General features: G+C 47.2%; 1 pseudogene; it reads left to right on the forward strand.

The window, feature by feature from the left end:
* Positions 1 to 31,543: 31,543 nt before the first annotated feature.
* LOC103638718 (transcription factor ILR3-like) lies at positions 31,544 to 38,319 on the forward strand (annotated as a pseudogene).
* The last annotated feature ends 33,770 nt before the right edge of the window (positions 38,320 to 72,089 follow it).

The following is a 72,089-nucleotide window of genomic DNA, read 5'->3' on the forward strand; positions in this document are numbered from 1 at the left end:
ATCTTCCAATCAAGCATCTCCACCAACTCAAGATGAGGATCAGGCTTAAGATGATGAAAATGAAGATCAAGAGGATGAGCCACCTCAAGAGGAGGACAATGATCAAGGGGGAGATGAAGTTGATCAAGACAAGGAAGATGATCAAGAGATACAGGGTCATAGACCACCACACCCAAGAGTCCACCAAGCAATTCAAAGAGATCACCTCGTGAACTCCATCCTCGGTGACATTCATAAGGGTGTAACAACTCGATCTCGAGTCGCACATTTTTGTGAACATTACTCTTTGGTGTCTTCTATTGAGCCATACAGGGTGGAAGATGCATTAAGAGATTCGGATTGGGTGTTGGCAATGCAAGAGGAGCTCAACAACTTCATGAGGAATGAGGTATGGTATTTAGTTCCACGTACTAACCAAAATGTTGTAGGAACCAAGTGGGTATTCTGCAACAAGCAAGATGAGCATGGTATGGTGACAAGGAACAAAGCCCGACTTGTGGCTAAAGGATATTCACAAGTCGAAGGTTTGGATTTTGGTGAAACTTATGCACCCGTAGCTAGGCTTGAGTCAATTCGCATATTACTTGCCTATGCTACTTACCATGGCTTTAAGCTCTATCAAATGGACGTGAAAAGTGCCTTCCTCAATGGACCAATCAAAGAAGAGATCTATGTTGAGCAACCTCTCGGCTTTGAAGATAGTGAGTACCCTAACCATGTCTATAAACTCTCAAAGGCGCTTTACGGGCTCAAGCAAGCCCCAAGAGCATGGTATGAATGCCTAAGAGATTTCCTTATCACTAATGGCTTCAAAGTCGGTAAAGCCGATCCTACACTCTTTACTAAAACTATTGCAAAATATTTATTTGTATGCCAAATTTATGTTGATGATATCATATTTGGGTCTACTAACAAATCTACTTGTGAATAGTTTAGTAGGATCATGATTCAAAAATTCGAGATGTCTATGATGGGGGAGTTGAAGTATTTCCTAGGATTTCAAGTCAAGCAACTCCAAGAGGGCACCTTCATCAGCCAAACCAAGTATATTCAAGACATACTCAACAAGTTTGGAATGAAGGATGCCAAGCCCATCAAGACACCCATGGGAACTAATGGGCATCTCGACCTCGACACCGGAGGTAAATCCGTAGATCAAAAGGTATACCGGTCGATGATAGGATCTTTACTCTATTTATGTGCATCTCGACCGGATATTATGCTTTTCGTATGCATGTGTGCAAGGTTCCAAGCCGATCCTAAGGAAGTTCACCTTAGGGCCATGAAAAGAATCATGAGATATTTAGTTTATACACCTAAGTTTGGTCTTTGATACCCCAATGGATCCACTTTTGATTTAATAGGATATTCCGATGCCGATTGGGCAGGGTGTAAAATTGATAGGAAGAGCACATTAGGGACTTGTCAGTTTCTGGGGAGATCCCTGGTGTCTTGGGCTTCAAAGAAACAAAACTCAGTAGCTCTTTCCACTGTCAAAGCCGAGTACATTGCTGCAGGCCATTGTTGTGCGCAATTACTTTGGATGAGGCAAACCCTCAGGGACTATGGCTACAAATGGAGCAAAGTCCCTCTCCTATGTGACAATGAGAGTGCAATCCGCATGGCGGATAATCCTGTTGAACACAGCCGCACTAAGCACATAGACATTCGGTATCACTTTTTGAGGGATCACCAACAAAGGGGGGATATCGAGATTGCTTATGTTAGCACCAAAGAACAATTAACATATATCTTTACCAAACCATTAGATGAGAAGACCTTTACCAAACTTAGGAATGAGCTAAACATTCTTGATTCTCGGAATTTTGATTGAAACTTTGCACACATAGCTCATTAATATACCTTTGATCACATCTCTTTCATGACTACGACTAATGTGTTTTCAAGTGCATTTCTATGCTAAGTCGTAGATTGAAAGTGAAATGGAGTCTTCGGCAAAGACAAGGCTTCCACTCCACTCTATCGGTATTATTACCCTTCGCCGTCACTCCACATCGCTCCAAATTGGTATAATCCTTCACTCTTATTTTGTACCAATGGGGAGAAAGTAAAAAGGGCTCTCCAAGCCTCCGTTTTTGGCGATTAATGCCAAAGGGGGAGAAAGTTTTAAGCCCAAAGCAAAAGGACCGCACCACCACATAATTTTTAAATTGTGTTTCAAAAATTTTTATTGGTATATTTCAAATTAGTATTTTCAATTGCTATCTATCAAAACCCTCTTGAAAACTAAGAGGAGAAATTCAATTCAGGGGGAGTTTTGTTTAAAGTCAAAGGAAAAGCATTTGAAACAGGGGGAGAAATTTCAAATCTTAAAAATGTTTCTTGCAATCTTATTCATATACCTTTGACTATTTGCAAAAAAAAACTTTGAAAAGATTTTTCTAAAAGAATTTGCAAAAACAAAACAAGTGGTGCAAATGTTGTCCAAAATGTTAAATATCAAATCAAACTTATATACTTAGAAATACTTTCATTTCAAAATAACTTATGCACATCTGTCAAAATGCAAGCTAGTTACATTTCTACACTTTATATTTGCTTTGGTTTGTGTTGGCATCAATCACCAAAAATGGGGAGAATGGAAGAGAAATAGTCTCAATATTTCCTATAATCGATTTTGGTGTTTGACGACCATGACAAACCTTGTGGACTAACCAATTTGCCTAGTTGATCATTTCACAGGTGCATAAGTTCTTCTACAACCATTCTAAGTCGACTGTCCGGAATACCGTAGGTGAAGCTTTTTGGAAAAACACCTATGCGCGGACCGTCCGGGCCCTTGCGGCGGATCGTCCGCGGCACCAAGGTGACCCTCGGATAGGAACACTGCAAAAACACAAGTCTACACTATGGACCGTCCGACGGAGAAGCGAGCACCATGCGAGACCAATGTGGACCGTCCGGTCGGTGAAAACCAGAAAAACCCGAAGGTGACGGGCTCGGTAAAATGTAATTTTAGCGTCCTCGCGGACCATCCGGGGTGCACGACCGGACCGTCCGCGACTGCTTTATCTGACATCTAACGACGCATTTAATGCATAGTAGCCGTTGATATAGCCGTTACTGCTGACCGTTGTGATTTTAGTCGTTGATGTGTAGGGGCGGACCGTCCGGACCAGGGGCGCGGACCGTCTGCGGTTAGCCGAAAGGGGGCAACGGCTAGGAAGTGGTTGGGGGCTATAAATACAACCCCAACCACCTCCATTCACTTCACCCAAGCACTCCAATCTCTCACATTCAATATAGAGCTAGCAATCCATTCCAAGACACAATCAAAGCTTCCAATCTCTCCAAGTTCCATAATTGAGACAAGTGATCATTAGTGATTAGTGACTTGAGAGAGAGAGAGTGATATGTGTGTTATTTGTCGCTCTTGTCGCTTGGCTTTTGCAATCGTGCTTTCTTCTTTTCCCATTCTTATTCTCTAGTGACTTGTAATCAAAGCAAGAGACACCAAGTGTGTGGTGGTCCTTGCGGGGTCTAAGTGACCCGTTTGATTAAGGAGAAAGCTCACTCGGTCTAAGTGACCGTTTGCGAGAGGGAAAGGGTTGAAAGAGACACGGTCTTTGTGACCACCTCAACGGGGACTAGGTTCTTTGGAACCAAACCTCGGTAAAAACAAATCACCGTGTTCATCCACTTTATTTCTTGGTTGATTTTTTCCCTCTCTTTCGGACTCGGATTTAATTCTAATGCTAACCCCGGCTTGTAGTGTGTGCTTAAGTTTGTAAATTTCAGATTCCGCCTATCCACCCCCTCAAGGCGACTTTCACTTAGTCTAGTCAGTCTTAGTTAGAGTTAGGTTGCTTATCTTATGTTGGATGCTTGTTATGATGGACACGTACTGAAGTTGGATCTTTGTAATGATTGTCACGAAGGTGTGGGTATCCCCTGCAACTTGGTATAGTTATTAATAAAGTCAGTTATTTAGTTGGGTAAACCATTTATTCCCACTTTTCTCTTTATCTGAGAAGCTGTCAGTGAAGATGGTCATTTGTTCAGTGCTATGAGGATTTTCTATACACCTTTTCTTATGCTAAAAGACTACAGAGTCATATTTGATATATGTGTGTGATTTATACAGATGTTTGAGAACAGGCACAGAGGTGCGAGGCGTGCTCAGCCAGAACAGCAGGCACCCCAAGAGGAGGCAGCCCTGCAGAAGCATTTGCCACCGCCACCCCCGATGACCATTGAGCAAATGTTCTTGATGCAGGCTCAAGCAGTCCAAGCAATTGGACAGACCCTAGCAGCTATGCAGCAGGTGCAGCAACAACCACCACCGCCTCAGCCTCCAGTGCAAGTTCAGATGCCACAAGTGCCCAGAGACAAGCGAGCAGAATTCATGAGGGGCCATCCCCCAGTCTTTGCCCACTCTGCTGATCCCATGGATGCCAAAGATTGGCTACGTATCGTGGAGCATGAGTTGCACACTGCCCAGTGCAACGATCATGAGAAGGTGTTGTATGGTCCCCGACAGCTGAGGGGAGCAGCCCAGTCCTGGTGGGAGTCTTACCTTGCCACCCATGCTAACCCTGAAGCCATCACTTGGGAAGAATTCAGGGACAATTTCCGTCGCTACCATGTGCCCGAGGGACTAATGATAATGAGGAAGGAGGAGTTTCTCGCCCTGAAGCAAGGTCTCCTGTCCGTCAGCGAGTACAGGGACAAGTTTCTGCAGTTGTCGCGTTATGCCCCAGAAGATGTCAACACGGATGCCAAGAGGCAATACCGCTTCCTTAGAGGATTGGTTGATCCCCTCCATTATCAGCTGATGAACCACACCTTCCCTACCTTCCAGCATCTGGTCGACAGGGTTATTATGACTGAAAGGAAGCGTCGGGAGATGGAGGACAGGAAACACAAGATTGGTGGATCTCAGGCTGGGAGTAGCAGCCGTCCTCGCTACTCAGGCAACCCACCTCAGCCATTCAAGCATGGTCACCAGCATCAGCGTCAGAACCAGCAACAGCAGTATCAGAGGCAGTTTCCTCAACAACAGCAGTACCGTCAGAATAACCAGCAGTGAGAAAATCAATACCAACATTAGAGCAACCAAGCAGCCTGTCTTCCTGCCCCAGCAACCAATCAGAACAACCAAGCAGCGCCAGCGCAAGGAGGAAGTCGTGCATGTTTCCACTATGGGGAACAAGGCCATTGGGCGAATCATTGCCCAAAGAAAGTAGCTCAGCAGCAACCGGCTCCCAATGCCCCAGTCAGACAAAATGCAATGCAGCAAGGAGGCAACAATCGTGGGTAGCCTCGTGCCCAGTATGGAAAGGTGAACTACTTGGAGGTCGACACAGTCCAGGAGACTCCAAGAGTGGCACTAGGTACGTTTTCAGTTGAGTACCATTCTGCAAATGTCTTATTTGATACTAGAGCAACGCATTCTTTTGTGACTGCATCATGGGTAGAAACACATAATATACCAGTAGCACCCATGTATCCACCTATGAGGGTTAGTTCAGTTGGTTGAAGAACCCAAACAGATTGATTTTGCCCTGGTGCAAGAGTTCAAATAAGGGGGATAGCGTTCCCCACTGATTTAATAGTTATGGGTAACCAGGATACAACTATAGATGTCATCCTAGGGATGAATTGGCTAACCAAGTATCAAGCCAGTTTTAGTTGTGACAAGAGAACAGTGAAGTTAGTGTCCCTATCAGGAGAAGAAGTGTTAGTGGAGTTGGTCTTGTCTGGATCAAGAAAAGGAAGTTGTCATCAAGTCACCGCCCATATTAAGGAGATTAAACCATCAGAGGCTATCAATGTAGTATCAGAATTCCCAGATGTGTTTCTCGAGCAGTTACCGGGTATGCCACCTGAAAGGAAGGTTGAATTTGCCATAGAGCTTATACCAGGCACCGCCCCTATTTCCAAGAGAGCCTATCGAGTGTCCGGACCAGAGTTGGTGGAACTCAAGAAGCAGATCAATGAGTTGTTAGAGAAAGGCTACATCAGACCGAGTACCTCGTCTTGGGCAGCCCCAGTGCTGTTTGAGAAGAAGGATGGCACGAAGAGGATGTGCATCGATTACCGAGCCTTGAATGAGGTTACTATCAAGAACATGTACCCCCTGCCTAGAATTGAAGATTTATTCGATCAGTTGAGAGGAGCCAGTGTGTTCTCAAAGATAGATCTGAGGTCAGGTTACCATCAGCTCAGAATCCGACCTTCGGATATACCGAAGACAACATTCATCACCAAGTATGGACTATGAGTTCACAGTTATGTCATTCGATTTGACGAATGCGCTAGCCTACTTCATGTACTTGATGAACAGTGTGTTCATGGACTATCTCGACAAATTCATGGTGGTGTTTATTAATGATATTCTTATATATTCCCAGAATGAGCAAGAGCATGAGGAGCATTTGAGAAAAGTACTCCAGAGGCTACAGGATTGTTAGCTGTATGCCAAGCTTAGCAAGTGCGAGTTCTAGATTAGTGAAGTCCTGTTCTTGGGTCACATTATAAACCGAGAGGGATTTGGCTGTAGATCCAAAGAAGGTAACAACTATCTTGGACTGGAAAGCACCAAAAGATGTCCGAGGAATCAAGAGTTTCATCAGAATGGTCGGTTATTATCGGCGTTTCATTGAAGGTTTCTCCAAGATTGCCAGACCAAAGACAACCTTGTTGGCGAAGAAGGTTGAGTTCAAGTGGACCCCGGCATGCTAGAAGTCCTTTGAGACATTGAAGGAGAAGTTGACAACGGCATCAGTATTGATTCTGCCCGATGTTCACAAGCCATTCTCAGTATATTGTGATGCCTCGTACACCGGACTGGGATGTGTGTTGATGCAGAAAGGGAGAGTAGTGGCATACTCGTCCCGCCAGCTGAAGATTCATGAGAAGAATTATCCTACTCATGATTTGGAATTAGCAGCCGTGGTTCATGCATTGAAGACCTGGAGGCATTATCTTTATGGGCAGAAGTGTGATATCTACACGGACCACAAGAGCCTCAAGTACATATTCACTCAGTCAGAGTTAAACATGAGGCAGCGAAGATGGTTAGGATTGATCAAAGATTATGAGCTGGAGACTCATTATCACCCAGGCAAAGCAAATGTGGTTGCATATGCTCTTAGTAGGAAGGGTCAAGTCAATATGTTGCCCGCTTACCCGATGACGTATGAGCTAGCAAAGGAGTTCGATAGATTGAGTCTCGGATTTCTGAACAACACCCAAGGAGTGATAATTGAGTTGGAACCCACCCTAGAGCAAGACATCAGGAAAGGTCAGAAGGATGATGAGAAGATCAACGAGATCCGGTAGCTGATCATAGATGGGAAAGGCAAGGATTTCCGTGAAGATGCAGAAGGAGTGGTATGGTTTAAGGATAGACTATGTGTTCCTGACATCAAATCGATCCGGGAACTAATTCTCAAGGAAGCTCATGAGACAACATACTATATACACCCTGGTAGTGAGAAGATGTACCAAGACCTAAAGAAAAGATTCTGGTAATACGGTATGAAAAGGTAGATAGCAGAGTATGTGGCTGTTTGTGACAGTTGTCAGAGGATTAAAGCAGAACATCAGAGACCTGCAGGTTTGTTGCAACCGTTGCAGATTCCTCAGTGGAAGTGGGATGAGATTGGAATGGATTTCATAGCCGGTCTGCCTCGCACTCGTACTGGTTATGACTCTATCTGGGTAGTAGTGGACCGTTTGACAAAGGCGACCCATTTCATACTAGTTAAGACCACCTACAATTGTGCAGTGTTGGCCGGACTATACATGTCTCGGATTGTGTGCTTGCATGGCGTTCCGAAGAAGATAGTATCAAATAGAGGCACTCAGTTCACCTCTCATTTTTTGCAGCAGTTACATGAAGCTTTGGGTACACACTTGAAGTTCAGCTCAGCTTATCACCCGCAAACAAATGGTCAAACAGAAAGAACCAATCAGACTCTGGAGGATATGTTGAGGGCTTGTGCTTTGCAAGATAAGATAAGTTGGGACAAGAGATTACCATATGCAGAATTCTCTTACAACAATAGCTATCAGGCCAGTCTGAAGATGTCACCATTCGAAGCGCTCTATGGGAGGAATTGCAGAACTCTATTGCATTGGGACCAACATGGTGAAAGACAGGTGTTCGGACCAGATATTTTGCTTGAAGCCGAAGAGAACATCAGAATGGTCCGAGAGAATTTGAAGGCAGCGCAGTCCCGACAGTTAAGCTATGCTGACACCAGAAGAAGGGAAATCAGTTCTGAAGTGGGAGATTACGTCTATTTGAAGGTGTCACCCATCAGAGTAACCAAAAGGTTTGAAGTCAAAGGCAAGCTAGCACCCCCGATATATTGGGCCATATCAGATTCAAGCAAGACGTGGAGAAGAGGCTTATCAACTCAGCTTACCAGAGAATCTGTCAGCTGTGCACGATGTGTTCCATGTATCTCAGTTGAAGAAATGCTTGAGAGTGCCAGAAGAGCAGTTGCCAGCAGAGGATCTTGAAGTTCAAGAAGATCTGACTTATATTGAGAAGCCAACTCGGATTCTGGAGACAGCAGATCAGGTCACCGGAGAAGTACCATCAAGATGTGCAAAGTCAAATGGGGTCACCACTCAAAAGAAGAAGCAACCTAGGAAAGAGAAGATGATTTGAAAGCCAAGTACCCTGAGCTCTTTTCTAGCCAGCCCTGAATCTCGAGGGCGAGATTCTTTTAAGGGGATAGGTCTGTAACACCCTAAATTTGGGGGTATAAAATTTCTTTCTAATGATCACCCAAATTCATGTGTTACTCTTCTCTCTCTCTCACCCTAGGTTCTATCTCTCTCTAGATTTCTCTCCCTTCTACCCTTTTTAAGTAGAATTAGCTTAAGTTAGTTGAGGTTAATTATTTTTTTGCCAAAACATTATGAGTCATGACATGTTGCATCATGTTGAGCTTATTTATTCTTTGAAGTGTTGCACATGTTTGAATTTATTTGAATTTGAAACCTAATTTGAATTTGGAATTGGAAACCCTAGAGAAAAGAAATAGAAAAAGAATTAGAAAATCTAGAGAAAAAGAAAAAGGAAATGCAGCCTAGCTCGGCCCAACAAGGCCGCGCGCCCACGCCGCCTGACAGGTGGGATCCACTGTTAGCGACAGCTTTCTCTCCCGCACGCTCTCTCTCTCTCTCTCTATCGCTCTCTGCCCGCTGGGGCCGACCTGTCGGCGCCAGTTGTTTTCCCCTCCGCGCCCCTCTTCCCTCTCTACCTCGCGGGCCCGCGCTGCCAGGCGCTGAGCCGTTGCACCCATGCGCCCCTTTTCTCTCTCTCTATCTACGTCGTGGACCCTCCCTGCTAGTTCCGCCCTCCCCGCACCCACCATGGACCGGCGCATGCGCACTCGCGCACGTCGCAGGAATTCTCGGCCACGACGCCCACCCACGTGCCCCAGCTCCCTCTTAGAGCCCCGCCGCGCCCGCCCTCACTTCCCCGCCTCATTTCGCACAACTTCGCCCTCTCTCTCTCTCTCTGCACATGCCGCCAGACGCCGCCGGAGACCCGCACCCGCTTCCCTGGCCATCTAGCTCGCTGGAGACCGCGCCAAGCCACCCCGAGCTCCACCCCGAGGTGAGACACCTTTGCCCGTGCTTAATTTCCCCAATTTCGCTCTATGCTCGGCCAATTTTGGCATCGTCGGTGCTCGGCCGTGGCAGTCCGCCGCGCTCGCGCGGTGGCCGGTCAGTTTAGCCCAGTCCAGTGCCCCGGTGTAGGTCCCTGTGTCACCTCTGCCTCTACTTAAGCCTTCCCAGGCCTTAGCACGCCTCAAGTCCCCTCCCCATGGCTAGAATCCCTCACCGGAGTTCCTCCGGTCCGCCCGAGGCCTTCTCCCCGCTGTTGTCCCCTCTCTGTCCTCGGATTTGTGGCCTTTTCCCCGCCACTGAGTTCGTCGTAGCATCTTCTCCCTCTCTGCCCAATCTCGGTGACTGTGGGGGATAGATATCCCCTGGGTCCACTAAAGAAGTAATAGGCCTCACGAAAGGCCCGAGGGCCCAACAATTCGTAAGGTCATTCTTTCGTGGGCCTAGGGAAAGACCACCAACAAAGAAGAGAAGACGTGAGACCCGGACGGCCCACAACGTCGAACGAATGAATCACAACAAAGACCCGACTTTCCCGCGCTGAAGCCCCATGCAGCGCAGCCATGCGAGGATAAGTCGGCAAGGGTTACGTAGGGATAAACTCAAAGAGGTTCACTACTGAAAGGGAAATGTGCCTTTGGGCCATTTCTAAGTATTTTGGTGATTGAGTGCAAACACAAGTGCTTAAATGTGAAAATATGCCCAAGGATGAACAAAGTGCAAATCACAAGTTAAGGTATGTTTCTAAGCCTTAGTACATTGGTTTTGTGTACTAATATATTTGTCTAAGTGTTAGAAACAGATAGAAGAAGAGAAGAGAAGACTTGGCTGTGTACAGCCAAGGGGCTGCTTCGGTCTGGGGCACCGGACTGTCCGGTGGTGCACCGGACAGTGTCCGGTGCGCCAGGCTGCCTCGGCCGAAGAGGCCGCTCTCGGGTTTTTCTCCGGCGACTTCGGCTAAAATTCACCGGACTGTCCGGTGTGCACCGGACTGTCCGGTGAGCCAACGGTCGGCCGGGCCAACGGTCGGCCGCGCGATCGGCGCGCGACACGTGGCCGAGCCAACAGTCGGAAGGAAGCACCGGACTGTCCGGTGTGCACCGGACTGTCCGGTGCGCCAGATCTGCAACGGTCGGCAACGGTCGGCTTCGCTTTTTATGGAAACAAATCGGGCACCGGACAGTGTCCGGTGTGCACCGGACTGTCCGGTGCGCCACGAGACAGAAGGCAAAGATGGCCTTCCAGATTTGTTCCCAACGGCTCCTAGCTGCCTTGGGGCTATAAAAGGGACCCCTTGGCGCATGGAGGAGTACACCAAGCATTCCTACAACTCTTCTAAGCACCAAGACATCAATCTCACGCATTCGTTTCATTGTGATAGCATATAGAGCTCTTGTGGAGTTGTGAACTCTTTGTGTTGCGTTGCGAGCTCTTGTTGTGACTTGTGTGCGTGTTGTTGCTCTGATTTTCGAGTCTTGTGTGCGTTGCTCATTCCCACCTTACTCCGTATTCTTTGTGAACTCAATTGTAAGGGCGAGAGACTCCAAGTTGTGGAGATTCCTCGCAAACGGGAAAAGATCAAAGGAAAGAAAAACACCGTGGTATTCAAGTTGATCATTGGATCACTTGAGAGGAGTTGAGTGCAACTCTCGTCCGTTGGGACGCCACAACGTGGAGTAGGCAAGTTTTGTACTTGGCCGAACCACGGGATAACCACCGTGTCAACTCTGTGATTGCTCTCTTGTGGTTATCGTGTTTTGAGTTCTCTCTAGCCACTTGGCCATACTTGTGCTAACCCTTAACAAGTTTTTGTGGCTTAAGTTTTGAACTTTTACAGGATCACCTATTCACCCCCCCCCCTCTAGGTGCTCTCAATTGGTATCAGAGCCATTCTCTTCAAGAAAGGGACTAACCGCCCGAAGAGATGGATCCTAAGGGGAAGGGAATTGTGATCAACGACAAGGAGAAGGAGTCCTTCGTCAACGAGCCAAGGGATGACAAGTCCAATGACTCGGGCTCGGGCCACAAGCGAAGAGATGGGAAGAAGAAGAAGACAAGACGCATCAAGGAGATCGTCTACTACGACAGCGATGAGTCCTCTTCTTCCCAAAAGGACGACGACTACGACAAACAAAGGAAACCGGTTAATTCTAACTTTTCTTTTGACTACTCTCGTATTCCGCATAGTTCAAATTCACATTTGCTTTCCATTCCACTCGGCAAGCCCCCACACTTTGATGGGGAGGACTACGGATTTTGGAGCCACAAAATGCGTAGTCACCTATTCTCTCTCCATCCTAGCATATGGGAGATTGTAGATAGTGGAATGCACTTTAATAGTTCGGATAGTCCTATATTCATTAATGAGCAAATCCATAAGAATGCACAAGCTACTACTGTTCTTCTAGCCTCATTGTGCAGGGATGAATATAATAAAGTGAGTGGCTTGGATAACGCCAAGCAAATCTGGGATACCCTCAAGATCTCTCATGAGGGAAATGACGCTACCTTGCTCACCAAAATGGAGTTGGTGGAGGGCGAGCTTGGACGGTTCGCGATGATAAGGGGCGAGGAGCCAACTCAAACATACAACCGGCTCAAGACCCTTGTCAACAAAATAAGGAGCTACGGAAGCACGCGATGGACGGACCACGACGTCGTCCGACTAATGCTCAGGTCCTTTACCGTTCTTGATCCTCATTTGGTGAATAATATTCGTGAGAATCCCAGGTACACCAAAATGTCGCCCGAAGAAGTACTAGGAAAATTCGTCAGCGGGCGAATGATGATCAAGGAGGCAAGGTATGTGGACGACGCCTTGAATGGACCGATCAACGAGCCGCAACCTTTTGCTCTCAAAGCCACAGGGAACAAGGAGGCGCTACCCAGCAAGGTGGCGCAAATTGAGGCGGTCGGTCTTAATGAAGAAGAAATGGCCCTCATTATCAAGAGATTCAAGACGGTGCTAAAGGGTCGCAATGGACAGCCGAGCAAGACTAAGACCAAGGGGAAGCGATCATGCTTCAAATGCGGTAAGCTTGGTCATTTTATTGCTAACTGTCCTGATAATGATAGTGACCAGGAAAAGGGGAACAAGAGGGAAAAGAAGAAGCATTACAAGAAGGCAAAGGGCGAGGCGCATCTAGGCAAGGAGTGGGACTCGGATTGCTCCTCGTCCGACTCCGACAATGAAGGACTCGCCGCCACCGCCTTCAACAAATCAACCCTCTTCCCCAACGAGCGTCACACATGCCTTATGGCAAGAGAGAAGAAGGTATGTACTCGCAACTCTACCTATGCTTCTTCAAGTGAGGACGAATCTAGTGATGAGGATGAAGTAGATTATTCATGTTTGTTCAAGGGCTTAGATAGATCTAAGATAGACAAAATTAATGAATTAATTGATGCCTTGAATGAAAAGAATATACTTTTAGAAAAGCAAGAGGATTTGTTGTATGAAGAGCATGATAAATTCGTTGAGGCACAAAAATCCTATGCTTTAGAAGTTAAGAGAAATGAAATGCTTTCTTTTGAACTATCTACTTGTCATGAAACCATTTCTACTTTGAAAGGTGTCAACAATGATTTAAATGCTAAATTAGAAGTAGCAAACAAATCCAATTCTTGTGTAGAACATGTTGAAATTTGTACTAGGTGTAAAGACTTTGACATTAATGCTTGTAGTGAACACCTAGTTTCAATTTCCAAGCTTAATGATGAACTGGCTAGTCTTAATGCTCAACTTAAGACTAGCAAGAATGATTTCGATAAGCTAAAATTTGCAAGGGATGCCTACACAATTGGTAGACACCCCTCAATTAAGGATGGACTTGGCTTCAAGAGAGAAGCTAAGAACTTAACAAGCCATAAGGCTCCCATTCCCGCCAAGGAGAAAGGGAAGGCCCCTATGGCTACTAGTGCTAAAAGGAACCATGCATTTTTGTATCATGATAGAAGACAAACTAGAAATGTAAGTCATGATGCTTATGATTCATATGTTTATGATTCTCATGCCATGTTTGCTCCTAGTTCCTCTTATGTGTATGATAGAAATGTTACTAGGAGAAATGTTGTTCCTAAAAGAGATGCTATTCATCATGTGCCTAGAAGGAATGTTATTCATGCTCCTAGGAAAATAGCAAATGAACCTTCTACAATTTATTGTGCTTTGAATGCTTCATTTGCAATTTGTAGAAAGGATAGAAAAGTAATTGCTAGGAAGTTAGGGGCAAAATGCAAAGGTGATAAAACTTGCATTTGGGTCCCTAAGGAAATTGTGACTAACCTTGTAGGACCCAACAAGAGTTGGGTACCTAAGTCCCAAGCCTAAATTTGCCTTGCAGGTTTATGCATCCGGGGGTTCAAGCTGGATTATTGATAGCGGATGCACAAACCATATGACGGGGGAGAAGAAGATGTTCACCTCCTACGTCAAGAATAAGGATTCCCAAGATTCAATCATATTCGGTGATGGGAATCAAGGCAAGGTAAAAGGGTTAGGTAAAATTGCAATTTCTAATGAGCACTCTATCTCTAATGTGTTTTTAGTAGAGTCACTAGGATATAATTTACTATCTGTTAGTCAATTGTGCAATATGGGATATAACTGTCTGTTCACAAATATAGATGTGTCTGTCTTTAGAAGAAGTGATGGTTCACTAGCTTTTAAGGGTGTATTAGACGGCAAACTTTATTTAGTTGATTTTGCAAAAGAAGAGGCCGGTCTAGATGCATGCTTAATGGCTAAGACTTGCATGGGCTGGCTGTGGCATCGCCGCTTAGCACATGTGGGGATGAAGAACCTTCACAAGCTTCTAAAGGGAGAACACGTGATAGGTTTGACTAACGTTCAATTCGAAAAAGATAGACCTTGTGCAGCTTGTCAAGCAGGGAAACAGGTGGGAGGCTCTCAACACACCAAAAATGTGATGACGACATCAAGACCCTTGGAGATGCTGCATATGGACCTTTTTGGACCCGTCGCCTATCTGAGCATAGGAGGAAGTAAGTATGGTTTAGTTATTGTTGATGACTTTTCCCGCTTCACTTGGGTGTTCTTTTTGCAGGATAAGTCTGAAACCCAAGGGACCCTCAAGCGCTTCCTCAGGAGGGCTCAAAATGAGTTTGAGCTCAAAGTGAAAAAGATAAGGAGCGACAACGGGTCCGAGTTCAAGAACCTTCAAGTGGAGGAGTTCCTTGAAGAGGAAGGGATCAAGCACGAGTTCTCCGCTCCCTACACACCACAGCAAAATGGTGTGGTAGAGAGGAAGAACAGGACGCTCATCGACATGGCGAGGACGATGCTAGGAGAGTTCAAGACTCCCGAGTGCTTTTGGACGGAAGCCGTGAACACGGCTTGCCACGCCATCAACAGGGTCTACCTTCATCGCCTCCTCAAGAAGACGTCGTATGAGCTACTAACCGGTAACAAACCCAATGTATCGTACTTTCGTGTATTTGGGAGTAAATGCTACATTCTAGTGAAGAAGGGTAGAAATTCTAAGTTTGCTCCCAAAGCTGTAGAAGGGTTTTTGTTAGGTTATGACTCAAATACAAAGGCGTATAGAGTCTTCAACAAATCATCGGGTTTGGTTGAAGTCTCTAGCGACGTTGTATTTGATGAGACTAATGGCTCTTCAAGAGAGCAAGTTGTTGATTGTGATGATGTAGATGAAGAAGATGTTCCGACAGCCGCTATACGAACCATGGCGATTGGAGAAGTGCGGCCACAGGAACAAGATGAGCAAGATCAACCCTCTTCCTCAATTATGGTGCATCCCCCGACTCAAGACGATGAACAGGTTCATCATAAGGAGGCGTGTGATCAAGGGGGAGCACAAGATGATAACGTAATGGAGGAAGAAGCGCAACCGGCACCTCCAACCCAAGTTCGAGCGATGATTCAAAGGGATCATCCCGTCGACCAAATTCTGGGTGACATTAGCAAGGGAGTAACTACTCGATCTCGATTAGTTAATTTTTGTGAGCATTACTCCTTTGTCTCTTCTATTGAGCCTTTCAGGGTAGAAGAGGCCTTGCTAGATCCAGACTGGGTGTTGGCCATGCAAGAGGAGTTAAACAACTTCAAGCGCAATGAAGTTTGGACACTGGTGCCTCGTCCGAAGCAAAATGTTGTGGGAACCAAGTGGGTGTTCCGCAACAAACAGGACGAGCACGGGGTGGTGACGAGGAACAAGGCTCGACTTGTGGCAAAAGGTTATGCCCAAGTCGCAGGTTTGGATTTTGAGGAGACCTTTGCTCCTGTGGCTAGGCTAGAGTCAATTCGAATCTTGCTAGCATATGCCGCTCACCATTCTTTCAGGTTGTTTCAAATGGATGTGAAGAGCGCTTTCCTCAACGGGCCAATCAAGGAGGAGGTGTACGTGGAGCAACCCCCTGGCTTCGAGGATGAACGGTACCCCGACCATGTGTGTAAGCTCTCTAAGGCGCTCTATGGACTTAAGCAAGCCCCAAGAGCATGGTATGAATGCCTTAGAGACTTTTTAATTGCTAATGCTTTCAAGGTTGGGAAAGCCGATCCAACTCTTTTTACAAAGACATGTGATGGTGATTTGTTTGTGTGCCAAATTTATGTCGATGACATAATATTTGGTTCTACTAACCAAAAGTCTTGTGAAGAGTTTAGCAGGGTGATGACGCAGAAATTCGAGATGTCGATGATGGGCGAGTTGAACTACTTCCTTGGGTTCCAAGTGAAGCAACTCAAGGACGGCACCTTCATCTCCCAAACGAAGTACACGCAAGATCTGCTAAAGCGGTTTGGGATGAAGGACGCCAAGCCCGCAAAGACTCCGATGGGGACCGACGGACACACCGACCTCAACAAAGGAGGTAAGTCCGTTGATCAAAAAGCATACCGGTCAATGATAGGTTCTTTGCTTTACTTATGTGCTAGTAGACCGGATATTATGCTTAGCGTATGCATGTGTGCTAGATTTCAATCCGATCCTAAGGAATGTCACTTAGTGGCGGTGAAGCGAATTCTTAGATATTTAGTTGCTACGCCTTGCTTCGGACTCTGGTATCCAAAGGGGTCTACCTTTGACTTAGTTGGATACTCAGACTCCGACTATGCTGGATGTAAGGTCGATAGGAAGAGTACATCGGGGACGTGCCAATTCTTAGGAAGGTCCCTGGTGTCATGGAACTCTAAGAAACAAACCTCCGTTGCCCTATCCACCGCTGAGGCCGAGTATGTTGCCGCAGGACAGTGTTGCGCGCAACTACTTTGGATGAGGCAAACCCTCAGGGACTTTGGCTACAATCTGAGCAAAGTCCCACTCCTATGTGACAATGAGAGTGCTATCCGCATGGCGGAGAATCCTGTTGAGCACAGCCGCACAAAGCACATAGACATCCGGCATCACTTTTTGAGAGACCACCAGCAAAAGGGAGATATCGAAGTGTTTCATGTTAGCACCGAGAACCAGCTAGCCGATATCTTTACCAAGCCTCTAGATGAGAAGACCTTTTGCAGGCTGCGTAGTGAGCTAAATGTCTTAGATTCGCGGAACTTGGATTGAATTGTAGCATACATGTGTTTATGCCTCTGATCATGTTCATTCTGCATTTTGCTGTTTATTGTGGTGCTCAAGTTGTACAAACACTCCCTGGACCTCACAAGTCCGTTGCAAAGTGATGCACAGTTGTAGGGGGAGATGTGTTACAACTTGACCTTTTGAGACTAACCATATGCTTGAGTTTGTTTGACTTAGTCTCGAAGGAGAATTGAAAGGGAAAAGGTGGACTTGGACCATGAAAGACTTCCACTGCACTCCGATGAGAGGGTAACTAATTCCAAGTTCATCTCATGAACTCTTATTGCCATTTGATCTTAATTGAAGATTTTTGTGAGGCAATGGGGTTAAAAGGCCAAGATTGATCCCGTTTTGGTGCTTGATGCCAAAGGGGGAGAAAATAAAGGCCAAAGCGATAAATGGATCAGCTACCACTTGAGAGATTTTGAAAATAGTAGGATAGAGTTTTTGTTTTGTCAAAAGCTTTTATTGTCTCTTATTGTCTCTATTGTCAAAAGTTGGCTTCTTGTGGGGAGAAGTATTGAGTATGGGAAATAGGGGGAGTTTTTGAAATCTTTGATCAATCTCTTTTGGAATGACTCTCTTTATACTTCAACATATGTGTTTGACTTAGAGATAGAGATTTGAGTTTGATTTGCAAAAACAAACCAAGTGGTGGCAAAGGATGATCCATATATGTCAAAATTGAATAAAACCAATTTGAGTTTTTATTTGAAGTGATTTTGCACTTGTGCTATCTACTTTATGTTGTGTTGGCATAAATCACCAAAAAGGGGGAGATTGAAAGGGAAATGTGCCTTTGGGCCATTTCTAAGTATTTTGGTGATTGAGTGCAAACACAAGTGCTTAAATGTGAAAATATGCCCAAGGATGAACAAAGTGCAAATCACAAGTTAAGGTATGTTTCTAAGCCTTAGTACATTGGTTTTGTATACTAATATATTTGTCTAAGTGTTAGAAACAGATAGAAGAAGAGAAGAGAAGACTTGGCTGTGTACAGCCAAGGGGCTGCTTCGGTCTGGGGCACCGGACTGTCCGGTGGTGCACCGGACAGTGTCCGGTGGTGCACCGGACAGTGTCCGGTGGTGCACCGGACAGTGTCCGGTGCGCCAGGCTGCCTCGGCCGAAGAGGCCGCTCTCGGGTTTTTCTCCGGCGACTTCGGCTAAAATTCACCGGACTGTCCGGTGTGCACCGGACTGTCCGGTGAGCCAACGGTCGGCCGCGCGATCGGCGCGCGACACGTGGCCGAGCCAACGGTCGGAAGGAAGCACCGGACTGTCCGGTGTGCACCGGACTGTCCGGTGCGCCAGATCTGCAACGGTCGGCAACGGTCGGCTTCGCTTTTTATGGAAACAAATCGGGCACCGGACAGTGTCCGGTGTGCACCGGACTGTCCGGTGCGCCACGAGACAGAAGGCAAAGATGGCCTTCCAGATTTGTTCCCAACGGCTCCTAGCTGCCTTGGGGCTATAAAAGGGACCCCTTGGCGCATGGAGGAGTACACCAAGCATTCCTACAACTCTTCTAAGCACCAAGACATCAATCTCACGCATTCGTTTCATTGTGATAGCATATAGAGCTCTTGTGGAGTTGTGAACTCTTTGTGTTGCGTTGCGAGCTCTTGTTGCGACTTGTGTGCGTGTTGTTGCTCTGATTTTCGAGTCTTGTGTGCGTTGCTCATTCCCACCTTACTCCGTATTCTTTGTGAACTCAATTGTAAGGGCGAGAGACTCCAAGTTGTGGAGATTCCTCGCAAACGGGAAAAGATCAAAGGAAAGAAAAACACCGTGGTATTCAAGTTGATCATTGGATCACTTGAGAGGAGTTGAGTGCAACTCTCGTCCGTTGGGACGCCACAACGTGGAGTAGGCAAGTTTTGTACTTGGCCGAACCACGGGATAACCACCGTGTCAACTCTGTGATTGCTCTCTTATGGTTATCGTGTTTTGAGTTCTCTCTAGCCACTTGGCCATACTTGTGCTAACCCTTAACAAGTTTTTGTGGCTTAAGTTTTGAACTTTTACAGGATCACCTATTCACCCCCCCCCCCCCTCTAGGTGCTCTCAACTACCTTTTAGCTACTTGTTGTTATCATATCACATGTACTGCTCCACGGTCGAATATATAAGGCCTAGGGGGCACCCCTTCAGCACGATCGACTCTGTTCTACTTAGCCACCCACAAAAACTCTCTGCGCCCTCTACCCAGAGAATCCTCTTGTAATCACACTCATATACTCACCAGGACGTAGGGTATTACGCACTTCTAAGCGGCCTGAACCTGTAAATCTTGTCCATTGTCCTTCGTGCGATCGGCACGAACCATTTTGCTACAGTTGTCGACACCGTCCTACTCCTAAAAACACCTTGAGGGGCAACCCCGGGTGTGCGGTCGGACCCAAAACACCGACAGCTGGCGCGCCAGGTAGGGGGTGTGTCGACGATCCAAGCTAGCTCAATGGCCGTCACCTTCCACAGCAAGATCACCATGCGTCCCGGATCCATATTCTGCTTCGGGACAATCTCATCCGTGGCGGACGAAGAAGGAATCCTACACCGCCTCGCGGATCTGCCGGAACAGAGGTCTCCTCCAACAAACTCCGAAAATGTTGGAAAGACGCTACCTCCGGCTCTTTGGAACAAGATCGTCTCCGGGGAGGCTGGAGCTAGAAGCTCGCTGACCCGGAAGACTCCGCTGTCTACTTCCCCGACGAAAGAATGGACACAGATCATGAGAAGGAAGGAGATCAGGGAGAGGCCGGTCGTTCTTCCCGTTCCTCCGACCTCAAAGGAGAACGGAAAGAAAGTCACCGCGGTAGCAATACCGTTCTACCCCGACGTCCTCTTCATCGGGAGGGCAGAGTCGCCCGCCGTCTCCGATGATGAACCGACCGCGCCCGGAGAAGAACCGCCTCAGCGAGAATCCCGCCGACGAAGGAACCGACGCAGAAACGTTCGACGACATCACGCAGCTGGAGAACGGGATCCGGAGCAGCCTGTCTCGCGAGACGAGGTCTCAGAGATAGGAGAAACTCCGGAAGAACGCGTCTTCAGGGAACGAAGGAACTCCCGACGACGTGATCGCCGTCGGACTCAGGAGCAAGCCGAACAAGATGCAAGGCAACGACGCGAGAATCCGCTCTTCGGGCGTAACTTGAACCCTGACTTCGCCCGAGCTATGAACACGCCGAGCGAGGTCGGAGGCGTTCTAGCCCGGATAGCTGACGGACTTCCTCGGACCCCCGACGCCGAGGGATACCGACGCCTGTTCACTCAGGCAGCCAACCATCTTCTACCGCTCGCTCACCCGCCGAACGATCTGCGACACGCCATCAACAGTCGCCGAGGCGCGCGGAGCTCTATCAATGCTTCGCGCGAACGGCGGCACGAGAACGAAATTCGCCGTCGGGAGGAGTATGACCGAGATCATGGCTTCCCGACTCAAAGCCAGGCTACCCGAACTGAGTCGGCAACAGCTTCAACTGGTGGAACCACCCGGGGATGGTCGAGGAACCACCACCGCCACTCCCCTCCCCGGGACAGACGACATCCTCGACGACAGGAGGACACGTGCGGAGTATCTGCCCTTACTCCGCGCCTTAGGGCCATCCAATGGCCTCCCAACTTCAAGGTATCCAATGTCGACAAATATGAACCTAAGCAGGATCCAGGGGGCTGGTTGGCCGTCTACACCACCGCTGCTCGGGCTGCCGGGGCATCCGAGGACGTCATGACTGCGTATTTGCCCATCGTCCTCGGGCAAGACGCGCTACAGTGGCTACGACATCTACCCCGACACTGCATCGACGACTGGGGAGACTTCAGTCGACGTTTCACCGCCAACTTCCAGTCTCTCTCCGACAAGCCAGCGCAACCATGGGACCTCAAATCCATCAAGCGCCGGGGGGATGAGACTCTCCGGTCATACCTTAAAAGGTTCCAGACCATGAGAAACCGCATCCCCGAGGTCACGGAGGCGGCCGTGATCGAGGACTTCTACAGAGGATCTAACGACTCGGCTTTCGTCCGAGCCATACTGCAAAAGGCGCCGACTACCTCCGAGGAGCTGTTCCGGGAAGCCGACCTCTACATCACCGCTGACGAGCGGGCCCAGGACCTCATCGGAGGAGCAAAGCCCGCACCGGCGGCGCCACGACGCGACGCGAACCAGCCGCCCGACAAGCGCTGGGAGAAGAGGCCTCGCGAAGAAGTACACGCTGCCGGACCACCCGCCTCTCGCGCCCGAGGAGGACCTCGTGGAGGCGAACGCACGCTGGACGACATCCTCGACGCCCAGTGCCCGTACCACAAGGATATGCGCCACACTCTCCGCAACTGCCGGGATTTCAAGCACTCCGTCGGGCATGGCCGACCTTTCCAACCTCTACCACCTCCTCCGCCGAGGGGAGGACCAGATGAACCACGACAGCCCCATCAGCCGGAGGAGGGGGGAGGAGGAGCATTCCCGCGCGTTGACAGGGAGGTCAACGTCATCTTCGGTGGACATGGGTCGCAGGAGAACAAGAGACAACAAAAGCTCAACGATTGCCAGATACTGGTGGCGACCACCGGCCCTCCCGCTCCGTACCGGTGGTCGGAGCACCCAATCACGTTCACTCGGGAGGATCAATGGCTCAACTTCGACCACCCGGGCAAATATCCGCTCCTCGTCGATCCGGTGATCCGAGAGAGCCGGGTGAAGAAGGTGCTAGTGGACGGGGGAGCAGCATCAACGTCACCTTCCCCCGTACGCTCCAAGGCTTGGGAGTTCACCTCAAAGAGCTCCACGAGTCAGACACTCCTTTCTTCGGCATCGTGCCGACGGAAGGGGAGTACCCGCTGGGCCACATCTACATGCCGGTCACCTTCGGGACTCCGGATAACTACAGAACCGAGTTCCTGAGGTTCGAGGTGGCGAACTTCGACTGCGGGTACAACGCCATCATCGGGAGGCCGGGGCTGGCCAAATTCATGGCCATCCCACACTATACGTACATGATACTGAAGATGCCAGGACCACAAGGAATCATAACTGTGCGCGCCGACTTCCAAGGCGCCGCAGAATGTTTCCGAGTGGCCATCCAAGCAGCCCTCACCACCAAGCCGTCAACGGTTCCTTCTACACCGGCGAACTCTAAGCCTGAAGAATACCTCGCCGTGCCGGCAAACGAAGCTCAAGCCGCGACCTCTATGCGGCCGACTGAGGACACCAAGCGGATCAACCTGGGGTTCGCTGATGAGCGCAAGACGGCCATCATCAGCTCCAGTTTGAGTGACAAATAGGAAAGCGCGCTCGTCCAGTTCCTACAAGATAACCGAGACGTATTCGCATGGCAACCTGCGGATATGTCGGGAGTCCCGAGGGAACTGGCCGAGCACAAATTGAAAGTCTATCCTCAGGCGAGGCCGATCCGGCAAAAGCTGCGTCGTTTCACGCCCGACAAGAGAGAGGCCATTCGTGCCGAGTTAGCTCGCTTGGTCACGGCCGGATTTATTAGAGAAGTATTACACCCCGAGTGGTTAGCCAACCCTGTTCTTGTACTCAAAAAGAATAAAGTGGATTGGCGCATGTGCGTCGACTATACTGATCTCAACAAACACTGTCCGAAGGATCCCTTCGGGCTCCCAAGGATAGATCAGGTGGTGGATTCCACCGCTGGATGTTCGATGCTGTCTTTCTTAGATTGCTATTCCGGGTATCATCAGATTAGTTTGGCAAAAGAAGACGAGGAAAAAACGGCGTTCATCACCCCGTTTGGTGCTTTCTGTTATACCTCCATGTCGTTCGGCCTCAAAAACGCTGGAGCGACTTATCAGAGAGCTATTCAAACATGCTTAGCCGATCACTGGGGCAAGCGTGTGGAGGCTTACGTAGACGACGTGGTGATTAAGACAGAGAATCTGGAAAACTTCATCGAAGACTTACAGCTGGTTTTCAACAGCCTGAGAAGATATAGATGGAAGCTCAATCCTGAGAAATGCGTCTTCGGGGTGACCACTATGCCCTACAAACGGAGCAATCGACTTAAGTCGGCAACGACTTAAGGCGGTGCAACATGCTCACGCTTACTTAACTCGGGGTGACCACTATGCCCTACAAACGGAGCAATCGACTTAAGTCGGCAACGACTTAAGGCGGTGCAACATGCTCACGCTTACTTAACTCGGGGTGACCACTATGCCCTACAAACGGAGCAATCGACTTAAGTCGGCAACGACTTAAGGCGGTGCAACATGCTCACGCTTACTTAACTCGGGGTGACCACTATGCCCTACAAACGGAGCAATCGACTTAAGTCGGCAACGACTTAAGGCGGTGCAACATGCTCACGCTTACTTAACTCGGGGTGACCACTATGCCCTACAAACGGAGCAATCGACTTAAGTCGGCAACGACTTAAGGCGGTGCAACATGCTTACGCTTACTTTACCTAGGGTGACCACTAAACCCTACTAACGGAAGTTACCGGCTACAAGTCATTGACAGCTTAAACCAGTATAGCATACTCGCGCTTATACAGTTCAAGGGATGATCTCCATATCCCACAAGCAAACTTCATAATCATCATGCAGCGTTACCACAAACTTGCAAACTAATAAATTCTGATACAATAAGGGAGTAATCACGTCATTCGAATGATAAGCCGATAAACCTCTAAACGAATACTTGATCATGCTAACTGCGCGCTCAGAGCACGCGAACTGTTTCTTTATTTTCTAATGTCTTTCTCAGGAACGACTGACGAAGAAGGGCGATTCGAGGAATCAGGGGCAGCATTCACGTCGGCTCTTATATCTTCAGGGACAGCCACTCCGGGTCTTCTCATCAAGATTCGCCCCGCTCGAATAGCCTTGTCCATGGCTTTATCGCGCTGGGCTTTGAAAGTAGCAGCAGTCTCTTCAGCGGTTTTAGCGGCCAGCTGAGCAGTTTCTAATTCCCGAGCAGTGGTTTTCTTGGAAGCTCGGAGTTCCTTGACGGTGGCATCCTTTGCTGATAGCAACTGTGTAAGGCGGGCCATTTCGTCCGAAGATTCTTGCAGTTGACGGCGCTGATTGTCAAGCTCCTCCATCGTAAAACGGTGGCTCCTCTCCAAAATGGTCAGCGAGTTACTGGAATCTCGGTACAATCTGTCCAAGTTGTCGCGAGAAGCAGCAAGGATACGTTTTTCTTCCTACAAGCAAAAATCAAACTCATTCAGAATCCAAGAGCATGATAAGGCGAAGCACAGGTACATAAGCTACCTTCTCAGAGTCAAGCTGAGCATGAAGAGAAGAACTCAGAGCGTTGGCATCATCCAAAGCCGCAGAGACCTGACTCAACTCGATCTGACTTTGAGAATACTTCTCCTCGAAGTCAGCACATCGTCGAGCCATTTCAGCTTGAGCTTGAGAGTGTTTTTCTTCAAGAACTGTGATCTGCCGAGTCATCCCTATCAAGAGGTATTCAAACAAAATGAGGTCAGAAGGTAAAACAACCTACGGGCAAGAACAAAGAAGAAGAAGAAAGAACAATGACCAGCATTGGTGGCCTCCAACTCAGATACACGACGATGAAGCAACACTGGATTCCAACGCTCGAGAGATGACGCCACTTCTGGGGTAGAAGCACCCTGTGATTTCAGTTGACTGGCCAATCCATTCACCAAAGCCTGACGAGAAGAACAGATGAGCATAATGACAGCAGTTCATGCAACATAAAAGATCAAACTAAAGCACAGCACCTGGAGGTTGGAAAAGAATGAAGGGATCCCCAAGTCAGGAGAAATCAGCTGATAATCAGGTGTCAGACCACCACCCGAAGCAGTTTGCAGTAGACCAGCAGGAACGAGCTCAGTACATTCAGCAGAGCTTAACGCCAGACCAGTGGGGATGCTGCCCTCCAAAGCGACCCCCTGGTCCGGAGTTTGAGCCACCATCATGCCGCCAGAGTGTGGAGGTGAACCCACATGAACATCCATGGAAGTGCAGGAGGGAGACCTCGCTCGGACACCCTCGGGGGCTGGGTCAAGGTTGGCACTGCCCACTTGAGCCGGGTTACCCCCAGCAACACCCTCGGGGGCTGGGTAGTGGCCTACGCTCCTCACCTGAGCTGAGTCCTCCCCGGCGACACCCTCGGGGGCTGGGCAAATGTTAGCACTATTCAAAGGATCCAAGCTCTCTGCCGTGACCACCTCTAAGGTCGACGGGCCTTCAGCTACCTCCGCAGGATCAGGACAATCCAAGTCATCATCCCGGCCCTCGAGATCGTGCTCCAAGGTCGACGAGGCACGGGACGACCTCAACCCAGCATCTGGCACGGCCGCACAAGTTTCTGTTGCATCAACGTCTGCAGGTTCCAACAACAAGTTCTCAGGGACCATATCCTCTAGAGCTTGATCAAAATTGGCCATGGACAGTTCTTGCAGACCAATAAGAGCAGACAAGGCAGGAGAAGGAACCCCACTACTACCGCCGCTAGCGACGAATTGCCGACTGTTTTTCCGAGTCAATGGAGTTTCATTCTCTTCCTCCTCATCTTCCACGGCAACAGCACAAACAGCACCCTCATTGGGGTCAGCAGCAGGCGGAGCACACCCATTGGGATCAATGTCAGCTAGGCCAGTTGCAGTCATTTCTTCGATAGCAGGAGCTAAGGTGCTGGTATCCTCGTCAAAGCTGGACACTCGCCGGAGGCGTCTCCTTTTCTTCTTCTGCTCATCAGCAGAAGGCTCGGGCTGACTGGTTCGGCTAGGGCGCCTCGGGCGAGTACTGACAGATTTCGAGACGTCCAAGGTCGCATCAACCTCTGGAAGAGGCACCACTGCCAATGTACCATCAGGACCAGTATCAGATGAATCCTCAGCTAGCAGATCGAGCATATCATTTATGTCTGCATCACTAGGGTTCAGGGGCACTTCAAAATAAATCTGCCGTTCATCATCAGGTATCTCCCCGAGCGAAGCAACTAAGGAACGGACCTCTTCAGCAGAAGGTCGCACTCTAGGACCCAAATTGCTATCTGTCACGGGTGGATTGGACACAAAAAGAGTGAAGGCTTGGGAAGAAGGTAGGTTCCAAGCCGAGTATGCCACTGGAGCTCCAACGTTTGAAACTTTACCCCTGAGGATCATTTCGAGTCGGCTCACCAAATCAACAGAAGGAATTCTCCTATTAGTAACTCGGGTCGAGTCGGCCAGCCCTCGGTAAATATACGCCGGATAGGCCCTGTCTTTCAACGGCTGAATGTTTTTGAAAACAAAATCTGTGACCACAGCTTCGGCAGTCAGACCTCTTTCCTTCAGTAGGCCAACTTCAGTAAGCAACACGCCCGCCTCGGCTACTTCTTGGTCCGTGGGAGATTCAGTCCAACTCGGAGTACGAACGTCTGCCTGTCTCCCTGAGCGGGAAGGGAGAGAATTTCCATAATTATCCATTATAAACCACTCCAGACGCCAACCTTTAATGCTGTCTTTGAGGGGTATCTCGAGATACTCGGTCTTCCGCCCCCGGCGCATCTCTAAACTGGCACCTCCGACCAATTGATGTTGCCCCCCGGCCATCCCAGGACGGCAGTGATACAGATACTTCCACAAGCCAAAATGCGGCAGCACGCCAAGATAAGCTTCGCAAAGGTGAACGAAAATAGAGATTTGGAGAATGGAGTTAGGGTTCAAGTGAGTCAGGTTGATGTGATAAAAATCAAGGATACCACGGAAAAAAGGAGATATGGGAAGGCCGAGGCCGCGAAGAAGGAAAGGAGTGTAAACCACTGACTCGTGGGTATCTTCAGTTGGGACAGTGGTCCCGTGGCAAGAACGCCAAGAACAGAGTTCCCGTGGAGGGAGAACCCCGATGGAAACAAGGCGGAGAAGCTCAGCTTCAGAAATCACAGACATATGGTTACCTGCGAAAGGTAACTGACTGTTGGGGTCGATGGCGGGGATCACTGCAGCAGACGAGTTCGCGGTTTTCCTCTTGGGCGCCATCTTGTTTCTCGCTGGCGAAACAAAGCAGGAGGCGAGTGGCGGAGGAGACTCAGATGCGGAAATGCAAGAACTAGGGCACGGAAAGCAAAGGCGGCTAAAAAGCGCGACTCTTAAGGGATATTCTTGAGCCAGATACCTTTTCAAAAGTGCCCAGTCATCACCCAGCGGTCATCTCCGAAATCCCGGCATGCCACGTGGATATCTAACAGTTATTTCCAAGAAAGCTGATATGCCACCTCATCACTCGGCCATTTTCCTCAAAGTAACTTGAGAAGCTGGCTATCACTCGGCGCTGCCTCTAAAACGCCGACCACGTGTTCGATCGCTCGACATTACTTCTAAAATGCCGACGCCGACCTTCAATCACTCGGCGTTGCCTCTAAAACGCCGACCACGTGTTCGATCGCTCGGCATTACTTCTAAAATGCCGACGCCGACCTTCAATCACTCGGCGTTGCCTCTAAAACGCCGACCACGTGTTCGATCGCTCGGCATTACTTCTAAAATGCCGACGCCGACCTTCAATCACTCGGCGTTGCTTCTAAAACGCCGACCACGTGTTCAATAGCTCGGCATTACTTCTAAAATGCCGACGCCGACCTTCAATCACTCGGCGCTGCATCTAAAACGCCGACCACGTGTTCAATCGCTCGGCATTACTTCTAAAATGCCGACGCCGACCTTCAATCACTCGGTGTTGCCTCTAAAACGCCGACCACGTGTCCAAACACTCAGCATTACTTCTAAAATGCTGATGCCGACATTTAATCACTCGGCGTTATTTCTAAAATATCAGCCCCGTATTTTGTCGCTTGGCATTACTTCTAAAATGCCGATGCCGACCTTCTACCATTCGACATTGCCTCTAAAACGCTGGTCTTGTGTTCGATTGCTCAGTGTTACTTCTAAAAAACGCTGATGTCAATCTTCGCATCGCTCGGCGCTGTTTTTTGCTATATCAAAAGAATCGGTTCAACATTCAGCAAAAGCAGTGGCAAGTCATCAAAAAGAGGGGATAAGCGACAATCTTCATTAAAAGGAAGTTGACGAGTTGGTACTTCCCTAATTCTACACTACATCACTACTACTACTAAACTACAATATACTACTCTACATTACTACTACTACTAAATTACACTAATTACTACTACATTATTCTAGCTATACTAAACTATACTAATATCTAAGAAGACCAGTGGCGTCTAGCCACTGGCCCTGCCCCTGCTCCTGCCGCCGCCGCCGCCCTTGGTGCTGCCCCTGCTGCTGCCCTTGGTGCTGTCCCCGCTGCCGCCGCCGCCGCCCTTGGTGCTGCCCCTGCTGCTGCCCTTGGTGCTGTCCCTGCTGCCGTCGCCGCCGCCCCTGCCACTGCCGTCGCCGTCGTCGTCGTCGTCGTCGTCGTCGTCGTCGTCGTCATCTTCACCCTCGTCGCCGCCGTCCGAGTCCTCCTCATCCGAGGAGTACTCCGACTCGTCCGAGCCTTCGAGCCCGGCGCGCTCGACGGCCCGGATATATGTCCAGACCTCCGCGGCTATCCCCTGGGAGTCGTCCGAGTCATCGGACGACGCCGGGGGAGAGACGGGAGCCGGAGACCCCTCGGGCTCGGAGGAGAACTCCTCCTCCGAGTATTCTGAGTCACCAAACTCCTCCGATGGAGGAGTCGGCTCACGCTTGCGTTTGTTGTTCTTGCCCATGGTTAAAAGTTTTGGGAGAGAAGAAAGGGAAGAGGCAGTAAGGAGCAGCGAAGAGATGTGAAGAAACCAGAGAAGCAAAGGGGTTATTTATAGAAGGGAAAGGCAACCACTCACTTCTAACCGCGGTCACTGAACAGTCGCAAGGCATTCAATAAGCACTTCCACCCACCCGAAGACACGTCAGACGGCGGACGCCGTTTCATGCAACTCTACACCCATTGGGACTCCAGTCAACAGCGCAAAGGATATGATTACACTAGCCGTCCCATCGCATTACTACTCAGAGGCAACTGGCTAAAACACTCAGCGTACCAAGTCGTCCCTTGCCCACACCCATTGGGGGGGGACGCCCAGGAATTATCAGTATATTTTTCAAACGGTCACATCCGTGCAGGGCATGCAGTGAATACCTCAAGACAAAAATGAGATATCAGTAAGGATCAGAGGAAAGCCAAATATAACCAACAAAGTACAAGATATGGCCGACAGAAGCGACTTGAAGACTAGACAGAGAACGTCCATCAAATGTCCAATCAGTCACAGAGCAAATAAATTACACTACCTAGCGAGATATGGATGGATTGCGAACTCGGCTGCAAAAGACAAAATACATGCTGACCTCTGAAGCATAATATTGATGACATAGCGCGGATGACATCATGCCAATTTTTTACAAGCAGAAAGGATAATTTTCAGCAAAAGGACACAGAAGGAAGACCTTCAAGTGGATTATCCTCAAAAATCCACTTGAAGGTCGGGGGCTACACCCATTGGGTGCACCTTCGGTGCACCCCATGGATTATCATTCTAAATCAATATAGTGCCGACCTCTAAGGCGTGGAGCAAGATTGGAAAGATCAATCCTCAACTGAGATGCAGGAGCGCGAATGGAGATAATCTTTGGAGAAGACCTTTGAGTAGATTATCTTCTAAAATCTACTCAAAGGTCGGGGGCTACACCCATTGGGTGCACCTCCGGTGCACCCAATAAAATCCAGGGTCTTACAATCTAAAAATGCCGACCTCTAAGGCACAAGCACAAAACCAAACTTTGGTCGGACGAACGATCAGAGTCAAAAAAAAAACAGCAGGAAGTCATTTTTTGGACCTTGGATCTTTGGGTCGATTACCTCTAAATCAACCCAAAGATCGGGGGCTTGTGGGGGATAGATATCCCCTGGGTCCACTAAAGAAGTAATAGGCCTCACGAAAGGCCCGAGGGCCCAACAATTCGTAAGGTCATTCTTTCGTGGGCCTAGGGAAAGACCACCAACAAAGAAGAGAAGACGTGAGACCCGGACGGCCCACAACGTCGAACGAATGAATCACAACAAAGACCCGACTTTCCCGCGCTGAAGCCCCATGCAGCGCAGCCATGCGAGGATAAGTCGGCAAGGGTTACGTAGGGATAAACTCAAAGAGGTTCACTACCTTTTAGTTACTTGTTGTTATCATATCACATGTACTGCTCCACGGTCGAATATATAAGGCCTAGGGGGCACCCCTTCAGCACGATCGACTCTGTTCTACTTAGCCACCCACAAAAACTCTCTGCACCCTCTACCCAGAGAATCCTCTTGTAATCACACTCATATACTCACCAGGACGTAGGGTATTACGCACTTCTAAGCGGCCCGAACCTGTAAATCTTGTCCATTGTCCTTCGTGCGATCGGCACGAACCATTTTGCTACAGTTGTCGACACCGTCCTACTCCTAAAAACACCTTGAGGGGCAACCCCGGGTGTGCGGTCGGACCCAAAACACCGACAGTGACCCTGGAGCCACCCTAGCACGCGCCTGCCTCAACTCTGGTGACCTCATCGCCGCAGAGAGGAGCAGCGCCGCCCGCAGCCGTTCATCCCTCCCTAATCTGATCTCCCTCGTCCGATCTTGATCGCACGGCCCAGATCGCGGATACCGCTTCGCGCACGCGCGCCCGACGCCCCCTGGCCCGCCTGTCAGCGCTCGCCAGCCCGCGCGCATGCGCCCTCGGCCGTAGATCTAATCTCGGTCGTCGGTTCCTGATCTAACGGTTGGAATCACCTGATACCCCTTCGCGCGGTAGTTTTATTAAAGAGACCCTCGGTTTGTTTATAATCAACCCGCCATCCCTAGTTTTCATGCGCAGGCCCCTGTATTCTTGCAGATTGAACCCTGGACTTTTAAATATTCATATAATTAGACCTAATTTCATATTTTGAATTCTCAAACTTGTTTATTTCATATCTTTTGCATATGAACTCCAAATTTAGTGATTCAAATTGCAAAATGTTCATAGTATTATTCTCTGTTCAAATAAATTAGTTCCATTTACACCCTGTGCTTTCTATATTTATGGATAACTATTAACTAGTATATGTATAGATTTTGTGTATTTAATAAAATAAAAAAGGGAAAACCCTAGAGATTAAAACATGTTTAATCTTGTGAGATTAATAATGTGTATTACATAAATTCATCTCTGTTTTAATTTTTAGGTCACCATAAAATAAATTTAACTAGGTTATGTAACTATGGGCAATACTTAAAGGAATAATAATCTATTTCTAAATGAAGTTAGTTTGTGTTATAGTTTATGTTATACTTTGATCTCATTATCCTTTATGTAGTATTGTGTCTTTTAAGATGTATTCCTATGTTTGTACATGTTTGGTGTGCTGTTCATTTATACTTTCCAAATGTATTGAATGCATGCTCGCTTTATTTAGACAACAAGCAGTCCGAGGTTCTTGAGTGTGTTGTTGGAGACCTTCCTAAGCAACAACTTGGTGAAGGCAAGTGTCCTCTGACCTGTTATGTCCTACATTCTTTATGATTCACTGTCCCGCATTACTTTATGAAACCTAAGGATTGACTAGTCTGTATGTACCTTATCCTTGTTTACCTTTTGGGTTATCATGGTTAGCATTTTGCTATTGCCTTAACTTAATCAATGAACATGATGTGATTATTTATGATACGATGATGTTATTCCAATGATGATATTTTGATATTCTAGGGGGCTCAGGCCTTTTCCTGAGTACCTCTCCGTAAGGACCTGTTCGTGGAGTGACCACCCGGGATAACAGTGCAGCCATGAGGGTGGAATGGGATGCCCTTAGCTGATTAATTAGATGAACCCAGAGGTGTAGTTGGCTTTGCCGGAGGGCCGTCATTGGGGGCTGGGGTGTAGTGCTCGCTCTACCAAGTGGGGTGCAGAGGTTCATTCGATTTGGTTTTGTTAGTCACCCACTTTGGGGAGGTGTACTGTGTTTGTACGACTAGCGAAACCTAACGAGCAGCTATGCACCAGGGGAGTCTTTGTAAAGGCTACGTAGTGTATCCCTGGCCATTCGCCTTGGTAGTGAAGATCGGGTCTGTACAACCTAGACTGGAAAGGGATCACGACTCGTGGGTAAAATGTGCAACCTCTGCAGAGTGTTAGAAACTGGTATATCAGCCAAGCTCATGGTTAAGAGCAGCCTTGGGATCCTATTTGATTAGAAGAACTTTGGATACTTTTATGATGATGGTTAACAATGATGATATAAATCTGATCTCTGATATTTCCACTTTTGAGGAAGTACTTTTGGGTAATAACTGGGTTTATTACTAAAACTTGGCTCTATTCTCTACTACACCTTAAGGCTGGAGCGAGGGCGTCCACCAACGTCACCGTGCCCCCGCTCCAGCCCCCGCCCGCGCTGTCTTCCTTCCTGCAATCCCGCCCTCGCTCGCGCCGTTTTCCTTCCCTGCAATCCCGCCCCCGCCCGCGCCGTCTTCCCTGCATCCCGCCCTCAACCGCGCCGACTTCCTTCACTGCATCCCGCGCCGACCCCGCGCTCCCATCCCATCCCCACGCCCCCATCCGCTACTCGCGCTCATCCATCTCGCCGTCGACCTCGCCCACACCCATCCATCTTCACCCTCTTCGGCGCGCTACTCGCGCTCATCGACCTCTCCACCTCCTCCCACCTCTAGGCCCACACCCATGTCGATGGCGACGACAGCACGACGGCCGTGCGACTCAAGATGGGGTCCCCGCAGGCCATAGCGTCGTTGGCATTTTCCTCCCAGTTGTGCTCAGGCGGGTCCTCCGACGTGCACACCGCCCTCACCGACTACGTCGTCGCCTCAGGTAGGGCCTTGAAGGATTTCCCCTTTGTGAACCTCTTCACCAATTCGCTCTCATCGGCGCGGTACTCGCGCTCTTCATCGACCTCGACGGTAGATGGCGGGATCTGCGAACACGCCCCCACCAACCCCGCCAACAAGCTCGCCGCAGAATCCCCTGTCCGCTCGCCCGCGCGGAATTGGAGCCGTGACCACCGCCTTTGCTCCCTCCACCCCCTCCCTCGCACACCCGCTACGACCTCTACCTCCCCGTCCCCCATCCATCCCCAACCCTGCTCCGCACACGATGGGATCTGGGAGCATCAAGGCCACCACTGCAGACGACCTCGACCACCCACGCGTTCTTCTCCGAGCCGACCTCGAAGTCGAAGGGGGGCAGGGTCACAGTCTTGGCGGCACCGAGTACGGGGACGGGGTCCTTGCCCGCTCCTGCCCTTCGTCGATGAATCCATCTTCGAATGCCCCCCACCCCCATGCCCTGAGCCCTAAGCTTCAAGCCCCCGGAGACATCATCGTCTACCTCTCGCCCGCCTACCTCCTATCCTCGCGTCTAGACATCCAAGCGCCATCGCCAAGGACACCGAGCTGCGCACACTCCATGGCTCGCTCCTCCAGAGCGGCAGTGCCACCGCATACAATGTTGGGGCCTACGCCAGCGCTAGCCGGAGCCCCCGTCGTCATCTGCCTACCGTCGACCGTGTTGTCGACGTCAGCGCTCGCCAGGCCGGGCCTCCTGGCCACGACGACCAAGGAGTACCCCGTGTTTGCCCCCGGTAAGCGGACTGACGAGCCTCTAAAATTTCTTGCATCCACGTTTGTTTCTCTATATGTTTTTTTTCTCGATACTAGGATCAAGTGTTTGTATCATTGAATGTCACAAAACCCAAAAGGTGCATCCTTTGTTGCTGGATCCGCATGCCCTACGTTGCCGTGCCGGTGTTTTTGCAGAATTTGTCACCAGTAGCCTCATGGTGCCTTCACCTAAATGGAACTCATTTGAGAATTTTTAAGTACAAAAAAAGACTAACAGTGAATCTAAAACTGCAATATTCCTTTTCGTTTTTGGGAGAAAGCAACAGTCATGTAACTTACACATATATATGCAGCAGAGTCAAAATGTAGTGATATATCTTCAGTCTTTACTATTATAACAAATAGGGTAGGTGGTAGCCTAATAGGTTCTGCTACTTTCACCTTATATTAATTTATGTGCCTCTATTGGTGTATGCATGTTGGTGTGGCATTAGGATCAACAATAGAGAATTCACACAATCTATTATATTAACCATTACTTTTTATTATACAAATTTACAAAATCAAATGTCCACATGTGTATGATGAATTTGAACATGAGCATTTAGAACATGATAACTCTGTTTGATTTTCATTGCTACTCATGTACTCCAAAAACTACGTACTATCGCTTGAGTTTTGGATTCAAAACTTACATGTAGCCTTTTCATCACTTTGTTCTTTGAGGAGGCAAAAGATGTGAAGATGCTATATGAATCAATGTTTCCAGCTTCAGTGCTAGCAATATCCATAATCTTATCACACTGTGAAGACGAATGCACGAAGGACTCGTAGTCACAGAAAACATTCAGCAGCTTGTATGTTTGATCAGAGATCAGGCCAGTAGTCCACATGAATTGAAATATTCCATAGTGGTCATGGAAATCATCAGTGAGAGCATTTCCTACCTGCATAGAATGACTTAAATATAACGAAACAACACTATAATTCTGATGGTTAGCGCTTTAATTTGCATGAGTGTGCACAACCTTTAATTTGCCATGTGGAAATCCTCATGATCGGAGTCCATTTTGGAGGAAGCTGATCTGGAGTACAATGTTGCAAAGCAGGTTGAGAGAATGTTAACGTATGTTTTGCACAACCTTTTCATCTATACTTCTCCCTATGGTCCAAAATATCTTGTAATGTGAAGAGTTCTGTTGTTCCACAAACTTGGGCTATTTACCTTGATTATTGTTTTTTGAAGTCTTACTGCATATTCATTTTTTGGATGTATTGGCTCGATTCACTAATAAGATGGGAGATGAGTTAGTCGAAGTCTTATGAAAACGATGTTGTACATTTTGTAGTTATAATAATCTGTCCATCCTATTGTATAAATTGGCTATGGATCCGTTGTGTGTGGTGTGGACACGGAAGTATAAATGGAAGCAGGACTTGTGCCCCAGGTACACCCACTGACTCTTGCAGTATGCTAGATTTTTTTTTGAGATAATCCGTCTACTAGACTATTGTGTTGCCTATAATCTTAACAACTAATTAAGTACTCAGTGTAGGCGTCCACATTCGCTTGTTCTGCCTCCAGACGCGATAGCGTCGTGACTCTCCATCCCACCGCCGCCATAATCGCAACCCCCTCTTAGCGCCCGCCGAGGACGCCCCAATTGCCCCAGTCCGCCGTTCTTACCGGTAGCCCAGTAGATGTCGTCCACCAGCCAGGGTCAGCCACAGGGGCCGGCGTGGCGGCGGGGCTGCCGAGGTTCACCGAGGCGCCCGATTACAAGAACGGGGAGGGGTGCCCGGCCCCTGTGGCGGGCGTGAGGGCCTGGTGCACATCGCCATGACGCTCGACGCGCACTACCTCAGGGGCTCCATGGCAGCCATCTACTCGCTGCTCAAGCACGCCTCCTGCCCGGAGTCGCTCTTCTTCCACTTTATGCCGGCGACTCAATTGATGGAGGATTGTGTCACCAGTCCTGATGTTAAGTATGTGTTGCGAGCAATGGGATGTGCTGCTAGGTCATGGATGACATCGTAAAGCCGGACTGCAGAGCCAAAGATATAAGTTCCCATCTGTCATGTATGCACTGATCCTGCTATGGTACTAATTTCGGAGTAATTTGCAGTGATTCTGTTGTTTGCTGCCTTTTTTTATTACTGAATGCAGTCTACCCCATATGGGCAGAGCTCAATGCCTTACATGTTATTTGGTTGAACTTAGGTAGTAGCAAATAGGAAAAAGAAAGTTCATTTACAGCTGGATCTGCTAATTGATTTTCCCCTTATTTTGCAGTGTGGAAGTGGGCAGCTATGTGAACACCAATGATGTTTTCAAGGAGCCCAATGATGTCTTCAAGGAGCCTGGCAGCAATAAACGGTGTGTCTGTTATTTCGCCCTATGGCTTAGGAAAAGTATTCATATTGTCCTGATGTATGATGGCATCATCCATACAATTGTAACTCTACTGCAACTTGCAGTTTGAGGTCAGGATCCAATGATATGCATGTGCCAACATCTAAAGCTTCTAGGGAAAATTGAGGAGGAACAAGTTGAATGACAGGTAAACCATAGACATAATTTTGCTAACACTGGAGTATCAAAAAATGAATTGCCACGTCACTGACATACCTTTTCATTTCCTTCTTACGGTTTCTAGGTTCCTTGAATTAGGGTCTACATTAGAACCAGGGAAGCCAGTAAAAGCTGACAAAGTTGCTATCCTAAGTGATGCTACTCTCATGGTTATTCAGCTTCGTTCAGAAGCACAGCAGCTGAAAGAAACTAATGGTAGCCTTGAAGAAAATATCAAAGAACTCAAGGTTATTCAGCCTTTTCTTTTGAACACTGTTAACCCACATATAATACATTGTACTTCTATGGTGCGAACATGCCCCTGTGTTATTCAGGAATCCATAACAATTCCCAGTAGCACTCTTATGTTCATTTACAATTATGCCATCTTTATCTAGGCTGGCAATGCTTTATGGTATTTGTAGCTTATGCCCTTCACATGAATACACTGTGATTGCTCTTGCATAGCTCATCCAAGGCATTTCCCAGTAGCTTACACAAAATCAGCCCCTGGCTGATTATAGACTACATAATTCGTTAGTCATTACCCGTATGTTGATTATGAACAACAGAGCACAAAACATGAATTGGTCATATAAAGACTCCTAGACCTGTCTATGGTGAGGGTATGAACACACCAGGCCGCACCCATGCCCAACCCCATTTCTGAAATGTCCAGTCTACACACCTCCCCATAACCCCCTACCCATTGGACAATCTGGATCATGTCACTCATTATGGTGTGTTTTCCTGCTTGGGCTCTTGTTCACAAGTGCTGGAATATTCGTATAACACTACAGGTCAAGTGCTGCGGGTGAGGTGACGTGGGTTTCTCGTCGCTGCTGCCACAGCTGGACATCAGCACACCTACGTGTCACACTTCCACACCTGCCCCTCCACTGGGTCTGCCCAGGTTTCACCGCCGTCACTCGTGCACGGTCCTGTGAGATATTGGAGGCACAAAGGAATGCAATGGAGATATGCTGATATGGAGGGGGCTTGTGGTTCCTATGATATCTTTCAGAAACAACTATGTTAGGAGGTCACAAGGGAAGGAGAGGCGATTACGTGTAGAAATAGCGGGACCCGTACTTACCCTTGATCCTAAGGGTAGCAAGTTACCCAGTTACCCATACCCGACCCAAATCACGAGTGTGAATTTGGGGAATGGGTTAGGGTATCCAATGACAGGTCTAAAGCCTTCATTTTTTTATGATGGATACAATTAGCTATCACAAGCTCTGGAAGCATTTGTAGTTCTGTAAAATTCAATCCACCATGACCCTTTATGCAGAGTAAGTTTGCTAATGATTTGATCAGACTGTTGATTACAATATATTGTATTGTTCAATGTGACTGCTAGGCCTTAACTACTCCACTGGATCTGGATTTTTTTAAGGACACAAAGTTACTTCTTTTCTGACCTCCTCCCCCCCAATGATCTCCAATATGTATGAATCAGTTGTTGTTTCTTTAAATTCCAGGCCGAGAAGGATGAGCTTCGTGATGAGAAGCAGAAGCTGAAATTGGAGAATGAGAGTTTAGAACACCAGATGAAGCTGATGACATCGACTCCAACCTACATGCCTCATCCAACCCTGATGCCGGTGCCTTTCCCTCAGGCACCCCTAGCACCGTTCCATGCCCAGGGGCAAGCTACATGGCAGAAGCTGATGATGCCCTTTGTCAGCTATCCGGGGTACCCAATGTGGCAGTTCATGCCGCCTTCATAGGTCGACACCTCGAAGGACAGTGAAGCGTGCCCTCCTGTTGCATAATCGCTTCGACTGGCGGCTGGTCGTGCTCACACCATGCGAATTAGTTGCAACTGAAGCCCCCCTAGCTGTTGATCCATTTATTGGCTATAACTGCTGTTGTTATATTTGTAGTTCGTTGGTGACCAAGTAAGCTGTTGATATCTGTGGCGGGGCGCCCTACTATAGAGGCTACTGATACCCCTTCAATGGTTGTACATTTTTTACTGTTATTCTTTTTGCGGAGAAAAGAAGAATGTTCGTTCTTGTTCTCCACAGCAACAATGTCACATACCCTATTATTCTATATATATATATGTCGTGTATTTTATATTTAACAATGCCGCGTCTTAACTCATGTCTGTGACAAGCAAATTGTCTGTCATGAATAATTAGCAGTTATTATTTGTTCAAATGTACGTAATGTTGCATGGATAGATGTAATGGATGAATGTAACAGTGAGCTAGGCAATGGTGAGTTCGTCCTGTACATACGCTGGCCACTGGTGTGTTGAATTTGGATACGATCGGGAACCAACAGGATAACAATTTTAGAGAGTTCTGATCAGTGCACAATACTCTGTGAATACAAATATGAAGAAGATTATAAGCTCGTATTCTAAAATTGATCATCATGAACTCTTAGCTCTCTCAATTCTCCTTATCTCCTGTTTTTGTTATGAGGGGAGGTTTAGGGGGAACCTGGACTTGAGCCAACATGAGGCAGTTTGGAGAGGTTCAGACTATAATGTGTGCTTTGACTGATAATTCTGCTTCTGTTAATGTGAAATGGTGCGTCCAGCGAGTCACCGTATGTGCTTGTTTCAGTTGTTTCTTGTAGTCTGTTTCACACAAATGTACATTTGTCTGGTGCATTTGGTGCATAGTGTTTATTTGTAAAAATCTGGTTGCAATCTTGGGACACATGCAAATCAAGAGGTAGTGTTTATTTGTGTTGCAATCTCAATCTTGATGCTTACCACCAGACAACAAATTACTGCTATTTTTCTCACTTGGTACTGCTCTTTTGGTACTGCGATGAAGCCAGCTTATGAAGGTTTTTTTTATAATTTTCTAGACTTTTGTATTTATACCTTCGGTTTGTGATTTATAAAAGTACTATTTAGAAAATGATTGCAGTGTTATAGTGATGGTTACACAATATGGTTTACCTGACCCTGGCTGATCATTTGTGGGGCAAGCAATTGATATAGATGTGAAAATCACAGTCACTAACCACGCATACTCATAAGATTGCATCATACCACGCGCACTTAGCACAGATCATCATATATGTTGGATGAATACATTTCTCTGGTTACTTGCCTAGGATTTAAGATTCGTTGTTGTTTCGTTTTTTAATTCAAAACTCGGGTGGGAAGTTACACCAGGCATACCTTCTCATGATGCATGTTTGCTTGTATGTATTTTGCTGGCTGAACATTATATATATGTACAAACTGGTTAGCTTCTCATGATGGAATGCAAAAATGTCTCTATCTCATTCTTTGGTTATCGTGTTATTATACGGTTCCGTTGCAACGCACGGGCACTCACCTAGTAATAATAATAAATACTTGACCAACTAAAAGCAACTACTTAACTTCAACCCCACATACAGCTAGTCCACTTCAGCCAAACAGGACATTTGCTGAGTTTGTTGATGTGTACTCACCCTTGCTTCACACACCACCCCCACCCCAGGTTGTCCCCATTGTACTCAGTGCTCAGGAGGTGATGCTGGCAATATGGAGGAATTCGAGGAGTTCTAGGATTACGCCGAGTTTTAGTTTATCTTAGTGGCAAACCCCTAGTCAGCTGCATGCGTAGGCTTATCATCTACGTTTCGTTTCTCCGCACTTTGATATTTATGTTGAACATTATGGCTATGTATTAGACTCTGTGGATGTCTCTGACATATTGATGTAATTAAGTACCTTTTCAGTTATTTAATTCGAGCATTGGGTGATGATGTCCAATTATGTAATCGCTGTGTACGTGAGTTTCTGATCCTAGCACGTACATGGTTCACATTCGGTTTTCCTTCCAAAATCGGGTGTGACAGTCCACATAAGCACAAGATCAACCATCATCTTCCATGCAAACATTTCCACCAACTCAAGATGAGGATCAGGCTCAAGAAGAAGAGAATGAAGATCAAGACGATGAGGCACCTCAAGAGGAGGACATTGATCAAGGGGGAGATGATGATAATGAAGACAAGGAAGATGAATAAGAAATTATGGATCAATGAACACCACGCCCAAGAGTCCACCAAGCAATTCAAAGAGATCACCCCGTCAACTCTATACTCGGTGACATTCATAAGGGGGTAACCACTAGATCTCGAGTTGCTCATTTCTGTGAACATTACTCTTTTGTGTCTTCTAGTGAGCCATACAGGATCGAGGATGCACTAAGAAATCCGGATTGGGTGGTGGCAATGCAAGAAGAGCTCAACAACTTTACGAGGAATGAGGTATGGCATTTAGTTCCACGTCCTAACCAAAATGTTGTAGGTACCAAATGGGTATTCTGCTACAAGCAAGATGAGCATGGTGTGGTGACAAGGAACAAAGCCCGACTTGTTGCAAAAGGTTATTCACAAGTCGAAGGTTTGGATTTTGATGAAAAATATGCACCCGTAGCTAGGCTTGAGTCAATTCGTATATTACTTGCCTATGCTACTTACCATGGCTTTAATCTTTACCAAATGGACGTGAAAAGTGCATTCCTCAATGGCCCTATCAAGGAAGAGGTCTACGTTGAGCAACCTCCCGGCTTTGAAGATAATGAGTATCCTAACCATGTGTATAAGCTCTCAAAGGTGCTTTATGGGCTCAAGCAAGCCCCAAGAGCATGGTATGAATGTCTAAGAGACTTTCTTATTACTAATGGCTTCAAAGTCGGAAAGGCCGATCCTACTCTCTTCACTAAAACAATTGCTAAAGACTTGTTTATATGCCAAATTTATGTTGATGATATCATATTTGGGTCTACTAACAAGTCATCCTGTGAAGAGTTTAGTAGGATTATGATACAGAAATTCGAGATGTCGATGATGGGGGAGTTGAAGTATTTCCTTGGATTTCAAATCAAGCAACTCCAAGAAGGCACCTTCATCAACCAAACTAAGTACAATCAATACATACTTAATAAGTTTGGAATGAAGAATGGCAAACCCATCAAGACACCCATGGGAACCTATGGGCATCTCAACCTCGACACGGGAGGTAAATCCGTAGATCAAAAGGTATATCGGTCGATGATAGGTTCTTTACTCTACTTATGTGCATCTCGACCGGACATTATGCTTTCTGTATGCATGTGTGCGAGGTTCTAGACAAATCCTAAGGAAGTTCACCTTAGGGCCGTGAAAAGAATTATGAGATACTTAGTTTACACTCCTAAGTTTGGGCTTTGGTACCCCAAGGGATCTACCTTTGATTTAATTGGGTATTCCGATGCCAATTATGCCGGATGTAAAATTGATAGAAAGAGCACATTAGGGACTTGTCAGTTTCTGGGAAGATCCCTAGTGTCATGGGCTTCAAAGAAACAGAACTCCGTAGCTCTTTCCGCCACCGAAGCCGAGTATATTGTTGCAGGACATTGTTGTGCACAATTACTTTGGATGAGGCAAACCCTTAGGGACTATGGCTACAAATTGAGCAAAGTCCCTCTCCTATGTGATAATGAGAGTGCAATCCGCATGGCGGATAATCCTGTTGAACACAATCGCACTAAGCACATAGACATCCAGTATCATTTTCTGAGAGATCACCAACAAAAGGGGGATATCGAAATTGCTTATGTGAGCACCCACAACCAATTAGCCGGTATCTTTACCAAGCCACTAGATGAGAAAACTTTTAGCAAACTTAGGAATGAGCTAAATATACTTGATTCTCGGAACTTTGATTGAAACATTGCACACATAGCTCATGTATATACCTTTGATCATGTCTCTTTCATTTGGTAGAAATGCATATTTCTTATTCTTCTTGTGCCAAGGCTAAGACTAATGTACTTTCAAGTGTATTTCTATCCTTAGCCTTACTCATGTAACTCTCTGACGGTATACGGCAAAGACAAGGCAAGGCTTCCACTCCAACTCTGACGGTATCATCTACCCTTTGTCGTTACTCATGTAACTCTCTATTGGTATGACCCTCCACTCATATTTATTTTACCATTTGGGAGAACGTATTAGGCCCCAAAGGGGGAGAAAAGTGTGAAGAGGGCTCTCAAGTTCTCCATTTTTGGCGATTAATGGCAAAGGGGTAGAAAGTATTAAGCCTAAAGCAAAAGGACCGCACCACCATTTCAAAAAATTTCACAAATGTTTATTTCAATTGGTATTTGAGTTAGCCTCAAAATGAATTTTCAATTGGTATCTTAAAGTCAATTTTCAATTGGTATCTTATTAGCATGAACACTTGATATCTGTTTCAAAAACCCTCTTAAAAGCTATGGGGAGAATTTCTTCAGGGGGAGTTTTATTTAGTCAAAGGAAAAGCATTTGAAATAGGGGGAGTAATTTCAAATCTCAAAATGCTTCTTGCAATCATATTCATATACCTTTGACTATTTGCAAAAGTTTTTGAAAAAGATTTTTCCAAAAGATTTGCAAAAACAAACAAGTGGTGCAAATGTGGTCCAAAATGTTAAATAAGAGAAAAGCAATCCATTCATTTGTATAAAACCTTTCATTGGTTCAATTCTAACTAACATATGTACATCTATCTCAAATTGCAAACTAGTTACATTCCTACTCTTTATATTTGCTTTGGTTAGTGTTGGCATCAATCACCAAAAAGGGGGAGATTGAAAGGGAAATGGACATAATCATTTTCTATAATCGATTTTGGTGGTTGACGTCCAACACAAACCATGTGAACTAACTAGTTTGTCTAGATGTCATTTATCTCAGGTACATAAGGTTCAACACAAACCAAGAAAGAAATTCAATTAGGGACACAATCAAGAATGGAGCAAAGGACTTAGAGTGTGCTGAAAAATGGCGCATTGGACACTGTCGGGTGCACCATGCTCGTACACACTCAAACCAGCCACTCTCGGGAATTCAGCAGGCGCGCTTCGCTATAATTCACCGGACTGTCCGGTGTGGCACCGGACTGTCCGATGAGCCAGCGGAGCAATGGGTCCCTGCACGTCAACAGTCGACTGCTCATATGAATAGTGCTGAACAGTGTCGTGCAGAAGTCAGAGGTCGCGGGACTGTCTGGTGTGGCACCGGACTGTCCGGTGCAGCAAAAAGACAAAAAGCTCCAAACCCTAACGGACGCGCTGACGTGGCGCGTGCCGGATAGTGAACAGTGACTGTTCGGTGCGCCCATCGCCAGCAAACTTTGCCAGCAGCTAGGAAAGTAGTTGGGAGGCTATAAATACACCCCAACCACCTCATTCAAAGCCATCCAAGCATTCTGAAGTTCTCATTCATTGTAAGAGCAAAGTCCGACACTCCAAGACACAATTCCAAAGATCAAATCCTCTCCAAGCCCCAAAATCAACTCACCCACTTAGTGACTTGAGAGAGAGAAAGTTTTTGTGTTCATTTGCGCTCTTGTCGTTTGGATTGCCTTTCTTCCTTCCTCACTCACTCTTTTTCTAAGTGATTGTAAAGCTTGCAAGAGACGCCTAAGTGTGTGGTGGTCCTTGCGGGGTCTTAGTGACCCGATTGATTAAGGAGAAGGCTCACTCGGCCTAAGTGACCGTTTGAGAGAGAGAGAGAGGGAAAGGGTTGAAATAGACCTGGCCTTTCTGTCCTCCTCAACGGGGACTAGGTTCTTTGGAACCGAACCTCGGTAAAACAAATCACCGTGTTCACTTGTGTTTATTTGCAGTTGATTTGTTTTTCCTGTTTCCTCTCTCTAAAGTTGCCTTGCTAATATTGATTTGAGTTTGCTCCCAAACATCATACGCATCATTTGAGCAACTCGTGGCAAGAAAAACAATCTTTTGCTCTTGGATTTAATTCTAACGCTAACCCCGACCTTAGTGCATGTTTAAGTTTGTAAATTTCAGGTTTCGCCTGTTCACCCCCCTCTAGGCGACTTTCACTAGGCCGGCGCGATGACCCACATCCCAAGCCAGGCTGTCGGGTGCGCCCCCACCCCATGTTTGTGCATGCAAAAAATAATATGAAGGCATGCATTAGTCAAACACGTTTCCCTACATGCGCATAAATTTTTAAATGATTGATTTTCTCCATAAATATAGGATCGCTGCAACACTCATGCAGCTAGGCTCGTCAGGACCAAATTATGATATATACTGATACAAATTATGCTACATGGTATAGATATTTATACAATTCGATATACTACATAAAAATCTGTTACATGATGCATGCACAAAATTAGGATGGCAAAAATGAACGATGAAAGAAAATGAATTGGCATGCATGGAAACAAAAAATCGTATTTAATGCTTTATTTCCTCCGTAAATATAGGATCGCTCCAAGAGCCATACAGTTATGCTCGTTAAGATCAGTTTGTGATATATATTGATACTAATTATGCTACACGATTTAGATATTTATGCAATTCAGTACACTACGTAAAAATATGTTACCTGCTGCATGCATGGAAACAAAAATTCGTATTTAATGTTTTATTTCCGCCATAAATATAAGATCACTCCAACAGTCATACGGGTAAACTCGTTAGAAGTAGTTTATGATATATACTTATACTAATTATGCTACATGGTGTAGTTATTTATGCATTTCGGTATACTGTGTAAAAATTTATTTTGTGTTGCATGCACACAAATTTAGGATGGCACGAATGTGCGTTGAAAGGAAATGGATTGACATGCATGAAAATAAAAAAATCTTATTTAAATGTTTTATTTTCTCCGTAAATATAGGATCGCTCCAACAGTCATGCAACTAGACCCGTTAGAAATAGTTTATGATATATACTTATACAAATTATGTTACACGGTTTAGGTATTTATGCAATGCGGTACACTACGTAAAAAAAATCTGGCATGTGGTTCATTGGTGGACGCATCTCCAGGTTCGAGCGTAAAAATCTTAAGTTTTGAGCATAAAACCTCTAAGTTATAAGCGTAAATACCGAGCCAATGTGAGAGGTTGGTAGCTCTGGTGGGTTGTATTCACGATCCTATTTTATGGCAGATTCAAAGAAATATGAGAGTCGCATCCATGCAGTTTCTATTTTTTGTAGATCCAAAAATCATGGCAGATTGTGGGAGTTTCCATTGCATACGCGAAAATTTTGGATGACATTTTAGTTTTCACTGCACACATGCGAAAAAATAGGTTGACATGGTTCACATAGAGCATAAATTTTTATACAAAGTCACATAAATACAAACACCGTATAGCATAATTGATAAAAAAAATCTGATATCAGTTCAACTAACAGCCCCGCGGGAATTAGGGACATTTTATTGCAACATAAAATCGTATTCATTGTCGTAAAAATCATCACTGAAATGTATAAATAGTGTAAGTAGCAGGCATAAAACATAATCACCAATGGCATAAACATGGTGTTGGAACTTGCTCTCCTGGGCAAGTAAATCCAATGGGAAAGCGGAAAAGAATGCAAGCAAGGTTTAACGTGGGATAGCAATAGCTCTGTTAATCTGGCCTCTCAAGGGCATTGTACGGGGGTATTTATAGGTACTCGATCGACCACCCGTCCCTTGTCAAAGACGTTTATGCCCTCGAGTACCCGGTCTATCCCTAGAATATTCTCACAAGAGGAGGTTACAGACTGTCATTACGGAAAAGGCTATTACAGACGCAGCCCGTAATACGCTTATCCGTGCGGGGCCCGTTACAGTGGGCTGAATCCCACCTGGGCCTCCCGACGCGGTGAGGACGTGGGACTAGTAGACTTCGACAGAGCCTTCGTCTTGCCACAGAGAGGAAGAAGGGGGACCGCCGGTCTTCATCCGATCGACGCCTCCGGCTTGCTCGGGCGCATTCTGTGGATGTGGTCTTCGTCGGTGTGGCGACACCGACGAAGGCATCGAGCGAAGGGTAGCGTGTTCGCCTTCGCTCCAACACATGGATCGGATAGTTGGTCGCCGGAGGACGATCCTAAGGCCGCTAGATCAAAGGACGCCGCCCAAGCCACCAGATCGGAGGAGTTGGTCGTCGAAGAACGTCAGAGCCACCCATGCCTCACGTGCCCGCCATCACCAAAAACAATCGCGCCTCGTGCGATCGCCTAAGCGACCCGCGTCACTCATGGCCACCACAGCCGCTCTTCCACTTTGGGAGCGTCATTGTCGCTTGGACGCCTGCCTCGGGAGCGTCGTCGTCGCTCGATCCTGGTGGAGCGCCGTCGTTAGTTGCCTGCCTCAGGGCGACACCACCGCTGGCCCTCGGGATCGCCACCGCTCGCACGGCCGAGGGAACCACCGCCGCCGATCACACATCTGAGGGAACCGCCGTCGCCGCTAAAACTAATCCCTAGCGGTCTAGGGGTGTTTTTATAGCAGCTCGAACCTGGATCGATTGAACCGAATGACACCGTTGAGCCAGGGCTTCCTCTAGTTATTGGAAGCCCATAGCTCATAATATACAATCTATATATGTATATATATATATATGTGTGTGTGTGTGTGTTTTTATATCCAAAATTTACATATCTCATATTGTATGCACATAAGAAATAAATTGAGGATCCATCATCATTGTTTTTGGCACCTTCATTTCATTATATTTTTTCTTGGTTGGTGTTGCATTATTAAAAAGGTTTTTACTTGTGATGACAAAGTTTTGCTTTGCAATTGTATGGTTAATTGAAAAGGGTTGTGCGTGAGACAGGCAAAGTATCTTTCAGGCCATCTCGAACGGGTCGTGTAAACGGACGTGCAAAGTACTGTTTTGCGCTGTAGATTGCACTGTTTGCAGAGTTGAGAGCACCTAGAGGGGGGGGTGAATAGGTGATCCTGTAAAACTTAAAACTTAACACCACAAACTTGATTTAGAGTTAGTATAATGAAATCAAGTGAGTAGAGAGGAGAGCTCTTGTGAAGCACAATAGACACAATAAGGACAAGCACAAGAGACACGAGGATTTTATCCCGTGGTTCGGCCAAGTACAAAACTTGCCTACTCCACGTTGTGGCGTACCAATGGACGAGAGTTGCACTCAACTCCTCTCAAGTGATCCAATGATCAACTTGAATACCACGGTGTTCTTTTTACTTTGCTCTTTTCCCGTTTGCGAGGAATCTCCACAACTTGGAGTCTCTCACCCTTACAATAAGAATCAATATGCAGCACAAGAGTAAGGGAGGGAAGCAACACACTCAAAAACCACGGCAAATACGCACACACACGATCAAGACTTGAGCTCAAGACAATATCTCAAGGTTCTCACTAGAACAGAGCTCAAATCACTAAGAATGTCAAACTAGTGCGCAAGAGTGAAGTGTGAATGATCAACAATGCTCAAAGGTTGCTTGGTGTGCTCCTCCATGCGCCTAGGGGTCCCTTTTATAGCCCCAAGGCAGCTAGGAGCCGTTGAGAGCATTCCAGGAAGGCAATTCTTGTCTTCTGTCGCCTGGCGCACCGGACAGTCCGGTGCACCACCGGACACTGTCCGGTGCGGATTTCTTTCCTTCTTTGGCGAAGCCGACCGTTGGCGCTTTGAAGCCGTTGGCGCACCGGACACTGTCCGGTGCACACCGGACAGTCCGGTGCCCCCTTCCGACCGTTGGCTCGGCCACGTGTCTCGCGTGGATCGCGCGGCCGACCGTTGGCCCGGCCGACCGTTGGCTCACCGGACAGTCCGGTGCACACCGGACAGTCCGGTGAATTTTAGCCGTATGCCGTTAATTACTTCCCGAGAGCAGCAAGTTCGCCTGAGTCTGCCTGACGCACCGGACACTGTCCGGTGCACCACCGCACACTGTCCGGTGCACCACCGGACAGTCCGGTGCACCCAGGCTGAGCTGACTTTGGCTGAACAAAGCCATCTTTAATTCCAACTTGATTTTTCCTGTTTTCAGCACTTAGACACAATACATTAGTCTCTAAAACAATGTACTAAGTCTGAGAAACATACCTTTATACTTGATTTGTACTTTGTCCACCATTTAACACTTAGGCACTTGTGTTGGACACTAAATGACCAAAATACTTAGAAATGGCCCAAGGGCATATTTCCCTTTCAAGAGTGGAGTTTGAAATACGGAATGAGATAGGGAGTGGAATAGGGAGTCTGCTGGAGATAGCCTCACATGAGGAAGTAGTGTTTCTAGATTCTACCAGAGCCTATAGCTTTTTCACACTAGAGGACTATTTTGACTAGCATATAGCTCGTGCTAACGCTATGATTGCGGAAAGGGGAGTGCGAGGAGGGGTTGACGGCGACGCGAGTGAGGAAGAGGGGGAGAGGATAGCAGGGTTGTGAGGGAGGGAGAAGGGAGAGGGACGAGAGATGAGAGATGAGGAATGATTCAAAAAATATTGTCCATTGGATTTAAGTGAGTAAGGAAGATTGGTTATATAGCGATCTGAACAGTTGGTTTTGATGGTGTGTTAAGTGTGAGTGCAATTTGTTTGGTGGATTTAGTAGAAGTTATATGTGTGGGTGTGATTTGATTGTGCGGGTTTTGCAAAGTTTAAACTGTTGGATTATATAGTGGTATAGATTTTGGGTGTGATTTTTTCGAAATAAATGGAGAAATTCTTGCTCTGGGCTTCAAGATCGTTTTGATTTATGAGAGAGATCGTGTTCTTTGCTTCCAAGAAGAAACAACTAGTCTATGTTGTAGGCATGTTTGGTTTGCTGCCTAACTTGTCGCTCTTTGCCTAACTTTTCTGCCTAAGATTAGTTCTTCAATTCAAACGACTAACCTTAGGCAAAGTGTGGCATAGTTAGCCACGAACCAAACACGAGTTTTTTCTTCTAACAAACAATTGTTGGGATGAAGGAAGAAAGTATGGTGCCCATTGATTTACATGAAACACTAATATGTCACGTCATATAAGATTTTATCGATCGGTAAGTGGTGACCATGCTAATGTTTGAATGTCAATCTTCTAAAGTGACTGGATAGAGTGTTGGCTAGTTAGCAGGGCGGGTGGTGGGGTCGTGTGGAGGGGGACGGAGAAGGAGAGGGACGAGGGATGAGAGATGATCTAAATAATATTGTTTGTTGAATTTGAGTAATGAAGAAGGGGCTTATCCAATGATCGGAACCGTTGGTTTTAATGGTGTGGTAAGTCTGGTGCAATTTGTTTGATGAATTTAGTGGAGATTATGGGTGTGAGGGTGATTTGTTTTTGTGGGTTTTGCAAAGTTTAAAGTGGTGGATTATATAGTGGTATAGATAACATGTCAAATCTAGCATTGAGATTTGATATAGATCAACTATTTATAGAGTGGGTAAAGTTAGGTCTAGAACTCAGTGGTTAGGGGAAAGACTGCCCCTATGGTATTATATTAAGAAGAAACTCATTGGAACCTTGGTTGATAAAAGTCACGAAATCTGGCCCCCGTGCAACATGAGGATTCGCCCCCTATGATGAGGACATGGACACCAACTATATGATCAAGGCCCAATCAATGATAGAGTGTCAAACCAAATTGGAGTTGAAGTCCAATTTATTCGTGAGTCTTGTTCATTCAAACCAAATTAAAGTAAAGCATTCTTGGCGAGGTCACTTATGTGTCACTGGTGATAACCAACAGAGAATTGATGTAGTGATTGTAAGGATCCGTCCACCCAAAGCCTTGGATCATCAACATCGAAACCTCCACCTAATTAAGTTATCCTACCTTACAGATGACCAGGTCTCACCCTCTATTAATTGCTATCAAGATTCAAGTTGCCCGTGAGGTATAATCCTACCTATAGAAGGAGAAGAACGAGAGATGAGAGATGATCTAGAAAACACGTCGGATATACGCTTACCTGTGCAGCCAAAAAATCCTTGCAACCACAAGCAAGGTCGCCCAACAAAACCCAATTTTTGCTTGACGAGGCTAAACGGTAGTAACATCATCTCCAGCAGCTTATCCATATCCATATTTAAACTACACTTTATAAATAGTGCAATCTAAAATGTAAAACGATGCAAAACGGTGTTTTTAGTGACTATATAGGTTTAATGTACAGTGGTTCACCCATATGGTCATCAAAAATATTTTTTTTGCATCGTTTTGCATTGTAGATTGTATTGTTTGTATTTTAAATATAGATATAGATACGAGTAAACTGCCGGAGATGATTTAAGAGGCAGCAGGCATACCTTTAGACGGAAAGAAAAACCCTAGATCTCGACTTGTAGCCACGCGAGAGCTACATTGGAGAGCCTTGACCTTAGCTGACATATATACTATTTACTGGTCATTAAAATACAACTGGAGCCGACAGTGTATATGCACATGCAGAATCTTAAGGTGGGCTCGGTTCATTAATGCGGGGTGCAACGACGCTGACGTGGCTTGATTGATTCTTAAGACGTGTTCAGGAAGTGGCTTTAGCATCCTAGTACTCCACTAAAGCAGTTTCAGCTTTGATCTGCTATCCTTGTTTCAAAGACCACTTCCACGGTTCCTCCACTCACACTACTCCGAGTGGAGAAGTCCCTACTACCGCCGTCTTTGCTCCAACTAAAAACGACTGGTGAAGTGGTGATATCCAACACCACCGCGCGTCTTCACTCTTCTTCTTTGTATACAAGAATAAATATTTTAAGGCAGTTCTAGTTGTCACTAATCATCACGACGCCAGGCTAATCAGCTGACTGGTGGGCCCGACAGAAAGACGAACCCTAAAATCGTCCTGCAAAAGCGAGCATACAAGGGAAGGGAAGCGAAGGCACGCTCGGTGGGGCCGGCCAAGCATGCATGCATGGAGAAGGTGCTGTGTCTGCAAACCAGCCGGGAGTGCTGGTGGCCGCGCCAACATCCCCATTGGAGAAGAGGAAGTAGCTCACTTTACCGAAGCATTCTGTCTGGTCTCTGCCAGCAACTTCCTCAATCCTCACGGCTGATGCAATCATGAGCGTTGTTGATCGTCTTCTTAACTTCCATCTGTGACTGTATACTAACATCCTAGTAGGGCCGGGTTGCACTGATGCACTTCCAATCGATGGTGTTTACTTATTTACAGCTTCCTCTATTTTTTTTTGGCTTTTTAGACCGTGTCCAACACTTCACACATATGATCATTTAAAACACTATTCTGCATTGTATTTTTTACATTGTATATTTTATTGTTCGCAGAGTCGAGTTTGAACATGGATAAAGGAAAGGGTAAGCTGATGAAGATAGCCTTATAGTTGGTGCATGTTGCTTCCTCCTATCCATTTGTACAGGGTGTATTATGATTTGGAGAAGTCCTCAGAAACATGTTGTTGGTGTTTCAAACCTCGCTCCAACAAGTAAATTTATTATGCGCATTCCGGGCTCTATACGGTGTGCGCGGTGGGCGCACGATTTATACTGATTCGGGCAGAACGTCACTACATCCAGTCATCGGTGGCTTACGCTACCGGCACTATTGATGATCAAAGCTCGTAGAAGGGGTTCCAAGCAGACGAGAGACGGAGGAGAGGATCTCAAGTCTCTTATTCGTGGTGGAGGTGGTTACAAGGTGAAGTCCTAGTGAAGTCTTGGCTTGGCGGCGGGGCTCCAACCTCCGTGTCCTCCTCCTATTAGTCGGTCTTTTGGGTGTCGTCTCGTCCGGGGTCCGTCCTTGCATCCGAGAGCACTCCGAGGAAAAGAACCTCCCGTGTTCGGGGGCCGGTCTCCTCCTTTTATAGGCTAAGGAGGAGGGTCGGCCCATTGTGTCTTCTATAGGAAGGAGTCATCGGGTGATGGTAAAACTAGACGTTCCACCATGGGGTAAATCCACGTGTGCTTGTGGTCGCCTAGCTCGCTGTATCGTATTCTTTATTGCGGATAGCGCGGGCAGCGTAGGGTCCGAGCGCCATCTTTCTAGCTACATCGACCCCTGGACTTCGTAGCTTAGGGCTCGATGCGGCTTGTCGTGTTGCGCCCTGCCAGCGGCCTGCGCACTCAGCCCTAGTCTCGATAGGTTATGAGTGCGTTGTTGGTTGGGTGACGTGCGGGCCATAAATGTGACGCAGTCCGAGGGGCTCGAGGTCATGAGTGCTCTACGGTCCAAGGGGTCCGTAGGTCATGAATGGGAGGCGGACCGACACCCCCACTGTGGCTTGACGCTAGGCGCGGTTAATGCGGCCGGTCATTTATGATGGGTCGGTCTTAGGCCAGGCACGGGATCCACTCGAGTGGTTTCCCTTCGGCACGCCTAGCCCCCCTATCCAGTTCTGCCACACCCAACCTCGAGCTCGGTACCGCGGGGTTCGTCCAGGGCGAGTTCTTTTATGGTAGACATTACATGTCTCCTCCGAACGACCAGTGGGCCCTAGTTGCTAGAGGCCTTTTACCTCGTGTGCTCGCTGACTGATGGCCCCAGGGACCAGAGATCGTATCCTCGACAGTAGCCCCCGACCCCCGGTGGGAGGGTGGCTCCGCTCGAGGTCTAGTCTCGGATCAGGTGGTGTCTTTTATGCTAGCGCGTACTTCCGCAGTTTTGCGTATTTGGTGCCGAAACATCGCTTCTTTGCATATGCGGCGCTTGGTATCTAACCCGCTTTGCCACACCTTGTGGTTTTCTATAAATGATCCATCCCTTGAGCGGCTTCGACGTGTCTTGCCTTACTTTCTTTGTTGATGGGCGATTTCTTTGTGGGCCTTTTGAACTCAGACAAGAGCCCAATGGAAGAGTGTCCCCCCAGTGACACGGGGTACGGGCCTTTCTTCCTTCCGCTTCCATATTCTCAAGACTGTGCTTGCCTCATCTTCTTCCTTGTGCAGCCAAGTGATCTCAATGGGTCCAAGGAAATACTTTGGAATGTCTTTTTGTCCGAGCAGGATCCTGATCCTCTCGTCGTAGACCTCCTCGGACCTTCGGGAGTTTTTGTCTGCTACCCACGTGTTGGGTATCATACTTAGGGTACCTAGAGTACATCCCTAAATACACGCTTAACCCTAAGGCGACCATCAGACCATTTCCCGAGGTCACAAGAGCGCAAACCGCACTTCACCCGAGGCTTCCCTCAATGATCATCATAGCTTCGCTTCTTCAGAGCCTGTCCTCGGACAAGGTATGTTCTCAGAAGAATCCTCGTCCCAGTCGAGGTCCCCTCTCCCCAGAACCGTTGTCTCCGCCTCGTACGAGCCCGTCTTCGGTAAGGAAGGGAACCCCGAGGCAGGACTTAGCCGAAGTTCGTAGGGGATATGAGCATTCAATGCACATACCTACGCTATGTAGAGTTGAAGGTGAATAGGAGCAACAAGATCGCGGTTCTGTCAAACTTCAACAACTACGATGACGCATGCGACCACTGTTCCCGCACGTCGCCTGCCAACTCCCGCGGGATGCACATACGATAAGAGCGCAAATTGGCCCTTGGGCACAAACTCTGCCTTGCCCGAAGTCGACCATGGCCTCGGGACAAACTCCACCTCGCCGAGCCCGGACTCGGCTACCTGCTCCCCGCGAATCCTATAGGAGGCCACTCCTTCAACTGTGCCTCGTACATCTTCAAATCTTGGAGCGGACTCGGCCACTACCTCAGGCAGACTTCCGTCTCACCCGAGCCCAGCTTCAACCTCGATGTCAGCAATGGAAAGGCGCCTGACGTCACCATAAACAACAGAGCTTACGTATTACTCTAGGAATTTTTGCCATACTCAGTACTGTTCAACCACTACGGCATGGGCAACCTCCTTGTCAAGGGGCTCGGGTACGTGACCGAGCCCTCGTCTCTCAGCGGAAATCGAGCGTCTCCACCAAACAAAAGTCAACAACAAGTACAAGCCCCATGCTCCAAGCCATACCGTCTACATAGGCTCGGCTTCGCCTCCTCATCGTACGCGGCCAACTCTGGTACTCCTCGCAGCCCACCTTGAGGCTATAAATAGGGGCAGTCTATGACCTTAAGGGGGCAGGACAAACACTTCATGGTTTTCTCCTCCACCACGATATTGGCACTTGCCTCAATCAACCCAAGGGACTTGGTATCCTTCCCTCTCCTTCTCATCTTGTACTCTCTACTACAAGCACTTAGGTGCAAGTAATATAAGGCTCGTCCTCCAACTGCTGGAAGTAGGGCTACCTATCGCCCGAACCAGGATAAAACGACTTGTGTTATCTTTCATCACCCATCTAGGTTAGGGACACACAACATTATTTCACTGGTTGGTTACACCCTCAGGTCAAGACATCGACACCACACGATGCTCGAGTTCGTCGACGGCGAGGTGGCCGGTCTCCGTGCCCGCTTGGTGGAGGCGGACCGTCGTGTCATGGGTCATTATTGCCTTTTGCTTTCACGGAGATCATTTTTTGGTTGTCTTGACCTCTCTTTGTCCTTTTCAGAACTGGAACTGGAGGTAATGAGCCTCTGCGAGGGCACGGACGAGGTGGTCACCTTTGTCTGATCCTAGGGCACCAATCGAGGAGTGTGCGTTCTTGACGTCACTAACCGGGTGCGCCTAGCCGTCAGTCGTGGCACTCATCATGGTGCTACCAGGGCTCTAGCCTTCGCAGTTCTGGTCAGGCTTCGGGCTCGGTATTGGCACCATGTTAGAGAATGCAACCGCTAGCGCCCTGGAGGACTTTGAGGATGACTTCGGCATGGCCGCCAAGGCCATGGTTGACATCCTCCCGTTGAAGGACGTAATCCATGAATCTTCCTAGCTAGGTCGCAGTCATAGGCTGCTGTTGTCATAAGATCACATGGGCGTGTTCGTCCCTAAACTTTTATAATGTTGTCGTGTCTCTTTAGACCGGTTGTAACACGCCCTGCACCCCTTTCTTCCTATCCTTGATGACATTTCTAGAGTTTAGCATGGAAAGAAAGGATTTTGATGTACGTATTTCGGGACCTCGCTCGTTGGTAATATGGGATTTGTTGAGGGAGGCATATCATTTCTTCGCACACATTCCATTCGCTGGAAGGGAGAGTGCAAGCCGTCTCATGCCTCCCTTGTCGGTTGAGGTCTCGGTAGGCCTCTTTCTTTTTGCGAGGCAAGCCCCTGAGTCTCCCCATTTGTTACGAGGGATCTGTATGGGGGCATGTCCCATCTTTTTACATCTCCTTCCCACGCATCACGTTCTCTAGAAGGGGAAGTGTGAGATGTACCATGCTTCCCTTGGTGGTTGAGATCATGGTGCTCAGTCGGCTTCGAACGGCTAATCCGAATGGACCCTTTTTTGCGGAGCGAACCCCTGAGTCCGATGTTCGCTAAAGGGGATTCGTCTGGGGGGCGTCCATCTTTTTAATACTTCTTCCCATGTATTTCGTTCACTAGAAGGGTAAGGGTGAGCAGTACCATTCTTCCTTCGATGGTCGAGATCATGGCGCTCAGTGAGCTCCAAACGGGTGATCTGAGTGAGGCCCTGGTTCCTTTCATAGGATCCAGGCGCGGGGTCCGCTGGGGACCATCTTCATATTCATAGGTTCCGACTCATATAATTGTCGACCCTATTCGACCGAGTTCGATGGCTCATTGCCTCTCTCTGCGGTAAACCATGAGTCAGACATTCTGTGGGACTCGAACACAATTTAAAAGTGCCCTTGGCGCTTGTGCTCTAGGGTACTTGTTGCTGTGGTGCCTACTTCATAATCGCCCTGCTCTAGGGTTTTGGGTTTAGGGTTTATGGTTTATTGTTTAGGGTTAGTCTCTTATTCGTGGTGGAGTTGGTTACAAGGTGAAGTCATAGCTAAGTCTTGGCTTGGCGGCTGGGCTCCGGCCTCTGGGTCCTCCTCATGTTCGTCAGTCTTCTGGGCGTCATCTTGTTTGGGATCCGTCACTATGTCCAAGAGCACTCTAGGGGAAAAGAACATCCCATGTCCTGGGGTCGACCTCCTCCTTTTATAGGCTATGGTGGGGGATCGGCCCGTGGTGGCTTCCTCAAGAAAGAGCCATCAGGTGATGGTAAAACTAGGGTGTTCTACCATGGGGTAATGCCACACGTGCTTGCGATTGCTTGGTTGTCTCATATTCTTTATTGCGGATGACACGAACAACGTGGAGCCTAAGTGCCATCATTCTAGCTACGCCGACCCGTGGCCTACGTAATCTGGGGCTTGGTGTGGCTCGTCGTGTTGTGCCCTGCCGACGGTCTGTGGATTCAGGCCTAGTCCCGATATGTTATGAGTGTGTTGTTAGCTGAGGGACGCACGGGCCATAAATGCGTCGCAGTCCGAGGGGCTCACATGCCATGAGTGCTCTATAGCCTGAGGAATTCGTAGGTCATGAGTGAGAGGTGGACCGGCACCCCTGTTGTGCCTCGGCGCTAGGGGCGATTAATGCGGTCGGTCATTTATGATGGGTCAGTCTTGGGCCAGACGCGGGATCCACTCGAGTGGTATGGCATACCCGGTTCCCCTATCCGGTTCCGCCACGCCTGACCCTAGGCTCGGTGTCGCAGGGTTTATCCGGAGGGCGGATTCTTCTGGGGTAGACGTTATCTGTCTCCTCCGACGGATCAGCGTACCCCAGTTGCAAGAGACCTTCCTCCTAGTGTACTCACTGACCGCTGGGTTCAGAGACCCGGGATGGTATCCCCGACACATGTTCTTTTTTAATCATCGATTACTGGAATTTTGATGATGCATGTATTGTATTGTTACAGACTTACGGTACGTGATATAACTGCCAACGACACGGTTGTTCTTGTGTTATTTGTTGTCTTGTTATTTCGTCGCTATCGCCTGTGTTTTGTCACCACCAGGACTTATTCATGGTGGAGGTGGTTATAAGATGGAGTCCTAGCTAAGTCTTGGTTTGACGGTGGGGCTCTGGTCTCCAGGTCCTCCTGTTCGTCAGTCTTCTGGGCATCGTCACGTTTGGGATCCGTCATTGTGTCCGAGAGCACTCTGGAGGGAAAAGAACCTCCCGTGTCCGGGGGGCAGCCTCCTCCTTTTATAGGCTAAGGAGGGGGTCGTCCTGTGGTGGCTTCCTCAGGAAAGAGCCATCGGTTCATGGTAAAACTGGGCGTTCTACCACGGGGTAAAGCCACACGTGCTTGCGATCGTCTGGTTGTCTCGTATTCTTTCTGCGGACGACGCGGATGGCGTGGGTCCTGAGCGCCATCATTCTAGCTACACCGACCCCTGGCCTTCGTAGCCTGGGCTCGTCGTGTTGCGCCCTGCGCATTCAGGGCTAGTCCCGATAGGTTATGAGTGTGTCGCTAGCTGAGGGACGCGCGGGCCATAAATGTGTCGCAGTCCGAGGGGCTCGTATGCCATCAGTGCTCTCGGGCCGAGGGGCGAGGGGTTCGTAGGTTGTGAGTGGGAGGTGGACCGACGACCCCGCTATGGCTCGACGCTAGGTGCACTTAATGCGACCGGTCATTTATGACGAGTCGGTCTCGGGCCATGCGCGGGATCTACTCGAGTGGTTTCCCTTTGGCACGCCCGGCCCTGCTGTCCGGTTCCGCCACGTCTTACCCTGGGCTCGGTGTCGCGGGGTTCGTCGGGGGGCGGATTCTTCTGGGTAGACGTTACCTATCTTCTCCAACTGACCAGCGGACCCCAGTTGCAATAGACCTTCCTCCTAGTGTGCTCACTGACCGCTGGGTTCATAGACCCCGGATGGTATCCCAGACACATGTTCTTTTTTTTATCATCGATTACTGGAATTTTGATGATGCATGTACTGTATTGTTACGGACTTACGGTACGTGTTATAACTGCCAGCGGCACGGTTGTTCTTGCGTTATTTGTTGTCTTGTTATTTCGTCGCGCTACCGCCTGTGTTTTGTCACCACCAGGACTGTTCGCCTAAGATTCCTTGTACCTTTCGCCCTCTCGCCATTTTTCCAAGCCGCAGTAACCTGAAAAGTTCGCCTGCACATGAAACGCCATCGGCCTCCACTCGACCACTCCACTCTCAAAACGGGTCAAGTCAAAGCGGGTCTGGGAGGCTCATGGTCACAAACAGATCTGGCTCCAGGCTTCTTTTTTTTTTTTGGAGAGTGCTGCTCGTGGAGCCCACAACATTACCGCGGGATTTTGTCTGGCGAATCGCTTTAGCACAAGATTAGCATTAAGAAATGATACTGACCCAGAAGTCGTATACTTGAAATAAAAACCTGATGGAGTAGTAGTACCATCAGTATAGCATCTGAATCTGACGGGGATGGCGCCTAGTTTTGGGTGAGAGGGGCCGGCCGGCCGGCCCCACATGGGTGCGTGACGCGGGCCATGTGTCCGCTCTCCGCTCTCCGCTCTCGCCCTGGAATCCAGCTCGGCGGCCACCCAGATGGCAGGCTTGCCTTGCAGCCGCAGCGCCCGCGGCGTCCTTTTTTTTTTCTTTCACTCACAGGCTCTTGCGGCCCTGCTGCCGCCTGCCGATGCCGGCCTCTCGCCTGGCCGCCTCAAACTTGCGGCCGCCGCCTCCTCTCTAGCCTCACCGCGCTCTCGCGCCGCGCGCCCGTGCCCGTGCCCCTTTGTTTAATCCTCCCGTCCCATGTCGGCATCCCGCTCAGCGTGCCCTGGCACCGGCCGGCAGCGCGTTAGCCTCGCTCTTGCTGCTAATCCCTCCGTGTTTGACCGGCTACTACTGCTAGTTAAACTAGCGCTGGCGCTGCTGTGACTGTGAAGCTTTGCTAGCTTCCATCCTACTGGATACACCACATTAGGTTTTTCCTTTCCTTTCCTTTCTTCCTTTTGCCACATTCCATCCGCATGTGTGCAGATGGCATTCGGAAAAAACAAACTAAGGTCACTACTAGAGTCCAACTCTTTATCAAGTATTAAATGATTTACCGAGTATTTTTTTGACACTCGGCAAAGAACTTTTTTGCTGAGTGCCAAACAAAAAAACACTCGGTAAAAAAAACACTCGACAAAGGGTTTTTATTTGGCGAGTGTTTTTTTACACTCGGTAAAGAGTTTCTTTGCCGCCTGTTTATCCGGGGACGAAGTCCGGGTCCAAAGGTTAGTTGGTATCAACATTGTTATGTGCTGGTAACCAATTAACCATAATATTGTAAACGGTGTTTAAACAATATTTTACACTATATTTTCCGAAATCTACCGATATCACCAATCGGTAAGTTGTAGCTATCATATAGGTGCCGAAATGATGGGTGATGACGTCCAACTATGACAATTCATCCATCGTAGATTTACCAGAGGTGCTAAAATGATTTGTGACGATGGGTCACCCTAGAAATGAATGAACTGTCCCAGATTACAACATTCTGCAGTAATTTTTTTTTATAAGGTCGCCAATGAACCCGTCAAGTATCTGAATATTTCTGTTAGTGATCTCGTTGTGCCAGTAGGCAGTTGTTGCCACTGGCCGCGTATAGGACCAACCAACGCAAACTAGCTAGTGTGTACGTGTTGATAAAGTCCAGTTGCCACTACCTAGTACTGTTGTTAGTACTAGATGGTTAGGGAGCAGCGAATCATCACAGGAGGGTTTTGGCTTCAACTTGCTTGGCTTTAAGGAGGTACTAGTGATTATATACAATTGCTTAGGGTATCTTAGCTCTCTGACGGCTTTTGCCAGGTAGATCGAGTAAAGTATTAGTAAAGTACCGTACGTACTCTCGAAATAGTAGCAGCAGTGCAAGTATTTGCATGGCCATGGATCATGAGATCGATCTGAGGACGCGCGCCTGGTGAGATATTATAGCTGCAAGCAATATATATATATATATATATATATATATATATATATATATATATATATATATATATATATATATATATATATATATATATATATATATATATATATATATATATATATAGACACACGTACGTACAGCAAGGACAAATCCGGGAAGCGGGTCTCGAGTCTCGACGTGGGCAGGACAGCAACAAAATTATACACTGCACGTACCGGTGCATGCAGCCTGCCCCCTCTTTATCCCGCGTCCGATTAATTAGGTTGGGCAGCTGCCCACAGATGTATACTGCAAGCCTGCTGGCACCGCCATCTTCTGCAATCATAGTTACTTCTACTGCTTTTGGCTAGTTTTAGGGCTGCCTCAGCTACCGTGTGTGATCTGTGTTCTGATTCTGGATTCCTGATGAGAGAGAAGCTCTTTCCTGCTTGGCCCTTCCTTCGTGCCGGTGCGGTGCCTACAGGGCTACAGGCCACGCGTTTTCTGAACTCCTGATGACTGATGAGAATTCGTCGTCTTCCTCCTTCCTTCTTGCGGTGCCTACAGCTACAGGGCTACGCGTCTTCCGTTCATCAGCTGGGCTTTGGGTGAGACCATCCCTCTGTCGTCTCTGGACAAACGACATTTTCGGCCCTGCTTGCATGCTATTGAAAATGCCCGTCAGCGTTTGGCCCGTCAGCGATCAGCCTCAACTTGAAACGACCACGCACGTACACGGCCCATGTTTGTATGAACACGGCCCACCCGTTGAAGTTGAAGCGAGCGGGGGTTCAGAGGCAGGGCTGAAACTACGCGCGAGCACAGGATTCCGTCTTCAACACGGTAGGTGGCAGCCAACACTCATGCCAACAGGCAACAGCCCGACACGCGGGTAGTTTGCTTTCCTTTTCGTTTTTTCTTTCTTCTCTAGTTTTTCCTTTTTTATTTAAATTATTTATTTCTAACTACTTTTTACTCTTTATTATTTTACTGTAACTAATTATTTAGTTTTTTTTATATGTTCTTCTTTGCTCCAATATTTTTAAGATACATTCAATATTCGTACAATATGCATGTAATATTTAGGTATAATTAATTAATTTTATTTCTTATTCCTATAAAGTTATACTTGTGAGGTGTTTTCGTTATATTTATTTATTGTTTCTGTAACATTGACGCGATATATTCTATACTGTATATATGCTTGAAATAGTATCATGTGGTATTATTTTTTCTCCTTCGTTATTTTTACTTTAATTAACTATCTTATTTTATTTTTATTATCATTGTTTACTTTTATATTTTTTATGATTAATGAGATATATGTCAGGTTTACATACTATGTATATGTTATATTTTACTACGTATTTAGTGATATTCACAAAGTATACGTGCGATATTCACGTTATATGCATGCAATGTTTTATAATATAAGCTATCTTTGTGACGCGTTCACAAAGTAATGTTTACGTTACGTTATATCTTTATTAGTGTAAGGCTTGTTATAAAGCACCAACATCAACATTTTTTCAAGCATTTCTTCACTTTCGACTCCTTCCACCTTCCTCCTCTCGATCGCGGGTGACCCATGGGAGAAGACGGTGCTGTGGGACATGGTGGAGCCCTACCGTCCGCTGCATGCCCGCATTCCTTCACGTCACTCGTTGCCACCCTACGTTGCCACCTTCTACACCGGCGTCGTCGGGCCCGCCGTCACCGATAAGCTCTACAAGGTTAGTCAACCTCAGTGCCTCGGCTCTACAAGATCCTCTCCTTGTCCTATCCATTCCCTCATTACATATAACATCACTACCGGAATCTGGACCTTTGCCGAGTGTCAGCGGCTTTGCCGAGTGCTTTTTATCGGGCACTCGGCAAAGAAGACTTTGCCAAAGAAGACTTTGCCAAAGAAGACTTTGCCGAGAGCCACACTCGGCAAAGTCCTGCGCTCGGTAAAGAGCTTGTGCTCATGAGGGTCGGAGGAGGCAAGAGACATAGGCGGTACTGGATTGCCGACGGGGCAATCGACTCGTCCTCTACTCCCACTCCGTCTCAGGTGAGAGCAAGGAGCACGGGCTCGAGTCCAGCCATACGACCTCGGCACGACAGCTCGCAGCATTGCATACAACAACTCGAGGTTAGTGCTTCTGTAGCTCGTCCTTCCTTGAGTTATATACCTTCTCTTTGAGTTACTATAACGTTGGCTTGTAATATTACAGACCCAACTAGAAGAAGAGAGGAGGGAACGTCAAGAGATGGAGGAGAGGATAATGGCGGAGCGGGAGGCGGCTGATCAGAGGATGGCAGAGATGTTCCAGTACATGCAGCGCCTTGACGCCGCACAGGGTTTCGCTCCGCCACCTCCATTGTTCCCTGCAGTTGACCCTGCTCTGATCCATACTCCTGTGAGTATCAAAATTGTAGTTACATGTTGGTAATGCATCTGGTATAACACATGCAATCTCTTCTCTGTGCAAGGCCAATCTAGGGCGGCATCCAACAACCCTCATGAAGGGTTCAGCCCAACGCAGCACCAGTCCAACCGCCCACCTTCATGAGAGTTATGTTTTCAGTGTTTCGAACACAAAACTTATGTTGAATACTTGTCAGAGCTTGTGAATTTGTGTTGATACTTCTGAACTTCTGTTAATACTGTTTGTGTTGAGAACCTCTCAACTTATGTTGAATACTTATGTCAGAATTTATGTTAATACTGTTTGTGTTGGCTATATATGTCTGTGATGATCTGTGATGTATATATGTGATATCTGTGAAGTATCTTTTGTTTGTTTGGATGGAATAGGGAAAACAAATAAAAAAGGTGTGTACTGGTCACTTTGCCGAGTGTTACACTCGGCAAAGCACCTCTTTGCCGAGTGTCAGAACCATAACACTCGGCAAAGAACCAAGACCTGGGCACCGGTATAGGTTCTTTGCCGAGTGTAATGGCTCTGGCACTCGGCAAAGAAGCACGCTTTGCCGAGTGCCATATCAAGCACTCGGCAAAGTACCTGACATGGGGACCACTCTGGCGGATTCTTTGCTGAGTGCTGTCAGGCAGACACTCGGCAAAGACGTCGTCTCCGTCAACCGGCGCCGTAACGACTGCTTTTCTTTGCCTAGTGTTCTCTGGCACTCGACAAAGTGATTGCCGAGTGCCCGAGAAAAAGTACTCGGCAAAGAAGGCTTTGCCGATGCACTGTGTGCCGAGCCCTCTTTGCCCGAGTGTTTTTAAGGCTTTGCCGAGTGCTTCAGCCACTCGGCAAAGCCGTCGGTTCCGGTAGTGCATGTACATGTATTTTTTTGCCGAAAATAATGAGTATTTAACTAAATTCCCTTGATACTATGTAGGTCCGATCCTCCCCCACCTATGATGTTCGCATTATATACATGTAATTGAAAGGGAAATGTGCCCTTGGGCCATTTCTAAGTATTTTGGTGATTTAGTGTCCAACACAAGTGCCTAAGTATAAAATGGTGAACAAAGTACAAATCAAGGATAAAGGTATGTTTCTCAGACTTAGTACATTGTTTTTGAGACTAATGTATTGTGTCTAAGTGCTGGAAACATGAATAATCGAATTGGAAATGAGATGGCTTTGTTCAGCCAAAGTCTGCTCAGTCTAGAAGCACCGGACTGTCCGGTGGTGCACCGGACAGTGTCCGGTGCGCCAGGCTAGCTCGAGCGAACTGGCCGCTCTCGGGAATTCACCGGCGTCGTACGGCTATAATTCACCGGACTGTCCGGTGTGCACCGGACTGTCTGGTGAGCCAACGGTCGGCCGGGCCAACGGTCGGCCGCGCGATCTGCGCGGGACACGTGGCCGAGCCAACGGCTAGAAGGAGGCACCGGACTGTCCGGTGTGCACCGGACATGTCCGGTGCGCCAACGGCTCTCTAGCTGCCAACGGTCGGCTTCGCCATTTAAGGAAGGAAATCGGGCACCGGACAGTGTCCAGTGTGCACCGGACTGTCCGGTGCGCCAGACGACAGAAGGCAAGAATTGCCTTCCCAGATTGCTCTCAACGGCTCCTAGCTGCCTTGGGACTATAAAAGGGACCCCTAGGCGCATGGAGGAGAATACCAAGCATTCCTAGAGCACTCTTGATCACTCACACTCCATTCTTGCGCACTTGTTCGACATTCTAGTGATTTGAGCTCCGTTCTAGTGTGCTAGTCTCTTGAGCTCAAGTCTGGGTCTTGTGTGTGCGTATTTGCTGTGATCTTTGTGTCTTGTGTGAGTTGCTAATCCCTCCCTTGCTTCGTGCTTCTTTGTGAACTTCAAGTGTAAGGGCGAGAGGCTCCAAGTTGTGGAGATTCCTCGCAAACGGGATTAAGAAAAGCAAAGCAAAACACCGTGGTATTCAAGTGGGTCTTTGGACCACTTGAGAGGGGTTGATTGCAACCCTCGTCCGTTGGGACGCCACAACGTGGAGTAGGCAAGCGTTGATCTTGGCCGAACCACGGGATAACCACCGTGCCATCTCTGTGATTGATATCTTTGTGGTTATTGTGTTTTGTGAGACTCCTCTCTAGCCACTTGGCATTATTGTGCTAACACTTAACCAAGTTTTTGTGGCTTAAGTTTCAAGTTTTACAGGATCACCTATTCACCCCCCCTCTAGGTGCTCTCAATTGGTATCAGAGCCGTTCTCTTCAAGAAGGGACTAATCGCCCGAAGAGATGGATCCTAAGGGAAAGGGGATGGTGGTCGACAACAACGAAAAGGAGTCTATCTTCAACGAGCCGAAGGATGACAAGCCTACCGACTCAGGGTCGGGCCATAGACGCAAAGACGGGAAGAAGAAGAAGACAAGGCGCATTAAGGAAATCGTCTACTACAACAGTGACGAATCTTCCTCTTCCCAAAAGGACGACGACGATTACGAGAAAAAGAAAACGGTCAATTCAAACTTTTCTTTTGATTACTCTCGTATTCCTCAAAGTACAAATGCTCATTTATTATCTATTCCACTTGGTAAACCTCCTCATTTTGATGGAGAGGACTACGGATTTTGGAGTCACAAAATGAGTAGTCACTTGTTCTCTCTCCATCCTAGTATATGGGAGATTGTAGAGAGTGGAATGCACTTTGATAGTACGGATAGTCCCATGTTCATTAATGAGCAAATTCATAAAAATGCACAAGCTACTACTGTTCTTCTAGCTTCATTGTGCAGGGATGAATACCACAAAGTGAGCGGCTTGGATAACGCCAAGCAAATTTGGGACACCCTCAAGATCTCTCATGAGGGGAATGACGTCATAATGCTCACCAAGATGGAGTTGGTGGAAGGCGAACTCGGGAGATTCGCTATGATAAGGGTAGAAGAGCCAACCCAAACGTACAACCGGCTCAAGACCCTTGTCAACAAGATAAGAAGCTATGGAAGCACGCGATGGACGGACCACGATGTCGTCCGCCTAATGCTAAGGTCTTTTACTGTCCTTGATCCTCATCTTGTAAACAATATTCGTGAGAATCCCAGGTACACCAAGATGACGCCCGAGGAGATACTTGGGAAGTTCGTGAGCGGGCGAATGATGATCAAGGAAGCAAGATACGTGGACGATGCATTGAATGGTCCAATCAATGAGCCTCAACCTCTTGCTCTCAAGGCAACAAGAAGCAAGGAGACGCTACCTAGCAAGGTGGCACAAATAGAGGCTGCCGGACTTAATGATGAAGAGATGGCTCTCATCATCAAGAGATTCAAGACGGCGCTAAAAGGTCGCAAGGGGCAGCCAAGCAAGACCAAGACAAAGGGGAAGCGATCATGCTTCAAATGTGGTAAGTTTGGTCATTTTATTGCTAACTGTCCCGACAATGATAGTGATCAGGATCAAGGGAACAAGAGGGAGAAGAAGAAGAACTATAAGAAGGCAAAGGGCGAGGCGCATCTAGGCAAGGAGTGGGATTCGGATTGCTCCTCTTCCGACTCCGACAATGAAGGACTCGCCGCCACCGCCTTCAACAAGTCATCCCTCTTCCCCAACGAGCGTCACACATGCCTTATGGCAAGGGAGAAGAAGGTATGTACTCGAAACTCTACTTATGCTTCTTCAAGTGAGGACGAATCTAGTGATGAAGATGAAATAGATTATTCATGTTTATTTAAGGGCCTAGATAGAACCAAGGTAGATAAAATTAACGAATTGATTGATGCCTTGAATGATAAGAATAGGCTTTTAGAAAAACAAGAGGATTTGTTGTATGAAGAACATGACAAATTTATAGAAGCACAAAAATCTCATGCTCTAGAAGTTAAAAGAAATGAAATGCTTTCTTGTGAATTATCTTCTTGCCATGAGACAATTTCTAACTTAAGGAGCATTAATGATGATTTGAATGCTAAGTTAGAAATAGCTAGTAACTCAACATCTTGTGTAGAAATTGTTGCAACTTGTAATAGGTGTAAAGATTTTGACATTGATGCTTGTAGTGAACATCTAGTTTCAATTTCCAAACTTAATGGTGAATTGGCTAGTCTTAATGCTCAACTTAAGACTAGCAAGAGCGAATTTGATAAGCTAAAATTTGCGAGGGATGCCTACACGATTGGTAGACACCCCTCAATTAAGGATGGACTTGGCTTCAAGAGGGAAGCCAAGAACTTAACAAGCCATAAGGTTCCCATCCCCGCCAAGGAGAAAGGGAAGGCTCCTATGGCAAGTAGTACTAAAAAGAACCATGCTTTTATGTATCATAACAGGAGACATGCTAGAAATGACTATAGAAGTTATGATTCACATGCTTATGATTCACATGCTATGTTTGCTTCCAGTTCTTCTTATATGCATGATAGAGATATGTCTAGGAGTTATGTTCGTCATGTGCCTAGAAAGAATATTGTTCATGTTTCTAGGAAAGTTATGGATGGTCCTTCTACAATATATCATGCTTTAAATGCTTCCTTTGCTATTTGTAGAAAGGATAGGAAGATAATTGCTAGGAAATTAGGGGCAAAATGCAAGGGTGATAAAACTTGCATTTGGGTCCCTAAGACAATTGTGACTAACCTTGTAGGACCCAACAAGAGTTGGGTACCTAAGTCCCAAGCCTAAATTTGCCTTGCAGGTTTATGCATCCGGGGGTTCAAGCTGGATTATCGACAGCGGATGCACAAACCACATGACGGGGGAGAAGAAGATGTTTACCTCCTACGTCAAGAACAAGGATTCCCAAGATTCAATTATATTTGGTGATGAGAATCAAGGCAAGGTGAAAGGTTTAGGCAAGATTGCAATTTCAAATGAGCACTCTATCTCTAATGTATTTTTAGTTGAGTCCCTTGGATATAATTTACTATCTGTTAGTCAATTATGCAATATGGGATATAACTGTTTATTCACAAATATAGATGTGTCTGTCTTTAGAAGAAGTGATGGTTTACTAGCTTTTAAGGGTGTATTAGACGGCAAACTTTATTTAGTTGATTTTGCAAAAGAGGAGGCCGGTCTAGATGCATGCTTAATAGCTAAGACTAGCATGGGCTGGCTGTGGCATCGCCGCTTAGCACATGTAGGGATGAAGAACCTTCACAAGCTTCTAAAGGGAGAACACGTGATAGGTCTAACCAATGTTACTTTCGAAAAAGATAGACCTTGTGCAGCTTGTCAAGCAGGTAAACAAGTGGGAGGAGCGCATCACAACAAGAATGTGATGACCACATCAAGACCCCTGGAGCTGCTACATATGGACCTCTTCGGACCCGTCGCCTATCTAAGCATAGGAGGAAGTAAGTATGGTCTAGTTATTGTTGATGACTTTTCCCGCTTCACTTGGGTGTTCTTTTTGCAGGATAAGTCTGAAACCCAAGGGACCCTCAAGCGCTTCCTAAGGAGAGCTCAAAATGAGTTTGAGCTCAAGGTGAAGAAGATAAGGAGCGACAACGGGTCTGAGTTCAAGAACCTTCAAGTGGAGGAGTTCCTTGAGGAGGAAGGGATCAAGCACGAGTTCTCCGCTCCCTACACACCACAACAAATGGTGTGGTAGAGAGGAAGAACAGGACGCTCATCGATATGGCGAGGACAATGCTTGGAGAGTTCAAGACCCCCGAGTGCTTTTGGTCGGAAGCCGTGAACACGGCTTGCCACGCCATCAACAGGGTCTACCTTCATCGCCTCCTCAAGAAGACGTCGTATGAGCTGCTAACCGGTAACAAACCCAATGTATCGTACTTTCGTGTATTTGGGAGCAAATGCTACATTCTAGTGAAGAAGGGTAGGAATTCCAAATTTGCTCCCAAAGCCGTAGAAGGGTTTTTGTTAGGTTATGACTCAAATACAAAGGCGTATAGAGTCTTCAACAAATCATCGGGTTTGGTTGAAGTCTCTAGCGACGTTGTATTTGATGAGACTAATGGCTCTCCAAAAGAGCAAGTTGTTGATCTTGATGATGTAGATGAAGAAGACGTTCCAACGGCCGCAATACGCACCATGGCGATTGGAGATGTGCGGCCACAGGAACAAAATGAGCGAGATCAACCTTCTTCCTCAACTATGGTGCATCCCCAAACTCAAGACGATGAACAGGTTCATCAACAAGAGGCGTGTGATCAAGGGGGAGCACAAGATGATCATGTGATGGAGGAAGAAGCGCAACCGGCACCTCCAACCCAAGTCCGAGCGATGATTCAAAGGGATCATCCCGTCGACCAAATTCTGGGTGATATTAGCAAGGGAGTAACTACTCGATCCCGATTAGTTAATTTTTGTGAGCATTACTCCTTTGTCTCTTCTATTGAGCCTTTAAGGGTAGAAGAGGCCTTGCTAGATCCGGACTGGGTGTTGGCCATGCAAGAGGAGCTCAATAACTTCAAGAGGAATGAAGTTTGGACGCTGGTGCCTCGTCCTAAGCAAAATGTTGTGGGAACCAAGTGGGTGTTCCGCAACAAACAAGACGAGCACGGGGTGGTGACAAGGAACAAGGCTCGACTTGTGGCAAAAGGTTATGCCCAAGTCGCAGGTTTGGACTTTGAGGAGACTTTTGCTCCTGTGGCTAGGCTAGAGTTCATTCGTATTTTGCTAGCATATGCCGCTCACCATTCTTTCAGATTGTTCCAAATGGATGTGAAGAGCGCTTTCCTCAACGGGCCAATCAAGGAGGAGGTGTACGTAGAGCAACCCCCTGGCTTCGAGGATGAACGGTACCCCGACCATGTGTGTAAGCTCTCTAAGGCGCTCTATGGACTTAAGCAAGCCCCAAGAGCATGGTATGAATGCCTTAGAGACTTTCTAATTGCTAATGATTTCAAGGTTGGGAAAGCCGATCCAACTCTTTTCACTAAGACTTGTGACGGTGATCTTTTTGTATGCCAAATTTATGTCGATGACATAATATTTGGTTCTACTAATAAAAAGTCTTGTGAAGAGTTTAGCAGGGTGATGACGCAGAAATTCGAGATGTCGATGATGGGCGAGTTGAACTACTTCCTTGGGTTCCAAGTGAAACAACTCAAGGACGGCACCTTCATCTCTCAAACGAAGTACACACAAGACTTGCTGAAGCGGTTTGGGATGAAGGACGCCAAGCCCGCAAAGACTCCGATGGGGACCGACGGACACACTGACCTCAACAAAGGAGGTAAGTCCGTTGATCAAAAGGCATACCGGTCAATGATAGGGTCATTACTTTACTTATGTGCTAGTAGACCGGATATTATGCTCAGCGTATGCATGTGTGCTAGATTTCAATCCGATCCTAAGGAGTGTCACTTAGTGGCGGTGAAGCGAATTCTTAGATATTTAGTTGCTACGCCTTGCCTCGGGATCTGGTATCCAAAGGGGTCTACCTTTGACTTAATTGGATATTCAGATTCCGACTATGCTGGATGTAAGGTCGACAGGAAGAGTACATCGGGGACGTGCCAATTCTTAGGAAGGTCCCTGGTGTCATGGAACTCTAAGGAACAAACTTCCGTTGCCCTATCCACCGCTGAGGCCGAGTACGTTGCCGCAGGACAGTGTTGCGCACAACTACTTTGGATGAGGCAAACCCTCAGGGACTTTGGCTACAATCTGAGCAAAGTCCCACTCCTATGTGATAATGAGAGTGCTATCCGCATGGCGGAAAATCCTGTTGAGCACAACCGCACAAAGCACATTGACATCCGGCATCACTTTTTGAGAGACCACCAGCAAAAGGGAGATATCGAAGTGTTTCATGTTAGCACCGAGAACCAGCTAGCCGATATCTTTACCAAGCCTCTAGATGAGAAGACCTTTTGCAGGTTGCGTAGTGAGCTAAATGTCTTAGATTCGCGGAACTTGGATTGATTTATAGCATACATGTGTTTATGCCCTTGATCATGTTCCTTATGCATTTTGTTGCTTAATAATGGTGCTCAAGTTGTACAAACACTCCCTGGACCTCACAAGTCCGTTGCAAAGTGATGCACATGTTTAGGGGGAGATGTGTTACAACTTGACCCTTTGAGACTAACCATGTGCCTGAGTTTGCCTGATTTAGTCTCAAAGGAGGATTGAAAGGGAAATGGTGGACTTGGACCATGAAAGACTTCCACTGCACTCCGATGAGAGGGAAACTTATTCCAAGTTCATCTCATGTACTCTTATTGCCTTTGTATTCTTATTGAAGATTTTGGTGAGGCAATGGGATTCAGGGGCCAAGATTCATCCCGTTTTGGTGTTTGATGCCAAAGGGGGAGAAAATAAAGGCCAAAGCGATAAATGGATCAGCTACCACTTGAGAAATTTTGAAAATAGTAGAATAGAGCTTTTGGTTTGTCAAAACTCTTTTATTGTCTCTCTTATCAAGAGTTGGCTTCTTGTGGGGAGAAATGTTGATTATGGGAAAAAGGGGAGTTTTTTGAAATCTTGAATCAATTTCTCTTGGAATGACTCTCTTTATGTCTTAACATGTGTGTTTGACTTAGAGATAGAAATTTGAGTTTGATTTGCAAAAACAAACCAAGTGGTGGCAAAGAGTGATCCATATATGTCAAATTTGAATCAAAACAATTTGAGTTCTTATTTGAATTGATTATGTATTTGTTCTACTTGCTTTATATTGTGTTGGCATAAATCACCAAAAAGGGGGAGATTGAAAGGGAAATGTGCCCTTGGGCCATTTCTAAGTATTTTGGTGATTTAGTGTCCAACACAAGTGCCTAAGTATAAAATGGTGAACAAAGTACAAATCAAGGATAAAGGTATGTTTCTCAGACTTAGTACATTGTTTTTGAGACTAATGTATTGTGTCTAAGTGCTGGAAACAGGAAAAATCGAATTGGAAATGAGATGGCTTTGTTCAGCCAAAGTCTGCTCAGTCTGGGAGCACCGGACTGTCCGGTGGTGCACCGGACAGTGTCCGGTGCGCCAGGCTAGCTCGAGCGAACTGGCCGCTCTCGGGAATTCACCGGTGTCGTACGGCTATAATTCACCGGACTGTCCGGTGTGCACTGGACTGTCCCGTGAGCCAACGGTCGGCCGGGCCAACGGTCGGCCGCGCGATCTGCGCGGGACACGTGGCCGAGCCAACGGCTAGAAGGAGGCACCGGACTGTCCGGTGTGCACCGGACATGTCCGGTGCGCCAACGGCTCTCTAGCTGCCAACGGTCGGCTTCGCCATTTAAGGAAGGAAATCGGGCACCGGACAGTGTCCGGTGTGCACCGGACTGTCCGGTGCGCCAGACGACAGAAGGCAAGAATTGCCTTCCCAGATTGCTCTCAACGGCTCCTAGCTGCCTTGGGACTATAAAAGGGACCCCTAGGCGCATGGAGGAGAATACCAAGCATTCCTAGAGCACTCTTGATCACTCACACTCCATTCTTGCGCACTTGTTCGACATTCTAGTGATTTGAGCTCCGTTCTAGTGTGCTAGTCTCTTGAGCTCAAGTCTGGGTCTTGTGTGTGCGTATTTGCTGTGATCTTTGTGTCTTGTGTGAGTTGCTAATCCCTCCCTTGCTCCGTGCTTCTTTGTGAACTTCAAGTGTAAGGGCGAGAGGCTCCAAGTTGTGGAGATTCCTCGCAAACGGGATTAAGAAAAGCAAAGCAAAACACCGTGGTATTCAAGTGGGTCTTTGGACCACTTGAGAGGGGTTGATTGCAACCCTCGTCCGTTGGGACGCCACAACGTGGAGTAGGCAAGCGTTGGTCTTGGCCGAACCACGGGATAACCACCGTGCCATCTCTGTGATTGATATCTTTGTGGTTATTGTGTTTTTTGAGACTCCTCTCTAGCCACTTGGCATTATTGTGCTAACACTTAACCAAGTTTTTGTGGCTTAAGTTTCAAGTTTTACAGGATCACCTATTCACCCCCCCTCTAGGTGCTCTCAGTAATATCCAACGATATACTAAAATGTTTGCTCTTAGACTTAGATTTAACGGTGGAATGTTCTATATCTAAAAAGAGTAT

The sequence above is a fragment of the Zea mays genome, chromosome 9 (genome assembly GCF_902167145.1).
Source record: "Zea mays cultivar B73 chromosome 9, Zm-B73-REFERENCE-NAM-5.0, whole genome shotgun sequence".
NCBI lineage: Eukaryota > Viridiplantae > Streptophyta > Magnoliopsida > Poales > Poaceae > Zea > Zea mays.